Source organism: Parambassis ranga, unplaced genomic scaffold, assembly GCF_900634625.1.
Source record: "Parambassis ranga unplaced genomic scaffold, fParRan2.1 scaffold_167_arrow_ctg1, whole genome shotgun sequence".
In the NCBI taxonomy this organism is placed as follows: Eukaryota; Metazoa; Chordata; class Actinopteri; family Ambassidae; genus Parambassis; species Parambassis ranga.
In genome coordinates this window covers 1-60,315 of record NW_021144729.1, presented here as the reverse complement: position 1 = coordinate 60,315, position 60,315 = coordinate 1, and the positions used below count along the sequence as shown (strand labels likewise).

At 46.4% G+C, this 60,315-nt stretch overlaps 3 protein-coding genes across 4 annotated transcripts; 2 read left to right on the top strand and 1 right to left on the bottom strand.

Moving 5' to 3' along the window:
• The first annotated feature begins 14,145 nt into the window (after nucleotides 1–14,145).
• Nucleotides 14,146–16,082, top strand: LOC114429598 (protein Wnt-16-like). Its single transcript, XM_028398325.1, has 2 exons — nucleotides 14,146–14,808; nucleotides 14,904–16,082. The coding sequence occupies exons 1-2, from the start codon at nucleotides 14,551–14,553 to the stop codon at nucleotides 15,360–15,362; spliced, it is 717 nt and encodes a 238-aa protein (XP_028254126.1). The 5' UTR covers nucleotides 14,146–14,550; the 3' UTR covers nucleotides 15,363–16,082.
• A 464-nt stretch (nucleotides 16,083–16,546) lies between these two features.
• Nucleotides 16,547–36,242, top strand: stab2 (stabilin 2). Of its 2 annotated transcripts, XM_028398324.1 has the most exons (70): nucleotides 16,547–16,676; nucleotides 17,409–17,533; nucleotides 17,639–17,754; nucleotides 18,713–18,798; nucleotides 18,885–18,951; nucleotides 19,032–19,127; nucleotides 19,217–19,339; nucleotides 19,475–19,671; nucleotides 19,837–19,964; nucleotides 20,038–20,171; nucleotides 20,260–20,339; nucleotides 20,508–20,657; nucleotides 20,791–20,934; nucleotides 21,018–21,080; nucleotides 21,196–21,312; nucleotides 21,383–21,436; nucleotides 21,515–21,595; nucleotides 21,677–21,829; nucleotides 21,951–22,010; nucleotides 22,863–22,958; nucleotides 23,057–23,143; nucleotides 23,322–23,433; nucleotides 23,509–23,689; nucleotides 23,861–23,954; nucleotides 24,031–24,189; nucleotides 24,260–24,355; nucleotides 24,471–24,563; nucleotides 24,632–24,679; nucleotides 25,031–25,164; nucleotides 25,250–25,352; nucleotides 25,756–25,833; nucleotides 25,909–25,998; nucleotides 26,071–26,178; nucleotides 26,793–26,924; nucleotides 27,008–27,136; nucleotides 27,215–27,277; nucleotides 27,362–27,457; nucleotides 27,527–27,722; nucleotides 27,804–27,899; nucleotides 28,013–28,070; nucleotides 28,154–28,227; nucleotides 28,322–28,447; nucleotides 28,545–28,618; nucleotides 28,695–28,766; nucleotides 28,854–28,973; nucleotides 29,058–29,102; nucleotides 29,173–29,259; nucleotides 29,383–29,532; nucleotides 29,677–29,799; nucleotides 29,872–29,943; nucleotides 30,047–30,223; nucleotides 30,302–30,391; nucleotides 30,513–30,659; nucleotides 30,785–30,844; nucleotides 30,946–31,069; nucleotides 31,317–31,466; nucleotides 31,542–31,646; nucleotides 31,760–31,867; nucleotides 32,089–32,282; nucleotides 32,358–32,499; nucleotides 32,634–32,767; nucleotides 32,858–33,023; nucleotides 34,571–34,677; nucleotides 34,771–34,890; nucleotides 34,967–35,113; nucleotides 35,196–35,306; nucleotides 35,415–35,546; nucleotides 35,636–35,722; nucleotides 35,800–35,850; nucleotides 35,958–36,242. In XM_028398324.1, the coding sequence occupies exons 1-70, from the start codon at nucleotides 16,590–16,592 to the stop codon at nucleotides 35,961–35,963; spliced, it is 7,611 nt and encodes a 2,536-aa protein (XP_028254125.1). In that variant the 5' UTR covers nucleotides 16,547–16,589; the 3' UTR covers nucleotides 35,964–36,242. The 2 variants fall into 2 exon arrangements, with proteins under 2 accessions (XP_028254125.1, XP_028254124.1); XM_028398323.1 differs by having other exon boundaries at nucleotides 35,800–36,242.
• Nucleotides 36,243–36,443: 201 nt separating this feature from the next.
• Nucleotides 36,444–43,237, bottom strand: ovch1 (ovochymase 1). Its single transcript, XM_028398326.1, has 15 exons — nucleotides 42,747–43,237; nucleotides 40,679–40,919; nucleotides 39,603–39,834; nucleotides 39,274–39,345; nucleotides 38,942–39,131; nucleotides 38,767–38,842; nucleotides 38,430–38,619; nucleotides 38,224–38,363; nucleotides 37,978–38,128; nucleotides 37,864–37,905; nucleotides 37,570–37,786; nucleotides 37,283–37,440; nucleotides 36,903–37,001; nucleotides 36,675–36,808; nucleotides 36,444–36,605 (listed from the first exon to the last, which is right to left on the bottom strand). Exons 1-15 carry the CDS (start codon nucleotides 42,794–42,796, stop codon nucleotides 36,444–36,446), a joined length of 2,154 nt encoding a protein of 717 aa, XP_028254127.1. The 5' UTR covers nucleotides 42,797–43,237.
• Between the last annotated feature and the right edge of the window lie 17,078 nt (nucleotides 43,238–60,315).

Below are 60,315 nucleotides of genomic sequence, written 5' to 3'. Positions count from 1 at the left end.
ATGAAAATTGGTACACATGTGTATCACCCCAAGATGCACAAAAAAGTCTCTTGGACCCCCCCTCCAAACCCAACAGGAAGTCCGCCATTTTGAAATTTCTGTTAATTTTTGGCGATTTGTGACCCTCCTGCAAAACTTTTCACGCCTCGCATACTTCATCCAAATGAGCTAAAACTCACTGTGTCCACTCAGGACACCATAGGGAATAGACGCATTCAAAAACTCTTACAAAAGTCTGACGGTGTGGCGGGGGCGTGGCCTCAAAGTTGACCATTCGCCATTACAAAGGAACTCACTGTATTTATTGCCCTAATGCGTAGCCCCGCTGGCCAGTTTGACACAGGATCATGAGAATTAGCACACATGTGTATCACCCCAAGACGCACAAAAAAGTCTCTTGGACCCCCCCTCCAAACCCAACAGGAAGTCCACCATTTTGACTTTTGTGGCCATTTTTTGCCTATTTGTGACCCTGCTTCAAAACTTTTCACGCCTCACATACTTCATGCAATTGAGCTGAAATTCACTGTGTCCACTCAGGACACCACAGGGAATAGACGCATTCCAAAACTCTTACAAAAGTCTTACGGTGTGGTGGGGGCGTGGCCTCAAAGTTGACCGTTCGCCATTACAAAGGAACTCCCTGTATTTTTTGCCCTAATGCGTAGCCCCGCTGGCCAGTTTGACACAGGTTCATGAAAATTAGCACACATGTGTATCACCCCAAGACGCACAAAAAAGTCTCTTGGACCCCGCCTCCAAACCCAACAGGAAGTCCGCCATTTTGACTTTTGTGGCAATTTTTTGCCTATTTTTGACCCTGCTTCAAAACTTTTCACGCCTCACATACTTCATGCAATTGAGCTGAAATTCACTGTGTCTACTCAGGACACCATAGGGAATAGACGCATTCCAAAACTCTTTCAAAAGTATTACCGTGTGGCGGGGAGTGGCCTCAAAGTTGACCGTTCGCCATTACAAAGGAACTCGCTGTGTTTTATGCAGTACTACCCATATACTTTATGCAATGTGGACAAAATCTTACAGTACTGCTATGGACCTGAGTCTGAACAGATATATATGCTAATAGGATGATACGGTCATAGCGCCACCTACTGGTAGCAGGAAAGTTTGGTTGTAAACATGTGTTTGTTGTATATCTGTGGAAATGAGAGGAGGAGAGCATAGGACAGGAGAGTATAGGAGACAAGAGCATAGGAGAGAAGACTGCGATGACCCCGCGGATCGCAAGGTGCGCGAGGGCCCGCAATGCTGCTTGCAGCTTTAATTTTTTTTTTTTTTTTTTTTTTTTTTTTTTTTTCCCCCCTCCGAGATCGCATTTTTGGAGGCCTTAACATGCCCAAAAACTCACCAAACTTGGTAGAAAAATTCATTCGCCCGAAAAATTTTGAAATTTGCTGACTTTTGAAATGCACATATAAAAATGGCTCTATAGCGCCCCCAACGCGTAGCCCCTCTGGCCGGTTTGACACAGGATTATGAAAATTGGCACACATATGTATCACCTCAAGACGCACAAAAAAGTCTCTTGGACCACCCCTCCAAACCCAACAGGAAGTCCGCCATTTGAAGGTTTGTGGCCATTTTTGGCGATGTGTGACCCTGCTGCCAAACTTTTCACGCCTCGCATACTTCAACGGATTGAGCTGAAATTCGCCGTGTCCACTCAGGACACCATAGGGAATAGACGCATTCCAAAACTCTTACAAAAGTCTTACGGTGTGGCCGGGGCGTGGCCTCAAAGTTTGACCATTTCTGAGGACACAGAAAGTCTCTATAACTTCTTCGTTTTCTGTCCGATCTGTACGAAATGTCACATGTATGATCAGAGTCTGACCCTAAACACATCTATACATCAATATTGAGGCTTTGACAGAGCGCCACCTACTGGCTACACAAAATGTTGTGTTTTCATAGGTTTTTCTGCCTGCCCCCCTGGCCTGTTTTGAGTAGGGTCATGAAAATTGGTACACATGTGTATCACCCCAAGATGCACAAAAAAGTCTCTTGGACCCCCCCTCCAAACCCAACAGGAAGTCCGCAATTTTGAAATTTCTGTTAATTTTTGGCGATTTGTGACCCTCCTACAAAACTTTTCACGCCTCGCATACTTCCTCCAAATGAGCTAAAACTCACTGTGTCCACTCAGGACACCATAGGGAATAGACGCATTCAAAAACTCTTACAAAAGTCTGACGGTGTGGCGGGGGCGTGGCCTCAAACTTGACCATTCGCCATTACAAAGGAACTCACTGTATTTATTGCCCTAATGCGTAGCCCCGCTGGCCAGTTTGACACAGGATCATGAGAATTAGCACACATGTGTATCACCCCAAGACGCACAAAAAACTCTCTTGGACCCCCTCTCCAAACCCAACAGGAAGTCCACCATTTTGACTTTTGTGGCCATTTTTTGCCTATTTGTGACCCTGCTTCAAAACTTTTCACGCCTCACATACTTCATGCAATTGAGCTGAAATTCACTGTGTCCACTCAGGACACCATAGGGAATAGACGCATTCCAAAACTCTTTCAAAAGTATTACCGTGTGGCGGGGGAGTGGCCTCAAAGTTGACCATTCGCCATTACAAAGGAACTCCCTGTATTTTTTGCCCTAATGTGTAGCCCCGCTGGCCAGTTTGACACAGGTTCATGAAAATTAGCACACATGTGTATCACCCCAAGACGCACAAAAAAGTCTCTTGGACCCCGCCTCCAAACCCAACAGGAAGTCCGCCATTTTGACTTTTGTGGCAATTTTTTGCCTTTTTTTGACCCTGCTTCAAAACTTTTCACGCCTCACATACTTCATGCAATTGAGCTGAAATTCACTGTGTCTACTCAGGACACCATAGGGAATAGATGCATTCCAAAACTCTTTCAAAAGTATTACCATGTGGCAGGGGAGTGGCCTCAAAGTTGACCATTCGCCATTACAAAGGAACTTGCTGTGTTTTCTGCAGTACTACCCATATACTTTATGCAATGTGGACAAAATCTTACAGTACTGCTATGGACCTGAGTCTGAACAGATATATATGCTAATAGGATGATATGGTCATAACGCCACCTACTGGTAGCAGGAAAGTTGGTTGTAAACGTGTTCGTTGTATATCTGTGGAAATGAGAGGAGGAGAGCATAGGACAGGAGAGTATAGGAGACGAGAGCATAGGAGAGAAGACTGCGATGACCCCGCGGATCGCAAGGTGCGCGAGGGCCCGCAACGCTGCTTGCAGCTTTAATTTTTTTTTTTTTTTTTTTTTTTTTTTTTTTTTTTTTTCCCCCTCCGAGATCGCATTTTTGGAGGCCTTAACATGCCCAAAAACTCACCAAACTTGGTAGAAAAATTCATTCGCCCGAAAAATTTTGAAATTTGCTGACGTTTGAAACGCACATATAAAAATGGCTCTATAGCGCCCCCAACGCGTAGCCCCTCTGGCCGGTTTGACACAGGATTATGAAAATTGGCACACATATGTATCACCTCAAGACGCACAAAAAAGTCTCTTGGACCCCCCCTCCAAACCCAACAGGAAGTCCGCCATTTGAAGGTTTGTGGCCATTTTTGGCGATGTGTGACCCTGCTGCCAAACTTTTCACGCCTCGCATACTTCATCGGATTGAGCTGAAATTCGCCGTGTCCACTCAGGACACCATAGGGAATAGACGCATTCCAAAACTCTTACAAAAGTCTGACGGTGTGGCCGGGGCGTGGCCTCAAAGTTTGACCATTTCTGAGGACACAGAAAGTCTCTATAACTTCTTCGTTTTCTGTCCGATCTGTACGAAATGTCACATGTATGATCAGAGTCTGACCCTAAACACATCTATACAACAATATTGAGGCTTTGACAGAGCGCCACCTACTGGCTACACAAAATGTTGTGTTTTCATAGGTTTTTCTGCCTGCCCCCCTGGCCTGTTTTGAGTAGGGTCATGAAAATTGGTACACATGTGTATCACCCCAAGATGCACAAAAAAGTCTCTTGGACCCCCCCTCCAAACCCAACAGGAAGTCCGCAATTTTGAAATTTCTGTTAATTTTTGGCGATTTGTGACCCTGCTGCAAAACTTTTCACGCCTCGCATACTTCATCCAAATGAGCTAAAACTCACTGTGTCCACTCAGGACACCATAGGGAATAGACGCATTCCAAAACTCTTACAAAAGTCTGACGGTGTGGCGGGGGCGTGGCCTCAAAGTTGACCATTCGCCATTACAAAGGAAGTCACTGTATTTATTGCCCTAATGCGTAGCCCCGCTGGCCAGTTTGACACAGGATCACAAGAATTAGCACATATGTGTATCACCCCAAGTCGCACAAAAAAGTCTCTTGGACCCCCCCTCCAAACCCAACAGGAAGTCCACCATTTTGACTTTTTTTTGTAATTTTTACCGTTTTCTGACCCTGCTATAAAACTTTTCGTGCCTCGCATACTTCATGCAATTCAGCTGAAATTCACTGTGTCCACTCAGGACACCATAGGGAATAGACGCATTCCAAAGCTCTTTCAAAAGTATTACCGTGTGGCGGGGGAGTGGCCTCAAAGTTGACCATTCGCCATTACAAAGGAACTCGCTGTGTTTTATGCAGTACTACCCATATACTTTATGCAATGTGGACAAAATCTTACAGTACTGCCATGGAGCCGAGTCTAAACAGATATATATGCTAATAGGATGATACGGTCATAGCGCCACCTACTGGTAGCAGGAAAGTTTGGTTGTAAACATGTGTTTGTTGTATATCTGTGGAAATGAGAGGAGGAGAGCATAGCACAGGAGAGTATAGGAGACGAGAGCATAGGAGAGAAGACTGCGATGACCCCGCGGATCGCAAGGTGCGCGAGGGCCCGCAATGCTGCTTGCAGCTTTAATTAGGGCCCGAGCACCGAATGGTGCAAGAGCCCTATTGAAACCCTTAGGATTATTATTTTTTTTTTTTTTTTTTTTCCCCCTCCGAGATCGCGTTTTTGGAGGCCTTAACATGCCCAAAAACTCACCAAACTTGGTAGAAAAATTCATTCGTCCGAAAAATTTTGAAATTTGCTGACTTTTGAAATGCACATATAAAAATGGCTCTATAGCGCCCCCAACGCGTAGCCCCTCTGGCCGGTTTGACACAGGATTATGAAAATTGGCACACATATGTATCACCTCAAGACGCACAAAAAAGTCTCTTGGACCCCCCCTCCAAACCCAACAGGAAGTCCGCCATTTGAAGGTTTGTGGCCATTTTTGGCGATGTGTGACCCTGCTGCCAAACTTTTCACGCCTCGCATACTTCAACGGATTGAGCTGAAATTCGCCGTGTCCACTCAGGACACCATAGGGAATAGACGCATTCCAAAACTCTTACAAAAGTCTGACGGTGTGGCCGGGGCGTGGCCTCAAAGTTTGACCATTTCTGAGGACACAGAAAGTCTCTATAACTTCTTCGTTTTCTGTCCGATCTGTACGAAATGTCACATGTATGATCAGAGTCTGACCCTAAACACATCTATACAACAATATTGAGGCTTTGACAGAGCGCCACCTACTGGCTACACAAAATGTTGTGTTTTCATAGGTTTTTCTGCCTGCCCCCCTGGCCTGTTTTGAGTAGGGTCATGAAAATTGGTACACATGTGTATCACCCCAAGATGCACAAAAAAGTCTCTTGGACCCCCCCTCCAAACCCAACAGGAAGTCCGCAATTTTGAAATTTCTGTTAATTTTTGGCGATTTGTGACCCTCCTACAAAACTTTTCACGCCTCGCATACTTCCTCCAAATGAGCTAAAACTCACTGTGTCCACTCAGGACACCATAGGGAATAGACGCATTCAAAAACTCTTACAAAAGTCTGACGGTGTGGCGGGGGCGTGGCCTCACACTTGACCATTCGCCATTACAAAGGAACTCACTGTATTTATTGCCCTAATGCGTAGCCCCGCTGGCCAGTTTGACACAGGATCATGAGAATTAGCACACATGTGTATCACCCCAAGACGCACAAAAAAGTCTCTTGGACCCCCCCTCCAAACCCAACAGGAAGTCCACCATTTTGACTTTTGTGGCCATTTTTTGCCTATTTGTGACCCTGCTTCAAAACTTTTCACGCCTCACATACTTCATGCAATTGAGCTGAAATTCACTGTGTCCACTCAGGACACCATAGGGAATAGACGCATTCCAAAACTCTTTCAAAAGTATTACCGTGTGGCGGGGGAGTGGCCTCAAAGTTGACCATTCGCCATTACAAAGGAACTCGCTGTGTTTTATGCAGTACTACCCATATACTTTATGCAATGTGGACAAAATCTTACAGTACTGCTATGGACCCGAGTCTGAACAGATATATATGCTAATAGGATGATACGGTCATAGCGCCACCTACTGGTAGCAGGAAAGTTTGGTTGTAAACATGTGTTTGTTGTATATTTGTGGAAATGAGAGGAGGAGAGCATAGGACAGGAGAGTATAGGAGACGAGAGCATAGGAGAGAAGACTGCGATGACCCCGCGGATCGCAAGGTGCGCGAGGGCCCGCAATGCTGCTTGCAGCTTTAATTAGGGCCCGAGCACCGAATGGTGCAAGAGCCCTATTGAAACCCTTAGGATTATTATTTTTTTTTTTTTTTTTTTTTAGGGCCCGAGCACCGAATGGTGCAAGAGCCCTATTGAAACCCTTAGGATTATTATTTTTCATTTTTTTTTTTCTTCCTTCCCCCCCTTAGATCGCATTTTTGGGGGCCTTAACATGCCCAAAAACTCACCAAACTTGGTAGAAAAATTCATTCGCCCGAAAAATTTTGAAATTTGCTGACGTTTGAAACGCACATAGGAAAATGACTCTATAGCGCCCCCAACGCGTAGCCCCTCTGGCCAGTTTGACACAGGATTATGAAAATTGGCACACATATGTATCACCTCAAGACGCACAAAAAAGTCTCTTGGACCCCCCCTCCAAACCCAACAGGAAGTCCGCCATTTGAAGGTTTGTGGCCATTTTTGGCGATGTGTGACCCTGCTGCCAAACTTTTCACGCCTCGCATACTTCATCGGATTGAGCTGAAATTCGCCGTGTCCACTCAGGACACCATAGGGAATAGACGCATTCCAAAACTCTTACAAAAGTCTGACGGTGTGGCCGGGGCGTGGCCTCAAAGTTTGACCATTTCTGAGGACACAGAAAGTCTCTATAACTTCTTCGTTTTCTGTCCGATCTGTACGAAATGTCACATGTATGATCAGAGTCTGACCCTAAACACATCTATACAACAATATTGAGGCTTTGACAGAGCGCCACCTACTGGCTACACAAAATGTTGTGTTTTCATAGGTTTTTCTGCCTGCCCCCCTGGCCTGTTTTGAGTAGGGTCATGAAAATTGGTACACATGTGTATCACCCCAAGATGCACAAAAAAGTCTCTTGGACCCCCCCTCCAAACCCAACAGGAAGTCCGCAATTTTGAAATTTCTGTTAATTTTTGGCGATTTGTGACCCTCCTACAAAACTTTTCACGCCTCGCATACTTCATCCAAATGAGCTAAAACTCACTGTGTCCACTCAGGACACCATAGGGAATAGACGCATTCCAAAACTCTTACAAAAGTCTGACGGTGTGGCGGGGGCGTGGCCTCAAAGTTGACCATTCGCCATTACAAAGGAACTCACTGTATTTATTGCCCTAACGCGTAGCCCCGCTGGCCAGTTTGACACAGGATCATGAGAATTAGCACACATGTGTATCACTCCAAGACGCACAAAAAAGTCTCTTGGACCCCCCCTCCAAACCCAACAGGAAGTCCACCATTTTGATTTTTTTTTGTAATTTTTACCGTTTTCTGACCCTGCTATAAAACTTTTCATGCCTCGCATACTTCATGCAATTGAGCTGAAATTCACTGTGTCCACTCGGGACACCATAGGGAATAGACGCATTCCAAAACTCTTTCAAAAGTATTACCGTGTGGTGGGGTAGTGGCCTCAAAGTTGACCATTCGCCATTACAAAGGAACTCCCTGTATTTTTTGCCCTAACGCGTAGCCCCGCTGGCCAGTTTGACACAGGATCATGAAAATTTGCACACATGTGTATCACCCCAAGACGCACAAAAAAGTCTCTTGGACCCCCCCTCCAAACCCAACAGGAAGTCCGCCATTTTGACTTTTGTGGCAATTTTTTGCCTTTTTTTGACCCTGCTTCAAAACTTTTCACGCCTCACATACTTCATGCAATTGAGCTGAAATTCACTGTGTCTACTCAGGACACCATAGGGAATAGATGCATTCCAAAACTCTTTCAAAACTATTACCGTGTGGCGGGGGAGTGGCCTCAAAGTTGACCGTTCGCCACTACAAAGGAACTTGCTCTATTCTATGTAGTACTACCCATATACTTCATGCAATGTGGACAAAATCTTACACTACTGCTATGGACCCGAGTCTGAACAGATATATATGCTAATAGGATGATACGGTCATAGCGCCACCTACTGGTAGCAGGAAAGTTTGGTTGTAAACATGTGTTTGTTGTACATCTCTGCAAATGGGAGGAAAACAGAGCATAGGACAGGAGAGTATAGGAGACAAGAGCATAGGAGAGAAGACAGCAATAGCCCCGTGGATCGCAAGGTCTGCGAGGGCCCGCAATGCTGCTTGCAGCTTTAATTTTTTTTTTTTTTTTTTTTTTTTTTTTTTTTTTCCCCCTCCGAGATCGCATTTTTGGAGGCCTTAACATGCCCAAAAACTCACCAAACTTGGTAGAAAAATTCATTCGCCCGAAAAATTTTGAAATTTGCTGACTTTTGAAATGCACATATAAAAATGGCTCTATAGCGCCCCCAACGCGTAGCCCCTCTGGCCGGTTTGACACAGGATTATGAAAATTGGCACACATATGTATCACCTCATGACGCACAAAAAAGTCTCTTGGACCCCCCCTCCAAACCCAACAGGAAGTCCGCCATTTGAAGGTTTGTGGCCATTTTTGGCGATGTGTGACCCTGCTGCCAAACTTTTCACGCCTCGCATACTTCAACGGATTGAGCTGAAATTCGCCGTGTCCACTCAGGACACCATAGGGAATAGACGCATTCCAAAACTCTTACAAAAGTCTTACGGTGTGGCCGGGGCGTGGCCTCAAAGTTTGACCATTTCTGAGGACACAGAAAGTCTCTATAACTTCTTCGTTTTCTGTCCGATCTGTACGAAATGTCACATGTATGATCAGAGTCTGACCCTAAACACATCTATACAACAATATTGAGGCTTTGACAGAGCGCCACCTACTGGCTACACAAAATGTTGTGTTTTCATAGGTTTTTCTGCCTGCCCCCCTGGCCTGTTTTGAGTAGGGTCATGAAAATTGGTACACATGTGTATCACCCCAAGATGCACAAAAAAGTCTCTTGGACCCCCCCTCCAAACCCAACAGGAAGTCCGCAATTTTGAAATTTCTGTTAATTTTTGGCGATTTGTGACCCTCCTACAAAACTTTTCACGCCTCGCATACTTCCTCCAAATGAGCTAAAACTCACTGTGTCCACTCAGGACACCATAGGGAATAGACGCATTCAAAAACTCTTACAAAAGTCTGACGGTGTGGCGGGGGCGTGGCCTCAAACTTGACCATTCGCCATTACAAAGGAACTCACTGTATTTATTGCCCTAATGCGTAGCCCCGCTGGCCAGTTTGACACAGGTTCATGAAAATTAGCACACATGTGTATCACCCCAAGACGCACAAAAAAGTCTCTTGGACCCCGCCTCCAAACCCAACAGGAAGTCCGCCATTTTGACTTTTGTGGCAATTTTTTGCCTATTTTTGACCCTGCTTCAAAACTTTTCACGCCTCACATACTTCATGCAATTGAGCTGAAATTCACTGTGTCTACTCAGGACACCATAGGGAATAGATGCATTCCAAAACTCTTTCAAAAGTATTACCGTGTGGCAGGGGAGTGGCCTCAAAGTTGACCGTTCGCCATTACAAAGGAACTCGCTGTGTTTTATGCAGTACTACCCATATACTTTATGCAATGTGGACAAAATCTTACAGTACTGCTATGGACCTGAGTCTGAACAGATATATATGCTAATAGGATGATACGGTCATAGCGCCACCTACTGGTAGCAGGAAATTTTGGTTGTAAACACGTGTTCGTTGTATCTCTGTGGAAATAAGAGGAGAGCATAGGACAGGAGAGTATAGGAGACAAGAGCATAGGAGAGAAGACTGCGATGACCCCGCGGATCGCAAGGTGCGCGAGGGCCCGCAATGCTGCTTGCAGCTTTAATTTTTTTTTTTTTTTTTTTCCCCCTCCGAGATCGCATTTTTGGAGGCCTTAACATGCCCAAAAACTCACCAAACTTGGTAGAAAAATTCATTCGCCCGAAAAATTTTGAAATTTGCTGACTTTTGAAATGCACATATAAAAATGGCTCTATAGCGCCCCCAACGCGTAGCCCCTCTGGCCGGTTTGACACAGGATTATGAAAATTGGCACACATATGTATCACCTCAAGACGCACAAAAAAGTCTCTTGGACCCCCCCTCCAAACCCAACAGGAAGTCCGCCATTTGAAGGTTTGTGGCCATTTTTGGCGATGTGTGACCCTGCTGCCAAACTTTTCACGCCTCGCATACTTCAACGGATTGAGCTGAAATTCGCCGTGTCCACTCAGGACACCATAGGGAATAGACGCATTCCAAAACTCTTACAAAAGTCTGACGGTGTGGCCGGGGCGTGGCCTCAAAGTTTGACCATTTCTGAGGACACAGAAAGTCTCTATAACTTCTTCGTTTTCTGTCCGATCTGTACGAAATGTCACATGTATGATCAGAGTCTGACCCTAAACACATCTATACAACAATATTGAGGCTTTGACAGAGCGCCACCTACTGGCTACACAAAATGTTGTGTTTTCATAGGTTTTTCTGCCTGCCCCCCCTGGCCTGTTTTGAGTAGGGTCATGAAAATTGGTACACATGTGTATCACCCCAAGATGCACAAAAAAGTCTCTTGGACCCCCCCTCCAAACCCAACAGGAAGTCCGCAATTTTGAAATTTCTGTTAATTTTTGGCGATTTGTGACCCTCCTACAAAACTTTTCACGCCTCGCATACTTCATCCAAATGAGCTAAAACTCACTGTGTCCACTCAGGACACCATAGGGAATAGACGCATTCAAAAACTCTTACAAAAGTCTGACAGTGTGGCGGGGGCGTGGCCTCAAAGTTGACCATTCGCCATTACAAAGGAACTCACTGTATTTATTGCCCTAATGCGTAGCCCCGCTGGCCAGTTTGACACAGGATCATGAGAATTAGCACACATGTGTATCACCCCAAGACGCACAAAAAAGTCTCTTGGACCCCCCCTCCAAACCCAACAGGAAGTCCACCATTTTGACTTTTGTGGCCATTTTTTGCCTATTTGTGACCCTGCTTCAAAACTCTTCACGCCTCACATACTTCATGCAATTGAGCTGAAATTTACTGTGTCCACTCAGGACACCATAGGGAATAGACACATTCCAAAACTCTTACAAAAGTCTTACGGTGTGGTGGGGGCGTGGCCTCAAAGTTGACCATTCGCCATTACAAAGGAACTCACTGTATTTATTGCCCTAATGCGTAGCCCCGCTGGCCAGTTTGACACAGGATCATGAGAATTAGCACACATGTGTATCACCCCAAGACGCACAAAAAAGTCTCTTGGACCCCCCCTCCAAACCCAACAGGAAGTCCACCATTTTGACTTTTGTGGCCATTTTTTGCCTATTTGTGACCCTGCTTCAAAACTTTTCACGCCTCACATACTTCATGCAATTGAGCTGAAATTCACTGTGTCCACTCAGGACACCATAGGGAACAGACGCATTCCAAAACTCTTTCAAAAGTATTACCGTGTGGCGGGGGATTTGCCTCAAAGTTGACCATTCGCCATTACAAAGGAACTCGCTGTGTTTTATGCAGTACCACCCATATACTTTATGCAATGTGGCCAAAATCTTACACTGCTGCTATGGACCCGAGTCTGAACAGTTATATATACTAATAGGATGATACGGTCATAGCACCACCTACTGCTAACAGGAAAGATTGGTTGTAAATATGTGTTTGTTGTACACCTCTGCAAATGAGAGTAGAGGAGAGCATAGCACAGGAGAGTATGGGAGACAAGAGCATAGGAGAGAAGACAGCGGTAGCCCCGCGGATCGCAAGGTGCGCGAGGGTCCGCAATGCTGCTTGCAGCTTTAATTTTTTTTTTTTTTTCTTCCTTCCCCCCCTAAGATCGCATTTTTGGAAGCCTTAACATGCCCAAAAACTCACCAAACTTGGTAGAAAAATTCATTCGCCCGAAAAATTTTGAAATTTGCTGACTTTTGAAATGCACATATAAAAATGGCTCTATAGCGCCCCCAACGCGTAGCCCCTCTGGTCGGTTTGACACAGGATTATGAAAATTGGCACACATATGTATCACCTCAAGACGCACAAAAAAGTCTCTTGGACCCCCCCTCCAAACCCAACAGGAAGTCCGCTATTTGAAAGTTTGTGGCCATTTTTGGCGATGTGTGACCCTGCTGCAAAACTTTTCACGCCTCGCATACATCATCGGATTGAGCTGAAACTCGCCGTGTCCACTCAGGACACCATAGGGAATAGACGCATTCCAAAACTCTTACAAAAGTCTGACGGTGTGGCCGGGGCGTGGCCTCAAAGTTTGACCATTTCAGAGGAAACAGGAAGTCGCTATAACTTCTTCGTTTTCTGTCCGATCTGTACGAAATGTCACATGTATGATCAGAGTCTGACCCTAAACACATATATACAACAATATTGAGGCTTTGACAGAGCGCCACCTACTGGCTACACAAAATGTTGTGTTTTCATAGGTTTTTCTGCCTGCCCCCCTGGCCTGTTTTGAGTAGGGTCATGAAAATTGGCACACATGTGTATCCCCTCAAGACGCACAAAAAAGTCTCTTGGACCCCCCCTCCAAACCCAACAGGAAGTCCGCCATTTTGAAATTTCTGTTAATTTTTGGTGATTTGTGACCCTGCTACAAAACTTTTCATGCCTCGCATACTTCATCCAATTGAGCTAAAACTCACTGTGTCAACTCAGGACACCATAGGGAATAGACGCATTCAAAAACTCTTACAAAAGTCTGACAGTGGGGTGGGGGCGTGGCCTCAAAGTTGACCATTCGCCATTACAAAGGAGCTCACTGTATTTATTGCCCTAATGCGTAGCCCCGCTGGCCAGTTTGACACAGGATCATGAGAATTAGCACACATGTGTATCACCCCAAGATGCACAAAAAAGTCTCTTGGACCCCCCCTCCAAACCAAACAGGAAGTCCGCCATTTTGACTTTTGTGGCCATTTTTTGCCTATTTGTGACCCTGCTTCAAAACTTTTCACGGCTCACATACTTCTTGCAATTGAGCTGAAATTCACTGTGTCCACTCAGGACACCATAGGGAATAGACGCATTCCAAAACTCTTTCAAAAGTATTACCGTGTGGCGGGGGAGCGGCCTCAAAGTTGACCATTCGCCATTACAAAGGAACTCGCTGTGTTTTATGCAGTACTACCCATATACTTTATGCAATGTGGACAAAATCTTACAGTACTGCTATAGCCCCGAGTCTGAACAGATATATATGCTAATAGGATGATACGGTCATAGCGCCACCTACTGGTAGCAGGAAAGTTTGGTTGTAAACATGTGTTTGTTGTATATCTGTGGAAATGGGAGGAGGAGAGCATAGCACAGGAGAGTATAGGAGACGAGAGCATGGGAGAGAAGAATGCGATGACCCCGCGGATCGCAAGGTGCGCGAGGGCCCACAATGCTGCTTGCAGCTTTAATTCTTTCATGAAACCTGATGGCTGTGTATTATCCAGGCTTATATATAGTCTTCTATGATCCAGACCGAAGCTATCCTTTCTGGCACAGGAGATCGGTGATGAATTAGTGTGGTCTGACCTTCTTCTCTGCCGATAGGCTGATAAAGAGTAAACTGCAGTGGTTATGGGGCGGAGATCATTAGAATATTAGAAAACGCCGTACGGCGTTATGAGTGGCCGTTTGGAAAACGCCGTACGGTGTACAACGTAGAACTGTGAAAACGCCATACAGCGTATGACGTGAAAACGGCGTTTTCTGCGGCGTACGATGTAAAAAACGCCGTTTAAAGTATGGCGGAAATGTGATATGAATGGCTTGCCATACTTTACAGTGTAAATTCTGAATTGAGAAGTGACCGACCTTCAGTCCACTTCATGTGTAGCAGAGACCGTCAGCTAAGGTGAAGCACTGAACGCAGCTGAAAGAGCTGAACACACTTACACACACAGCTACCTTCAGCTGTATTAGTATATTTTTAGGGTTTGTACCTGAAAGGCTCTGGAGTATGTGAGTAAACATGCTGTTAGAAGAATCCGGTGAAAACAGCTAAAGTGATTTGTTTTTCTCCGACCTCACGCTTGTCCTGCAGGAACCAAAGAAACGGCGTTCATCCACGCAGTCATGGCAGCTGGTCTAGTCCACGCCGTCACGCGCTCCTGCAGTCAGGGAAACACGACAGACTGCGGCTGCGACACTAGGCTGCGAGGTGGCGGCTCGCCGGTAGAGGGCTGGCAGTGGGGCGGTTGCTCAGACCACATTCAGTACGGGACCTGGTTCAGCCGCAAGTTCATGGACAGCGTGGTAAAAAACATATCGGCCAGCCGAGGGGGGCACACGCTAAGCACCATGAACCAGCACAACAGAGAGGCCGGGCGGCAGGTGAATGTCTGCAGCAGCCAATCACTGCTCAGGATTAGCATGCTAATGACACCATGCTAACATAAAGAATTAACAGAACACATGTGTGTCTACAGGCCATCGAGAGGACCATGTCCACAGACTGCCGCTGTCACGGAGTCTCCGGCTCCTGTGCAGTAAAGACGTGCTGGAGGACGATGGCGGCCTTTGAGCATGTCGGCGCCTACCTGAAGGACCGATATGAGCACAGTGTTCAGGTCTCGGACCGATCGAAGAGGAAGATGGGGAGGAAGGATCAACACCGCCTGCTGGTCGACAAACATCAGCTCATCTTCCTCAACAAATCTCCAAACTACTGCCTGGAGGACCGACAGCGGGGCGTCACGGGCACCAGAGGGCGCCGCTGTAGCCGCACGTCCACGGGGCCGGACGGCTGCAACTTGCTGTGCTGCGGCCGTGGATACAACACGCATGTGGTGAGACACGTGCAGCGCTGCGAGTGCAAGTTCGTCTGGTGCTGCTACGTCCGCTGCCGACGCTGCGAGAGCATGAACGACATGCACACCTGTAAATGACATCACATCATCAACCAATGAGATCAATCCACCAATAAGTCAGAATGATCCACGTCAGTGGTTAGTTCATCATCAGGACCTGCATCTTCACTTAGACCTGCACTCATGAGTGTGTTCGGGTTCAGTGAAGAGACGACAAAACAAACGACACAAAGACGACACAGAGAAAAAAAACAACACAAAAGACAACACAAACAAAACAAACAACACAGAGACAACACAAACGATGAAATGTTTTTTTGTTTTAAAATGAAACAGATTGTTTGCGTACAAATTTAAATATTGTGTTTTCGTTCAGTCAAACAAAAACAAAGAGTGCTGAACAGTTCACTCCAGAAAGCAACCAGCAGGGGGCACATTTCCTCACTGTGTGGTGAATTAAAAGGTCTGTTTATGTGTCTGTCAGATCCATTCAAGGTTGTTTACTCTGGTGGTTGTTGTTTGTTTGTTTCTTAGGGCAGCTGTGATACAGCAGTTGTCCACTAACCATAAGGTTTGTTGTTTCCTCTGCTCAGCTGCAGGTGGCGCTGTTTTATATTCACCATGGTAGCTTGGTCAGTGGTTACCAACATACAACAAACAAACAACAAACATTAGAAAAAGTGAGCAGTTATATATGTGTGTGTGTGTGTACGAGGATCACTGTGAGTGGTGTGCAGTCCGCCTCTTGTCTTGCTGAGTCAGTGAGAGTCCTCACAAAGGGGCGCAGGTGTGTGTGTGTGTGTGTCAAAGTGATGATGGAGCAGAAAGTTTCAGGAAAACAAAGACAGACTGTTATTTACAGCCCAGGATTTCCTGCAATTTTAACTGAACGTGGTCTTCCAGGAAAGGGTCTGGGGGGGGGGGGGGGTCACAGTCAGCTCCTGTTGGAGGAGTTCAGTTGTTACGCTGCACTGAATTATTTCTGATTGAATTATCATAATTAGTAACGACAGTGCTGAATGTCTGACAAGTGGATTTGAGTAACTGGAGTTTATTTTGCTGATTAAAGAGTTGTTACTGAACACTTCTTCTGTGGGAATATTCATTTTTCTGGGTTAAAATCTCTGTATGAATTTATTCCGTTCTTTCCTTTGAGCTGGTCAGTGTTAAACGTCAGTGTTCAGAAACAGACTCAGCAGTTTGAGTTTTTCAGGAAACACATGAGGAGGAGGAGGGCTCAGTGTGAACAGGAGGAGGAGGAGGTGCTGAAAAGAGTCGGATGGGACGGGACAGACGACAGAAGACATGGAGCTCCGTCACAGAGCGCGGCTGCTGCTCGTTCCTGTGGTGATGGTGCTGCTGGTGCATGAAGCGGAGGCTGCATCCCGACAGGTATGACCATTCCATTCTCTCGGAGCGAGCTGCTCACTGATGATGTCAGCACCGCCTCATCAGCTGTTACCTGCAGCTGTTTGTTAAAACTGACTTTTTCTTATTAGTGATTGAATCATTGTGCAACAATCAGCAGATCAATGAAAAGTTCAGTAGGTAGTTATCAGCTGCAGCATTGATCTTCACAGAGGATACTGATAACTCTTATGGATTAGTGAGGCACATGGCCCCTGGAGGGGGCCATGGATTGTTGCACAATGATTCAATCACTCTCCACCACATCCTCTGTAGCTTTTCATTAATCAATATTTAATACAAACACAAAATATGATGCAGAAACCACAGATGATTGATTCTGTTCCAACCAGTCAATCATGTTGGTCACTGAGGGCCTGCAGGTCTGGACATGATGACACAGACCTGCTCAGGAGCTTTCTGGTTCTACATGCAGACATTTCACTGATATGAATCTGGATCAGCGTTTCAGTTATCTGCTGTGTGTGAGTGTTTCCTGGGTGGAGCTGATGGAGCAGATATCCACGGCAGCTATTAGACACACTTCCTGTCCACGCTCTGCAGAAAAGTCGCAGTTTGTTTGCAGGACAGAGCTTTAGGTCTATGTCTGTCTGAACATCAAAAACTACCAGCCTGCTTTATGCAAACGTTAACCCCTTGCTGACACGGTGTGATAATCATGTCTTCATGTTAAATGTTTCTGTTTGTTTCTGGAAGAACTTTTGCTCCAACTCCACGATGCTGACGACCCGGACGGCCTGTCACTCCTGCTCGATCAGCATGTTGATTCCCTGTCCAGCAGGATACAAGCAGACACCCCGATCCACCACAACAGACTGCAAGTGAGCCACACACACACACAGACACACACAGACAGAGACAATAATGTTCCTTGAATCCTTTAAGTTAACCCTTCACACAGAGACCTCTGACCATGTGACCTACAGGTACTACGTCAGGACTGCTAGCATGAAGTTAGCCATCAGTGGCTGCTCCTTTGAGTGCTACAGAGAGGAGGACGTTAAGAGCTGCTGTCCTGGTTTCTGGGGTCCAGACTGTATCGGTTAGTACAGAGACCTCGCATGAAAAGATCACATGATGATGTTTGTTTTTGATCTGTTGGTGGTGCTGCAGGAAAGGTCATGGCACCAGAACCACCTGGAATTTAAGACAATTCAGAGGTTTGGAGCTAGCTGAGAGTAACTTGCAGGTGCTGCCTGCATCATAGAGACTCTGCACAGAAACCGAGAGGCACAGTGGACTTCCAGGTGGCTCCTGTCACATGTGGAGTCCTGCAGGATGTGGAGTCCTGCAGGATGTGGATCATCCAGGATGTGGATCATCCTGCAGGACTCAGGACTTCCTTCCTCAGACCCTCTGTCAGCAGGGCAGAAATGCTGACAGTCACAGTGTCTCAGAGACATGAGGTGCTTTGGATCTGCTGCCACAGTGCTCCACTTCCTGACCTGATCTCTGAGGCCACAAAGTGTGTGGTTTCACAATAAAAGTAGTCAGAAAAAGTTCAGGGAGAATATGATTAGGATCAATAAAAAGAGGATTTAAATAAGCTTGTGTTGTGTGGAAAAATCTGTTCTTGGAGATTCAGAGCAGCAGCTCTTCCTGCCTCTGTAAGTCTGTCATGTTGTGATGATCTGGTTTTAAATGTGAGTTTGTCCAGCAAGAGAAAGAAAAGGGGAAACAGAGACCGTTGGTGAAGTGATGACACAGAGGGATAAGAGAGGGGCAGAGGAAGAAGATAACAGAGGGATGAGAACCAGGAAGGAAGTGCAGGGAGGGAAAATGTAAAAACAACGCTGCACAAAGCCTCAGCTTCATGTTCTCACTGAGCTGTTCCAAAGAGACCACGTTCAATATCTTACTGGGACGTCTGGACATGTTAGAGTTCCTTGAAGATATTTCAGAGCAGGGAAGTGTCTTTAAGGAGAGTTCAGCTGCCACGCTTCCAGCTTTTGGATTAAAAATTAGCTTGATGACCAAAAATCTTCAACCACATGTTTCAGAGTGTCCTGATCAGGCTGACACACCCTGCAGCGGCCGAGGAGTCTGCTCAGATGGCCTGGGAGGGAACGGGACCTGCAGCTGCCAGGTGACATCACACACACATCTTCTGAAAAAGCCTTTAGAATCCCCTTAAATCTTGTAACTCTCTGTCTGTCTGTGTGTATGGTTCAGGCGGGCTTTGCAGGAACTGCCTGTGAGGACTGTGCACCTGGTCAGTACGGCCCCACCTGCAGCTCAGGTAATATCAGATCACATACACACACACACACACCAGCTCAGTGGTCAGACAGAGTGTATTGTGTGTGTGTCTGTTTGCAGTGTGCTCATGTGTCCACGGCCTGTGTGATTCTGGACTAAGAGGTGACGGCCGGTGCACCTGTTTTTCTGGATACAAAGGGTCCTCCTGTGATCAAGGTCAGTCACTGTGATGTTAGGCTTTTTTAGTGATGGGTAACTCCACCTGTGCTGTTCTGTGCTCTGATGTTCTGTGCTCTGTGTTTCAGAGCTCCCTGAGTGTGCGTCTCTCAGCTGTCCACAGACCTCTCGCTGTATGGAGGAGGCTCTGACGGGACAGTTGGTTTGTCAGTGTCTGCCAGGCTACCAGACGTCAGGAGCTCAGTGTTTGTGTGAGTTTAAATAACAAACATTGACACACAACCACTCCAGTCATGGAAATGATGCAGCAGCCACAATCGCTGCACTAATGTAGGAACAAAAATTTTGGTTCCAGCACTCAGGTTTTCTTTTCTGTTCCCTCACAGCCATAAATCCATGTCTCCAGCAGATCTGTCACATCCATGCCTCTTGTGTCCACACCGGTCCAAACCAGCACCTGTGTGCCTGCCATGAGGGCTACAGTGGAGACGGGCGGGTGTGTGTCCCTGTCAATCCATGTCAAACGAAACACGGAGGCTGTTCTGCTGACTCAACTCGCTGTGTCTACGACAGACCAGGGAAGGTATGCTGATACACAGGCAGGACCAGAGGCAGCATCCAAAAACCGTCTTCAGGGAGATGTTGATTCAGGATGTGTTTAATGTGAAGTTTAATGCTGTGTCTATACTGAATGGCTCAGCGGTGGTACTTTAATGATGCATCTGCGTCCCTGATGTGTTTGGTACAGTCTCACTGCGAGTGTCTTCCTGCATTTGGCGGTCTGTCAGACGGAGCCTGCAGCCTGACAGATGCCTGTCGACCAGATTCCTGCCACAAAAACGCCAACTGCACGATGCTGGGACCAGGAAGGGTCGAGTCAGTCATCGCTTGTGAACATTCACACCATGTCCAAGCACCAGGTGGATTCACCTGTCCCTCTGTCCCTCAGGTGCACCTGTCTGCCAGGTTTCCTTGGCAACGGTAAAATCTGTTATGGTAACATCATGCAGCGTCTGACTGACCTGAACACAGAGCCGGGAGGACAGTGGAGCGGTCAGCTAAGCAACGCCATCTCTCTGTTCGGTACGAGGATGACTTCATGTGAAGAGCAGAACTCCGTTCAGCACATCCAGACAGAGCTGCAGCATTAACGCTGCTTTGTGTTTTTCAGGGTCTCTGCTGTGGCCGCTGCAGAATCTGGGTCCGTTCACTGTGTTTGTTCCAATCAATAAAGGCTTCAGGGGAACTTCGGTGAGAGTTAAAGCTGCTGATCAGCTCTGCAGCAGCTGTGTAGTACAAAGGCCTGCTTCGCCTCAAGTGGAGGCTTCATTTCAGAAACAAACATACGTTCCTTAAAAGTCCAGGGTTGAAATGATCATAAAAAAATCTTCAGGTTTCAAGTCTGTGTGTTTTTGGCAGGTGAAAACTCTGACAGCCGACCTGTCAAAGGCTAAATACCTGTGTAAGATGCACCTGGTTGCCGGCGTGATGCCGTTTAATACTCTGAAGAAAACTGACATCTTCTACACTCTAACGGGGAAATCAGCAGAGACAGACACATCAGAGGGGGTGAGAGGACCACCTCAGTCATCACAAGATGGAATAAAAGATTTAGAAATGTCTTTTCATTTCTTCAAATCTCTGCCCACATAAATGTGTTTGGCTTCTTTTCTATCTTCACATCATCTTTATGTTTCTTCAGGACTCTCAAGCTAAGATTCGTATCCATGGCAGCAGGAGGAAAGGTGTGATCGTCCAGTCTGACATCGTTGCTTCCAACGGGATGATTCACATCATCAACCGGCTGATGGACAGTGTCTCACCCACTGTGGAGAGCAACACAGAGGTGAAGACAGACAGAGGATTTCTGTCCCACATGTCCTATCATCCATCAATGATTCCACATCAGTCTTTGTTGTGTGTCCACAGGAGAACCTCATGAAGATCATTTCTGACTATGGCAAATTTGAGAGGTTTAAGTCTTTGTTGGAGGTACAGATCTCTTCGTGTCATACAGTGGAACGTTTGAACAGCCCACGTGCTGCAGACCTTTAGCTAAACGACAGCTGTGTCTTTGCAAACATACTGATGTTTTGTGTGTCTGCAGAAAGCAGAGCTGGCCTCTGTCATGGACCTTCCTGGTCCGATCACCGTCTATGCTCCTGTCGGTGCAGCGTTTGATTCGATGACAGAAGGACACTTCCAGTACCTCAGCAGTGCTGAGGTAAGAACACATGTCTGTGGCTGACCTTTTTTACCAGAACTGTAAGTCACTGTTTACTGTGAACCTTCAGGGACACAAGAAACTGGTGGAGCTTCTCAGGAACCACATCGTTCCGTCCACTGCAGTGAGTACAGCACCCTGACTCTGATACTCTGAATGCCCTCTTATCTTGCTTCCTCTGACCATGGCTGCTGTCTTCAAGTTGGGGGTCTATAACATGGTGTCCACCACCAGAATTGTGACGATGGCCAAACAGATGCTGACAATCAATGTGACAGAAAGTGTAAGTCTGTCGTCCTGCCGTCCCCACAGTCCACAGTCCCCAGTAAACCTCAGCAGTGTCATTTTTCTCTGCTGTTTTCAGGGTCAGATTTTGGTTAATGGAGCAGCAGTGCTGGAGGCAGATGTGGAGGCTAAAAATGGACGCCTGTATGTGTTGGATGGAGTTTTGACTCCACCCTCCATTGAGCCTGTCCTACCTCACAGGTGTGACATCAACAAGACCAAGATCATCAAGGTGAGTCGGTCCCTTCAGCAGAGCGACACTCTGTAGGATCCGCTTGTCCTCCACCTTACAGGGTGTGGGTGAGGTGAAGAGGAAGTCTTTCCTCTGTGTGGTCACAGTGTTTTCGTTTCAGGGCCCGTGTGTCAGCTGTTCTAAAGTCAAGCTGTCTCAGTGCTCCTCTGGGATTTTTACGGTAAGACATCTTACTCTGTGGGTTTTCTCTGTTAAGCTGGATCCATACTCCGCGAGAACAGAGATCTCCCTCCCCCCTGCAGACGTTACGCCCACAAGATGACGTCGTTTTTTTATCTCGGACCGCCCGTTGTGCAGCGATCTCGTGCACAGGGTCCGGGCAGAACTTTTTCTCTCAAGGCTGTGCGTCAACCATGCTGTGATTGGTCGGAATTTATTGTGGGCGTGATGAATGTGGAGAAGCGCAAGGGCTTCATGTGCAGAACACACAGACAGAAGGAGAAAGTACAGCGACGATGGACAGTGTAGATGAGCAGCTGGCAAACAGCTCCTGGAAGGAGAAACACGGCGCACAGAGGAGAGTGTCTGTCCACAAGGTGGCGATAAAAATTATTCCCAGTAATGATCACGGTGTTACAGTGGCTCGCGCACATTGAACACCGGGAGACGGGATGTATTATTGCAGACAGTCAATCCACACGTTCACAGAATTAAACTCACACAGACCAGAGGTCTGCTACAGTCAGCTACACTGATCTTCTATCTATTGTCATGCTGTGCGCCCTCTTCCCTGAACATTATCAGCTCGTTAGGCCAGGTAACCACGACTGTGCTCACAATTTGCAATACAATTGCATGTCAACCTTTTGTGTGTGACGTGCGCTGCGTAGGAGGGCCGTATAAGGGGTTCTGCACACACACGTCTCGCGGAGGATGGTACCTCCGTGCCGAAAATAACTTTTTTTTTTACTCTTACTACCCGTGGAGCGAGTTCTCTGTTCTCTGTTCTCGTGGAGTATGGAACAGCCTTTAGTCTGATTCAATGTTTGACCCGCCTTTCTCTTCTGATCAGGGCACCTCTGGATGTGTTTACAGTGTCATGATTAGTTCTCCGCCCGTTCAATTACCAGCAAAAGGCTGCTCAGCACAGTGCTACACACTTGTGACGGTACAAAGAACAACTGACAGCATTCACTGACCCACATCCATTCCTTAAGGGGCTTTCAGTAACAGCAGTCAGTGTGAAATTTGTGTGTGTTTGTTCAGACTCCAGCCTGCTGTAAAGGTTTCTATGGTTCAGACTGCAGACCTTGTCCTGGTGGATACCAGACGCCCTGCTCTGGACACGGCCAGGTCAGCCCTCTGCCTGCCTCTTTGAATCTCTTTAAATTTCATGTTCTTTGCTGAATAAACTTCAGGAGGTTTCAGAGTCATTAAACCAAAGTCCTGCAGGAGAAATGGAGCGTTTAGACTCATTAAATCAGCTGTGTGGTTCATGTCTGAAGGTGTTTCTGTCTCTTCTGGTGCTCAGTGTTTGGAGGGAATCGGTGGAAATGGGTCGTGTATCTGTGAGGCGAACTTCAGAGGCTCTCGATGTCAGTACTGCTCATCCCCCAACAAGTACGGACCAAACTGTGACAGAAGTAAGTCTGAGCTGTGATGTCCCACAGGCCGGTGTGTGTTGTGTGGTGGATGTAACCTCACCTGTGTGTCCACAGCCTGTCCCTGCATCCACGGACAATGTGACAACCGTCCAGAGTCAGACGGCCGCTGTAAAGTAGACTCCTGTCAGACGGGTTACACGGGTCGGTTCTGTGACCGTCAAACGGCGGCCTGCGGCCCTGCCACTCAGTTCTGTCATGCTCATGCTGACTGCGATTTCAGCCAGGGAACAACCAGGCGAGCACACCTGCATGCTGCTTTACCTTTATGATCACACACTTCTTCACTTTAACCCTTTAAAGGCTCATATCAACTGAGCTCTCTCTTGATGAAAGTAGTGAGCTGTCAGCTGCTGGCCTGCTGTCAGTAACAGGCCGAGGCCTCATCTGGTATCTGCTGTGTTTTCAGGTGTGTGTGTAGACCTGGATTTCAGGGCGATGGTATCACCTGTGTGGAGTCAGACCTGTGTGCTCTGCCTCTCAGAGGAGGCTGCAGTGTGAATGTGAGTCACACCTCTGACTGGCCGCTTCCTCTCTGGTGTCACTGTGCTTCACTGTGCTCTTGTCTGCCCCCTGCAGGCCAAATGTATAAAGACGGGTCCTGGATCTCACTCCTGTCAGTGTCTCAGCGGGTGGAGAGAGGACGGTGACGAGTGCCAACCAATCAACAACTGTGATGGTCTCGGCAATGGAGGCTGCCATCCCAACGCCACCTGCATCTACGTTGGACCCGGACAGGTGACGACAGAAACACCAACCGTAAAACCTGCTGACGCCTCTCTGACTGTGTGTCCTTCTCTCTGTTCAGAGTGACTGCAGCTGTAAGCCAGGATACAAAGGAGACGGGCAGGACTGTGAGGCGGTTAATCAGTGTGTGACTGCAAAGGGAGGCTGTCACTACCTGGTCAGTCACACACACATTCTGCTATAAGGACGGTAGAGTGGCACCAACTCACCAAAGACAGGAAGTCACAGAGCGTTTTCAGATGATTTTCAATCTAATGCAAGTATTTTCTCAGGCCAGCTGCCGCCTGCTGTCCGCCCAGTGGACGTGTGTCTGTGAGGACGGATATGTTGGAAATGGACACATCTGTTACGGTACAGTGGATCAGGTGAGACCCTTCACTCAGATTCAGTCCTTTACACTCTGCCTCGGTCTGACTCTGGGTTTTTCGTTCAGGAGCTGCTGGCTCTGCCTGAAGCCTCCGACTTCTTCAGATGGACCACTGTGAGTCTCCACACATCCACCATGTTTGCTTCATCACAACACCATCATTGACAACAACAGCTTAAATTCAAACTGTGGACATAAACAGTCTGTGTCTCTGTGTTCCCTCTGGCTCTCCCTCTGTCTCTGTGTCTCCTCTGTCTCTCCCCCTGTGTCTGTCTCCTCTGTCTCTTCCTCTGTCTCCCCTCTGTCTCTCACCCTGCCTCTGTGTCTCCTCTGTCTGTCCCTCTGTCTCTCCCCCTGTCTCTGTGTCACCTCTGTCTCTACCCCTGTGTCTGTGTCTCATCTGTCTCTTCCTCTGTCTCTGTGTCCCCTCTGTCTCTCCCTCTGTCTCTGTGTCCCCTCTCTCAGGAGTCTGGTCTGTCTCAAACTTTGTCAAATCAGAACATCACCCTCCTGGTTCCGTCCTCCGCGGCCATCACTAAAATGTCTTCAGATGACACAAGTTTCTGGACTTTAAAGGGAAACCTGCCGAGTCTCATCAGGTTCCAGCACGCCTCTCACTTTCAGGAGCTCTTTGTGTTTGTTGGAGCTTTGTGTATCAGCTGCTGTCTGTCTCATCTCTGACAGGAATCACATGATCCCTGGTTACTGTCCACTGTCCAGCCTGAGCAACATGTCCGCTGTGACATCCCTTCTCTCAGCAACACTTCCTGTTTTAACAAGCAATGAGGTAAATCCTCAGAGGAGGTCATCAGGATTAAGCTGGATCCATACTCCGCGAGACAAAGACATTTTTCCCCCGTGCAGACGTTACGCCCACAAAATGACGTCATTTTTTGTCTCTGGCACAAGTCCTTGTGGTGTGTTAAAAAAACTCAGTAAAGTCTTTCCTTATAGTTTAGTGGGCGGGTCGTATGAGGAGTTCTGTACACACGCGTCTCGCGGAGTATGGTACCTCAGTGCGGAAAAGACCTTTTTTTTATCTCTTACCACCCGTGGAGCGCGTTCTCCGCTCTTTGTCTCGCGGAGTATGGAACAGCCTTTATCTGATGATTGTTAATAAAACGATCTGTGAGACATGTTTGAGTCTCAGCGCTGGTGCGTCTTTTCACCTGTTGTCTGTGTTTGTTCAGATTACAGCTGTTGGCGGAGCGACCATCACCACTTCAAACATAGCTGCTACAAACGGGCTGATTCATGTCATTGATAAGGTACAGACTGATCAAAAGCTAACAGCTCAGCCTGAGTGTCTGTGTCACTGACTGTCTGACTGTGTCTGACTCCAGGTTTTGATTCCTGAGAGGAAGCTGAGTGAGGGGCTGCTGGCGACACTCGCTCTGAGGCCAGAGTTCTCACTGTTCAGATCATATCTCATTGTATGAGCACACACACTCACACTCATCTGTTCCTACATTTGAGGTGTGTGTTCACACTTGTGCTTTTCTCAGGATTACAACCTGACAAATCAGATCGAACAGGCTGATGAGTTCACGGTGTTTGCCCCGACGGACGCCGCCATCACTGAGTACCTACAGAACGTGGCTACCCCGGCCCTGGTAGGCATTACAACAAACTAGTTTCAAAGTTAAAGAGTTCATAAGTTCAAACACACTTAAAGTGAAGTGATGATGAAGGTTCCCAGTCATCCAGGTCACCTTCATTCATAGGTTTGAGCATCTGGACCTGTAGAGTCCTCTTGAAGACGTGTCTCTGCTCCTCCATCAGCTCCATCAGCTCGGTGGGAAACATGGTTTATATGTGGTGGAGCTCGATGGGATGGGGTGGGGTGGCGAGGGGGGGTGTCTATGTGAGACTCTAAATGTCTCCATACTGACCTGTGCTGGTCTGACTGACTGTGTCTGCTGTGTCTAACCACAATGAGAGGCTGTGGTGGGCGGGCAGGTGGACAGTCCATGGTTCTGGCTTTGAACATGTGACTTGGAGTGAAGCTTCCTGGGAATGGATGGAAGCTGCATTGGAGAACAATGTTCTTAGACAGAGAGGACAGGTGGTTTGAAAGAGGAGTCCAGGAAGCCAGACAGTTAAATCTGATGAAGCTGCTTGAATGAACAGTCTTCAGAACAGGTCCAAGTGCCTTGCTGCTGAACTTAAAGTGAACCCTTTTACCTGACTTGAAAGAATCATCCTGATTTCATTTTGTTATTAACAGGATGTGAATACGACCCGTTACCACGTGGTGCTGTCAGAGCGTCTCTTGAAGACGGACCTTCAACCTGGAGGATACAAAGAGACGCTGCTCGGGTTCTCATTCCAGCTCGGCATCTTCCCACGAGATGGAAAGGTCTGAAAGACTGATCAATACTGAATACTGCTCAGATCTGATCTCATGATTATCTGATCAGTATCTTTCTGTTTCTCATCTAGTTGTTTGTGAACGACGCTCAGATAAACTCATCCAACATCCTGAGCGGAAAAGGTGTGATTCACGGCCTGTCGGCCGTGCTGCAGATCATCAGGAATCGCTGTGACAAAGTCTCATATGAGAAAGTCCCAGTGAGTCCTCGGCTGCCTGTCACAGACTAATCAAAGCTAAGGGTTGATGAATCTGAACTTCTTCCTTTTTCTCTGAAGGGAAAGTGTGTCGACTGTTTGTTCCACCAAAACAAAGTCTGCCCTAATGACACCGTTCCAGATGTAAGAGCTCACACAGCATTGATGCTTACACAGAGTGTTAGCTTCAGCATACTGCTGAGTGTTGACCACATGTCTTCTCTGCAGAAATCAGTGAGGTCGAAGAAATGCATGTTAACCCGAGTGTTTGAAGATGAGCGGCATACCATCGGTTGCAGAGCCACCTGCCTACACAAAAACATTGTACGTCTCTCATACTGGAAACAAACGTCCACCTAAAAGCAGTCATGACACGATTCTGTTGATTTTCAGATGCATCAGTGTTGTGCCGGTTTTTTTGGGGAACATTGTGAGCCGTGTCCTGGTCCAAAGGGTCAGCCCTGCTTTGGCAACGGAGTGTGTTTGGACAGGACGAGCGGGTCTGGAGTGTGTCAGTGTAACAAAGGCTTCAATGGAACTGCCTGTGAAACCTGCCATAGAGACAAATATGGAATTCACTGTGATCAAGGTGAGTACACCTCCAACAGGAAACCTCCGGTGACCTGTGGCTGTGTCCACCCTCACCCTCCTGTCCTTTGGATCTCTGTAGACTGTCATTGTGACAACGGACACTGCAACGGCGGCCTTAATGGAGATGGGACGTGTGAGTGTGATGTCGGCTGGAGAGGCATCCGCTGCGATGAAAGTATGAAAACAAACAATTTCATGATGAGAAATTGGTATTTTAGAATTAGTTGATAAAACCTCTTTCAAACATCGTCATGTCAAGTTGTTAGGCTGGTGTCTTTGTCTTTGCAGAGATTGAATCCAAAGCTGATGAACTGTGCGGCTCGGTTAAATGTCACTCCAGTGCAAAGTGAGTCAACACACACGTCTGTCAGGCTCGGTGTGCTGTAGCGCCACCTGTATTCTTCTGTTAATGTGCTGTTTATCTGCTAGCTGTGTGATCGGACCGTCCAGCCCTCAGTGTCTCTGTGCTGCTGGATTTGAAGGAAATGGAACGTCCTGTCAGGGTAAGATGAGGCCTGCGGAGGACTCGGACATCTTTGTGCTCCTCACGGGAACAAACTGAGTCAAACACTGAATATGTTGGTTTTGTGTGTGCAGCTATAGACCTGTGTTCGATGAATAATGGCGGCTGCAGTCTGTATGCAGTCTGTAAGAGGACGCGTCCTGGCAGGAGAGACTGCATCTGTAACAGCGGCTACTCCGGTGATGGCCTCGTGTGTGTCGGTACGGTAATCCGCTAAACTGATGAGATGACATGCTGCGTGATAAAAAGGTTGTGAGATGTGTCTCAGTGTTGCAGGACTTTTCTGTTTCTTCACAGAGATCAATCCCTGTCTGGAGGGGGGCGGAGGCTGCCATACCAACGCAGACTGCATCCATGTTGGACCGAACAAAGTAAAATAGATGTTTTACTCAGTGCAGATTCTGCTGACAGTGGAGCTTGTTTAATGTGGATTTTTAATCTCTGCAGACTTCCTGTGTCTGTAGTAACGGGTACTCAGGTGATGGACAGTACTGCAAGATGACCAACTTGTGTTTGAAGGTGTGTGTCCAGTTTTAGCATTCGGTCGATCATTGTTGGACACCGTGTAGTACATGTGTCACACACACCTGCTGCTGATGTTTCCAGAAAAATGGCGGCTGTCACCAGTATGCCAGGTGCAACATGACTGGTCCTGGCACCCGAAACTGCACGTGCCTCAGAAATTTCATGGGAGATGGTCTTAGCTGTAAAGGCACCGTGGACAGGGTAAGCCTCAGAAACCTCCCACAACAATACAGCAGCTGGTCTGCCAGAGCAGGCCTTCTTTAACAGACTTCTGACTCTTCACAGGAAATGAGGACAAAGGGCATGACGAACTTCTACTTTGCTCTGATGGTGAGTGATGTTTCAGTCTGTCACCCCCTGCAGGTAGAAACACAGTAACTGAGGTGAACTCTGGTTTCAGATGGCAGAGATTTCCCTAAAAGCTCGTGGTCCGTTCACCGTCTTTGTTCCAAACTCTAAGGCTTTCAAAGCAGAGATGTCACCCAAGGTCAGACGTTCTCAGAGGCTTGTCCTCAACAAACTGATCTGTTTATAATCTGTCTCTGACAGCAGCAGGACAATAAATCCATGTGACCAAAGATCTGTCTGATGAGATAATTTCTCCTTTCAGATCAAACAGATGGTAGGACACAGAGAACAATACTCCAGCATTCTGCGCAACCACGTTGTGATGTGTCACACTTTGCTGCCCGCTGACCTCAGCCGACCCCGAAACCTGACTGCTTTGTCTGGACTTGTCCTGGCCACCAGTTCCAGCCAGGTGACCAATCAGAGACAAGAGTCAGGGTTCATTCAAAGGGATTTAATAGATATCTGAATGGTCACTCACATTGGAAGCTTTTTGGCTGTCAGGTCTTTAAATAATTGTTCAGATGTTTCAATGATGTGACGTTTATAATTTCAGGGCATGATCTCCATCAACGATGCAAATGTAACTGAGAGTGATGATGTCAGCATCAACGGGATCATCCATAAAATCAGCCGGATCCTGTACCCTGCTGACATGGGCAAAGAGAACTCTCTGCTTGTAAGTAGCATAATTTACAGGATCAGGTAGTTTCACTCTCAATAAATCATCAAACTCCTTTCACTTCTGCAGGATTCAGAAGAGATGAATCTGACTGATGTGGCCGAACGTCATGGTTACCAAACCTTCTACAAACTACTCGAGGCACGGTGAAGTCATCTCTAACACTCAGGAGTCCCCATTCGTCCACAATGAGGACCATTTCTCCTGGGAGGTGTAACATGTGATGATGTCATCGATGTTTCAGGACACTGGTGTGATGGACCTGGTGAATGATAGGATATACCAGCCGGTGACAGTCTTCCTGCCATCAGATGACGCCATGGCAGCTCTGCCTCAGGAACAGAAGGACTTCCTGTTTCACCAGCACAATCGACCACAGCTGCTGGAGTACCTGAAGTACCACATTTTACTGAGCCAGAAGGTGAGACCAGGACATTTTAACCTGCTGACGGAGGAAGAGCCGATGCTCCTAGTTTAACTGTTCTTTTTGTAATTTCAGGTTTATGCTGAAGAACTGATCTATCTGGACTCAGCTCGGACTCTGCAAGGTTCATCACTCTCCTTCTCCTGTGGTGGGACAGACAACATTGTACGTATGGCAAAAACAAAAAGCGATCATAATTCCTTGCATTACAATAGGGCTCTCGCATATTTTGTGGGCCCTAATGAAAGGGGGCCATCAGTAAATGATTGCTCTTCATTTTGGTCAGGGAGAAGTCTTCATCAATGATGGAAAGTGCCGGATCATTCAGAGGCACCTGGCCTTTAAAACTGGGCTCGCCTACGGGATTGACTGCTTGCTGACTCCACCCAGCCTCGGTGGACGCTGCGATGAACAGACAAAATTTGATCTTCAGGTAAATCCTTGAGTTACAGGTGAGGTGGACTCATCGCCACGTTCACGTGATGGTCTAGGACTGTCTGGCCACAAATCAGAAAGCAGTATTGAACAGAGCCATGTAAACGTTTTCTTCTGTGGTAGATGAACTGTGGGATATGCAGCGTGTCAGCCTCCCAATGCCCCAAAGGATCCAAACAGAAGGTCGCTGTCTGCTGGCACACACGTTAAAGTTTGTGTTTACAGATTCAGGAAGCCTGTGTGTGTGCGCGCGTCTGACTGTCTGTGTGTTGTCTGCTGTTCAGGAGGTTCAGAAATGTGATCTGCCCACCATATATGTCTCTAAAAATTCCGGCTGTCGCACCATCTGCACTGTCAACTTCTGGCAGCCAAAGTGTTGTCATGGTTACTACGGACGGGACTGTCTGGGTAAGTCAGACCTCATTTAGCAACTTTTTTGGTATTTAGCCAACAGTTTATGAAGTCTTACTCTTAGGCTCACTTGGACCAAATAAGTCTTTGTGAAAGTTTCTGAAAGTTTAATGTTAAAATGATTTTAAATGGCTCTGACAGCATCAGAGTATGTGGGTTAGGGTGTGTGTGTCCTACAGTGAAGGAAGCTAACACTGATCAGCTGTTGATGAATGGCGCTCTCTCTCTCTCTCTCTCTGTCCAGTCTGTCCTGGGGGGGTCCACTCTACCTGCAGTAACCATGGTAAATGTGATGATGGTCACCTTGGTAACGGTACCTGTACCTGTGAGGCAGGTTTCAGGGGCACAGCCTGTGAGATGTGCAGTGAGGGGTTCTTTGGAGCCACCTGTAAAGGTGAGCTGCAGGCTCAGTTTCCTCTGTGACGTCTGACTTCTGCAGGTGTGCTCAGCTGACTGTTTTTTTTTCCAGCCTGTAACTGCTCAGAGCATGCATCATGTGATGATGGACATAAAGGTACAGGTTCATGCTTCTGTGATGTCGGATGGACGGGACAGCGGTGTGACGTTCAGCAAAGTGAGTTCGACTACAACACATAACAGCTGATGTCAAAGTCTCAGTGACATCACTAACCCGTAGCTAACATGTTAAAGGTTCTCTTATCATTCTGGGTGTGTGTCTCATTCCAGCTGAGGTGTTTCACTGCTCTCCACCCTGTTCTCCAAAAGCTGTCTGCAACGAAAACAACACCTGTGTGTGTCAGCCATTTTTTGAGGGAGATGGGTTTACCTGCACAGGTGAGTAATCATACCTGGAGCCCTCCATATGCAGAACTTGATTCTTCATAAAGACAGGTTTCAAACTGAGCAGATGACACACACCTAGGCTGTATTTCCTCAGAGATCCTCGTATTGTGTGACAACAGTGCGTTATGGGTGAGATGTATGTTGGATATGTGAGGGTCAGACAGACTGTGAAGCGCTCTGTTCAGTCAGGATGTGTGTGTGTGTCTCTGCAGTGGTGGACATGTGTCAGTTCTGGAATGGTGGTTGTGCAAAAGTTGCCAAATGTTCTCAGAAAGGAGAAAAGGTGAGCTGCACCTGTCCTAAAGGCCACTCTGGAGACGGGTTCACCTGTCTGCCCATCGATCCCTGTACCTCTGGAGACAACGGAGGCTGCCATGAACATTCCACCTGCACCATGACGGCTCCGGTAAGAACGGCTCCGGCAGATCTTTATGTTTCCATAAAGAGATGTGACTTAAAGTAACCTTGTGTGTGTTGACAGGGAAAGAGGAGGTGCAGCTGCAAAGATGGTTACATTGGAGATGGAGTGACCTGTGAAGTCAAACAGCTGCCAATCAGCCGCTGTCTCCAGGACAACGGGCAGTGTCACCAAGACGCTAAATGTACCGACCTCCATTTCGAAGGTTTGACCATTAACCTTTGCTTGATGGCTGCAGAGCCTGTTGCAGAAGAGACATTTTAATAGTTTAAGGACATTACTGTCTACAGGTTCCATTGACATATATTTATCTGTGTGTGTGTTCTTGTGTGTGAGCAGATGTGACACTTGGCGTCTTCCACTACCGTTCCCCTAAAGGTCAGTACAAACTGAACTTCACTGAGGCCCAGCAGGCATGCTCTGCAGAGGGAGGCAGCCTTGCTACATACAGTCAGCTGTCCTATGCCCAGCAGGTCAGTGAACACAGCACAGGACTTTCTCAGTCTGCTGGTCAGCTTGTTCTGATTAAACCTGCTGTCTTCTGGCTGTGGGTTCCTCTGCAGGGCGGGTTAAACATGTGTGCTGCTGGCTGGTTGGACCAGGCCCGCGTTGCTTACCCCACCACCTACTCCAACCCCAACTGTGGTTTCGGACATGTGGGTATTGTGGACTACGGCACTCGCAAAGACCCGAGTGAGACCTGGGACACCTTTTGCTACCGAATGAAGGGTAAGTTTGTCCAGTATCATCCTGGATAAAATGTCATGACAAAATGAATCTCTCCTCATACGTGGCTGTGTTTCTCTGCCGGTTGCGAAGTTAAATGAGGGAGAGTTTACTGACAGTGTTTTATTTTGTGTCTGCTCGATCTGGTTGGTGTAAATTGATGCATCTTAGGCACGACACAGCTCAAAAATGGAATCGGTGAGCCTGTGTCATGGAGGAGTGCGTAGAGAAGTTTCTGAAGCCTGCTGCTATGCGTCTGGTGTGAAATCACCCATTGACTAAAATGGAAGGGGCTGTCTCTGCACTTACATTACGCGTCCATTACGGGGCCGGTGTAAATCCGGGGTCAGCCTTCATGCACATTTGGCAAAACACTGGGAAAAATTAATAATAACTGCAAATAATTGGTTAGCTGGCATCAGAACTTGGACTTGACACCATAGATCACAGCATCTTACCATGCAGAATAGAACATGAGATTAGGATTACAGGAACAGCACTGCGCTGGTTTAAATCATATTTATCTGATAGATTCACTTTGTTCATGTTAATGATGTTTCCTCCTCACGTACAAGGGTTAATCAGAGTGTTCCACAGGGTTCAGTGCTCGGACCGATCCTGTTCACCCTCAACAACCTCTAGGAAACATCATCCAGAGACACAGCATAAACTTTCTTTTTTTTTTTTTTCTTTTTTTAGATACTGTATTAATCCCAGAGGGAAATTCTTTACGGCTGCTGCCAAGCAGTGTCATACAATGACTAGCAAGGCGCGCCACAGGCTAGGGTGACTGGTGACTGGTTACTAGACAACCCTGCTATACCACTGCGCCACTGTTGTCCCCTTTCATTGTTTTGCTGATGATACCCAGCTGTATTTATCCATGAAGCCTGAAGAAACAGAGCCGCTAGTCAGACTACAAGCATGTCTAAAGGACATAAAGGACGTGTCTAAAGGACATAAAGGACTGGATGACCCTCGATGTTTTACTGTTAAAACAGGTTTTTGGACCCAAACATCTCAGATCTAGATTATCTGATAACGTTCTCTCTCTGGATGGAATTACTTTTGCCTCCAGTCTGACTATGAGGAACCTCAGAGTTATCTTTGATCATGTGGTTTATCCCTCATATTAAACAGGTCTCTAAGACCGCCTTCTTTCACCTCCGTAACATTGCTAAGACTCAAGGGATCATATCTCTCCTGTTTTAGCTTCTCTTCACTGGCTCCTCCTTTACCCTGCACACCATTAGCAGATGGGCTCCCCCTTATGAGCAGGGTCCTGCTCAAGGTTTCTTCCTGTTAAAGTGGAGTTTTTCCTGACACCATTTGCCTTAATGTGCTTGCTTGGGGTTTAGACTCTGCATCTCTGTGAAGCTCCTCGGGACGATTCTGACTGTAAACGATGCTATATCAATGAAACTGAATTGAACGTTGCTGGTGCTCGGTGAGGTGAAACATGGCCTCAGTATATAATGTTTACCGATAATCCCAGGCTAAACAGATTGCTGAGGTTTAATTGTTTGTGTGGCATTTTCTGCATGTTTCAGAGGTGAAGTGCGAGTGTAAACCAGGTTATATTGGAAATGGGTTTAGCTGCACAGGAAACCTGCTGCAGGTCCTCACATCCACAGCAACCTTCTCCAACTTTCTCACAGTGAGTCTGATGAATGACAAACTTCAAAAAACTGAGAAAACATCAAAATATATTGCTTCAGTGTAATTTGTTTTCTCCTTTTTCATTCTGCAGCAAATCCTGAACTACTCTCAGGTGTCTGAGTCAGGAAGACAGTTTGTGAAGCGTCTCACTAACCTGACAGTCCAGTCCACTCTGTTTGTTCCAGACAACAGCGGCATGCCTGACAACCAGGTGAGTCACACACCTCTGTGTGTGTCTTGTGTATTACTGTGTGTGTTGACCTGTCCTCACTAATGTGGCTCTACAGACTCTGTCTCAGCGGGACATCGAGTTCCACCTGTCAGATGGTCAGGCTCTTCCGCTCAGCCAGCTGAAGAATGGCAGTCGACTCAGAACTCATGTCGGCAGTCTGACTGTTCTCGGAGTCGCAGACCTGGTCGACCCATCTGCTCTGGTCAGACTCTTACTCACATTTCAGCAGACAAACAGTCAATAAATGCACATGATCAGCATTGAGACTGTCCCTCTGTCCTCAGTCCTACCGATACATCAACAACCGCTTCGTCACCGACTCTGACATTGTGGCTTCAAACGGGCTTATACATGTTCTTCAAGCACCACTGAAGGCCCCGCCCCCACACCACGAGGTGAATGATGAAGAATTTTTCATCTGCACTCATCATTCAAACCCTTCTACATTCCTAATCAGAGTTGCATTATCTGACCTCTGACCTGGGCTCTGATTGGCTCTGCAGATGCATGTGGCACACAACGCTGGGATGGGAGTTGGAGTTGTGCTGCTGATTGTTCTGGTGGCTGCAGCCATCTTTGTTGGGTACCACTTCTACACCCACAGCACCAAACCCTTCCAGTTCTACTACTTCAAGGTCAGAACGTTCCACTTTGTGCTACTCTGTATGTTTTGTGTTGGTCTGTCTGTGCATCAGTGAGACTGTGGCTGTGATTGGTCTGACAGGAGGAGGACAGGGAGGAAGAAGCTCTTCCTCCAAACTGCAGTCGAAGCATCTGTAACCCGATGTATGAATCTGAACCTGCTGATGTGGTGAGTCGCATCACAGTTAGTCCTGAGATAATGAAGCACAAAGCAGTGTTAGAAGCAGCCTGTCTGTCTGTTTGCAGGCAGAGGACAAACACGAGGTGGTAAATGGAGGAGCATATGACCTGCTGCAGGTCAGTTGAGTCTGAACTGGCTGCTGCCCCCTGCTGGACTGGAGGCCTGAGCAGTTTTCATTACTCTGTGGATGAATAGTCCTCTGACCTGCTTTATAACTTCACAGACATAATGTGCTGAGAGCTCTGCAGCTGTGCTCCGTTTCAGCCTCCCAGGCTTTCCTTTCTGAGAACTGGAGACCGGCATCTTCCCCCCAAAACAGACAAGCACCTCAGAAACCTCCAGCAATGTGTTCAGATGTTAAAAACTGTTCAGTCTCTACGAGTTAGCCTGTAGCAACAATTTCTCCACAGGCTTGTTGTCCAGAGTTCTGTCCGTCTGCCTGAATAGAAATCATGAAACCATGTAACAAAGAAATGCTGATTTTATAAAACATGTTTAAGATTTGTGATCAGGTTTCTATCGAGTTTTTTTTATCCAAGGGAAACAAAAACACACGACTGCAGATCTGAGAACTCTAAAAAAAACTATTCATGTAATAGAAAAGTTTCTCACTGAATTTCACACCAACAATCCAAATATCATCCATCAGCACAGAACAAACTGGGTCGTACAACAGCTTCTGAGAAAAGCAGAGCAACTTTATTTTCAGTCAGATATCCTCGGTCACCTCCCTGATCCATAAAAGATAATCTGATATTCGGGTAAAGATGGCTGGTTTCTCTGCATCACAGCGCCAGCTGCCCCATGTGACCATACCAAACAGGAAGTAGGTGCCCTGTTTCTGACAGAAGAGAGGAGCTCCAGAGTCACCCTGCAGAGAAATGGTTACAACTTTACCTTGTTTAGAGTCAGAAATGTGAGTCTGAGACACTGCAGTTACCATGCAGGATGTGGAGCCTGAGGGATGAGAGCAGATGTGAGCATCACTGATGAAGCCCCCCCACTTCTGCCTGCAGGCTGATCGATTGACCAAAGTCAGTCCAGCATGGTGCAGTCGGTCCGGATTTAGACGCACTGCACAGAAAATGACATTTGTGATGCAGCACTGAGTCTAATGGCAGCTCAGGCTCGTGGTTCTCTGTGCAGTCTCCTGAATTACAGAGGTCACCTGTTGCTTTAGTCGCTCCCCAGCCAGCTGTGACACAAGACCAACTGTCATTGAGGTCCTCATCTTCCTGAGGGACACAGACTGGAGACACTTTAGAGCCTGTAGACGGAAACAGTAGACAGTCTCGTGTCTGTAGATGCTCTCATTCATTACCATCATCATTTCTAAGAGTTTAAATCGAGGCAACAGGGACTTAAGGATTTTTCTTTTGTAGACGCTTCTTCACTCCCTCGAGTGGCTAAATGTCTTTAAAAAAAAACAATCTGAGTCCCTGTCACCTTAATTTAAACTCTTGGAAGTGGACAGTCTCCATGTTTGGCCAATCACAGAGCTTCATTAAAGAGGAGTGACGTGTGTGGCTCTCTTCTGGAGGTTTTTACCAAAGTGGGCAGCCACACTGAGACGAAGCAGCGACAGGTCCGATTTTGGGGGAAAGCTGGCATCCTGCATTGGGTTAAAGACCTCCTCCACCAAGATAGTTTGAGCTGACAACAGCTGAAGGTCATGAACTCCTAGAACAACCACATCTTGTTCAGCTCTGTGGGAGAAGTCAACAAGAAAAAGTCACAGCACTGACATGAAGGTGTGGCTGCAGCTTTCTGTCATGACGGACTGACTGGTACCATTTGAACCGGGACCTGGTGCCCACACCACCCGGCAGTGTTACCTGACGCTGCAGTGTTTGGCAGTGAGGACCCACCATCGGTGGATCAGCACTCCGCTGCAGTAGTGGCGCCCGTTGGACTGCAGGCTGACCTGCCAGGGCCAGAAGAAGGGGCAGGACTCCACCACATTCTCCACAGACACCACATTGTCCTGGGACACCGAGAGCTCTGCCAGGCCTGGAGCCCTGTCACAGCTGGAGCTCTGCTTCTTTCCACACACTGTCATGCAGAGATGGACAACTCACAGAAACACCTCGGCACTGTGTCTGAACAGACGTAGCTGTAATAACACCTACCGCCAGTTGTGCGGTCATCTATGGTCGGCATGTCTTGATTATCTGTGAACGAAAGAGGTCTCTAATCCTTTTCAAGGTAAAGATCTAAGCAGTCAGATAATCTGTGAGACTTACTCATGGTGTCAGAGATCCACTGAGCGTGTGGTTGCACTTTGCTGTACACTCCTGGTCTTCTTGCTCGAGCACAACCAACCCCCCAACTCACCAATCCCGCCAACTCATATCTGGTACCAGTGAAGCAGGACAGAGGACCTCCAGAATCCCCCTGAGAGACCCACAGGGCAACAAAAGATGCAGCGGCTTCACAGTGACGATAACACAATGAAAACAAAACAGACTATTCAGGTTCTTGGCTCATACCTGGCAGGCATCAACTCCTCCTTGATCCTTCCCGGCACAGAACATGGAGGGCGTGACCCTCCCACGGTAGTACTGGTTACAGACGTCAAAGGGCAGGATTGTGACGTTCACCTCTTGCAGTCTGTTGGCTCCAGGACCATCTGGTGATGAATACACAAACATAAAAATCAGCTTCAGTCTAAGCCAAACTAATCTACACATCTTACTTTCGCGGGTGGAGCCCCAGCCAGTGACGGTGCACTCTGTGAACTGAGGCAAAGGTGTCGTGCAGATGTCGATGGGTCTGACAAACTGGTTGAAGATCAGTGGCTGCTGCAGCCTCAGCAGAGCCACGTCATTGTCTTTAGTCTGACTGTTGTAGCTGGGATGGCTGACGATAGTAGAGACTCCAACCAGCTAAACGTTGAGACAAACACATTAGGACAGAGCTGCAGGTTTCTCTTTAGCTTTGTGTGACTTTAACGTGATGGTAAGATAATAAATACTTAAAATTACTACTTAAAATTAAAGTCAAAGACTGTGTTCAGGATTTGTACGTCTTACCTGTTGTTCCTTTTCTTGTGGATTTTCCAGGTCATGTTTTCCAGCCAGAACTGTCCAGTAAGAAGCTTGGTTATATCTGAAAACATCCACCAGTACATGAGGAGGGGGGTGCACTACAGTCCTGAATGTTTAATCTTGGCTTAAGAGCAGATCCAATTCCTGGGGGACCACTGACCTCTTGAAGCAGTGGGCGGCAGAGATGACCCACAGTGAGCTGATGATGGCTCCACCACAGGCCGACGTGGAGGCAAACTGCAGAGAAACCTGCCACGGCCACGAGTGGGCCCAGGCCTCCTGACCACCGACGATCCGGGTCTCCATCTCCTGATCTGGCACAAAGGAGCGCATGCCGGCCAGCTCGGACACGTTTAAAATAAATAAATAAATAAATAAATAAAGTCACATAGAATCTACACTTAAACATTAAGCTATACCACCAGCAGCAGTTCTGACACAAAGTTTTAGAATAAAAACATGACTGGTTTCTGAGGACAGATTAAAACTTACTGCTGAAGCCGAGGTGTCCAGAGAAAGTCAGACGGTCCTGCAGAGTTTCATTCAGCTGAGCCAGCTTTCCATCTGAAGCAAGATGAGAAAACAGAGCTGACTGATTATTCTGAACATCATTTTACAGGATACACTTCTGAAGTCCAGCACGTCCGGGCTCTGACTCATGGTGGTTCTGATTCCAGACAAACTGAAGTAAAAACTGGCAGGTCGTACCGGGTCCAGCAGCGCTGCTGTTGTTGTGGTCGATTGTGTTTGATGGAGTCTGCCCGGGTTCAGCTACGCAAGGCAGCAGCAGAACAGAGTGTGTGTTCAGAGTGTATGCTCACCTGCCTCCGTGCTGAGCAGACACACCGTCAGAACACACAGCAGCATGACTCTCACACACACACACAGAGCGCCAGTGCACTGTGATCTGCTAAGAGCCACATTCATCAATAACACCTGACTGATTGGAAACACCTGCAGGCACACACACACACACACGTGATATAGCTTGCAGTTCAGTCTCAGCTTAGTCCAGTCCAGTTCAGTCCAGTCTAGTCCCAGTTCAGTCTCAGTCTCAAGCTGGATCCATACTCCGCGAGACAAAGAGCGGAGAACGCGCTCCACGGGTGGTAAGAGATACAAAAAAAAGGTCTTTTCCGCACTGAGGTACCATACTCCGCGAGACACGTGTGTGCAGAACTCCTCATACGGCCCGCCCACTAAACTATAAGGAAAGACTTTACTGAGTTTTTTAACACACCACAAGGACGTGTGCCATGGCAAGAGGGCATTATACAGAGAGGGGGCCTGCAACAGCGTGAGATGTCCGGCGATGAGTTGTGAAAATGCGACATTAAAAGTAACAATAGCAAAGATTCAGTGTTTGTGCCTTTATGACCACATTTGCACATCTACTGTGTTCCAATGTGCCTGCGATACTTCAAACTGTCCGGTGATGAGCTGTGAAGATGCGACATTAAAAGTAACAATAGCAAAGATATACAGACATTGTTAACGAGCCTATTATGCCCGGGTATGTAGGAGTATATAGAATGGTAATAACAGTCACCATCTGGTATGTGTGAATGGCTGTCTGGAGTTATTGGTGACACATCACCCTGACTTGCCTTTCTTTCTTTCTTTTATTGCTCATCATGCAAACCAGTATGGTCTTATCTAAATCTGTTGAATCAGCGCTGTTTATACACCTACCTATATACCTGGAGAGGCTCTTGCACTTCTCCACTTTCATCACGCCCACAATAAATTCCGACCAATCACAGCATGGTTGCCGCACAGCCTTGAAAGACAAAGTTCGGCCCGGACCCTGTGCACAGGAGTGCGGATCAGCGGGCGGTCAGAGACAAAAAATGACGTCATTTTGTGGGCGTAACGTCTGCAGGGGGGAAAAATGTCTTTGTCTCGCGGAGTATGGATCCAGCTTTAGGATGTGACTCGTCTCTCCGGAGATGTTGCGCAGCAGAGCGGAGGTGTGGTTGTCTGGAGCCAACCATGTCCGTCCCCCGATCCTTCCGCCCGAGTGCCTCTCGAGCGGCGGAGTACGGAACATGTCCTGGGGCAGCAGAGAGGTCCTCCTGGTCACCGGGATCCTGTGCGGCGGGGGAGGCTCCATGAAGATGCCGTAGCTGCACCAGTAGAGCTACTGGTGCAGCTACGTAAGCAAGTACAGCACAGAAATTCAAGCAGTGCACTTTGGAGCATCCCACCAGCAGGCAACACTGCACACAGGTGTGCTTTATATGCATGCAATGCCTCAGCCAATGTCCTTCTGTACAGTGTCACCTTCAAGACAAAAAGGCCCACCAGCTATCTGGCAGTATTTGTCACCAGTGCTTGATTACCTACAAAGTGCACACATACTATCCACTTTTACAGTGATGGCCCTTGTACTCAGTACAAACAGCGTGGAAATTTTTTCCTGTTTTGCACTGAGCTGTTCAGAAGAGGATTCGCTGCTGGCACATGGAACTTCTTTGAAGCAAGCCATGGGAAGGGTGCCCCAGATGGTGTGGGAGGGGCACTGAAGAGAAGGGCTGACAGTCTGGTCAGCAAAGGGACAGATATTCCTGATGCTGCAGAGCTGTTTTCTGCGTTGCAAAAGACAGACACAACAATAAAGTTGTTTTTTGTCAAAGAGGAAGCTGTTGAAAAAGCAGTTTCAATGATGCCCAACAACGTGCCACCAATTCCATCAACCATGAGAATGCATCAGGCAGTAACCCTAACTCATGGCAAACTAATGTACAGGGATGTCAGCTGTTTGTGCTCAGAAACACAAAATCTTAAGTGTGAATGTTTCAACACAAAGCATTTCGTGTTCAATCAGCAGGCAGCTCCTGGAACTCTCACAGACACAGAAGTCCTATGGCAAAACCCTGATGTTGTAGGAAAATGGTGTGTCCTGAAATATGAAGGTGACCTTTACCCTGGGATCATCATGGACACAAGTGAAACACACATACAAGTGCGTTGCATGCAGAAAATTGGAGTGAACAGATTTTTCTGGCCAGCGCGGGAAGACATTATGTGGTACCTCTTTGAGGACATTGTATCTCTCATCCCTCCCACAAAACCAGTCACTGGTCGACACATGGAAATTGAAAAAGAAGTGTGGGCAAAACTACAGAAGTTTTCTTAAAAAAAGGTTAGACTAAGAAGTTTGTTGTCATGACTTTTACCTGGACCACTATTTGATAGTTGCTGCATCCTGACCAAAAATGTTTTTAACTTGTAGGCAATGGAAGGATCTTAAGACTTCTTCTTCTTTTGCAGAAGAGAACAATAGTAGAACATCTACCAACAGCTTTCTGCAGAAAGGAGCAACACACTATCTGTCCCACCATCCCACCATCTTATGATCACACTTTTTACTCTATCTTTCTTTAATTCCTGTTACCTGACTTCATTCCTGTTACACATGTTTTTTCCTGTTACCAGATAGTTTTTTTCTAAAAAATCTGTATAACCAGTTCTTTTTAAATTAAATGAATACAGTGTTTTTAAAACAGTTTAATAAATGGCACAATTTTTAAAAAATCAGCAAAGTTGTGTTTGGGGATTTTTTTTTATATTAAAAATTACGTTGTGTTTTGTAAACAAGTACAACTTGGGTCCATACAAAGTTATTTTTTGGCAAAAATATAAATAATTTAACATATGGCCATTCATTTCCTAAAACTGATTGATTATATGAGGGCAAAACAAAAGAGATATTTGAATATGATTTAAAAACAGCTTTTTAAAAGACACTAGAGTTTCCGTAACAGGACTGAGGAAAATGCGTCCATTGTCTGCTTAGATACCTTGTAAAAAAATAAATAAATGTCCCTGAGATGGACCATTATTTATTTTGAATAGTTAAGCATGTTTATTATTAGACTGCGTCTTGAAAAAAGATTAAAAAAAATATTTATTTTGGAAGAATTATCACATGCAAATGGCACCCATTCGGTAGAATGTCCCAGCTGCTACAGCTCCGCGACGACGTCACCGAAGAAGACTTCTGCGGCCTCATCCTGCTATGTCCCCGCTTCCTGCTGGTCCCCGGCCCGCCGGTGTGTCGGATTAACTGGTGCCCGAATTAACTGGTGACCGAGTTGGTGCGATACAGATGTAACGTGGGCGTGTCTCTGTAGGACCCGTTTCTGTTCAAACCAGGAAGTAAACATCGGGAGTTCTTCTTCCATAAAATTCTATTTTTACTCGTTTTAGGAGTAACAATGAACGTGACGATGTCGGCCAGCATGTAACAGCATGTTCAACGTCCTCAGCTGTGTGGAAAATAAATATATTATGAAGCCAAATTTAAAAAAGAAAACGCGGTCACATCTTGAACCGATGGAGGTTTGTTAACAGGGTAGCAGGTTAACTAGCAGGTTCTATGTATGGTCTCTCAGTAGAGACCATACATAGAACTAGTTATGGTCGGGTAGATTTTCTATGGCCGTGATTGTTGATTCCTGACCCCCAGGAAAATAATCTTGCAATATACTTGAATAATAGTCCTGTGTGTGTGTGTTACAGGGTGGCAACTTTCTTCTGCAGGATTCAAACGTCGTCATTGGTCATATACACAAGTTAATAAGGAGGAGTTAAGAGTTATCTGCCGCTTTGAGCTACTTCAAGATGTGACCGCGTTTTCTTTTTTAAATTTGGCTTCATAATATATTTATTTTCCACACAGCTGAGGACGTTGAACATGCTGTTACATGCTGGCCGACATCGTCACGTTCATTGTTACTCCTAAAACGAGTAAAAATAGAATTTTATGGAAGAAGAACTCCCGATGTTTACTTCCTGGTTTGAACAGAAACGGGTCCTACAGAGACACGCCCACGTTACATCTGTATCGCACCAACTCGGTCACCAGTTAATCCGACACACCGGCGGACGGCTTGCCATAGTAGCCAATACGTCGATACGTCGGTTTATTATTATCGTTATCGTCTTTTTTTGTTTTCTGATTGTCTATCGCCCCCCCCCCCCCCATTTCATTAGAAATAAAACGTTACAAAGATGTTTATGCTGAGGAACGGCGTGTCGATCGGTTCTGATCAATCTGATCAGAGTTTTGGTTGGATGACTCCACCATGTGACGGTGATCTCTGTTTGACAGAACAAACGCTTCACATTCAAACTGAGCTGACAGAGGACGACCTCTTCCTGTTGCTGCTGCACAGCGACCCCGCTTCTGCCCAAGGTAACGACCCCACCTGACTCACCTGATGTTCCCTCAGGAGCCGCGTGAAGTTGGACTACAGCTGGATGCTGGACGACATCCACTCCGGAAGTTAAAGAAAGAGAGGAAGAAGCTTTGAAGATCTTTAAACAAGTAAAAATAAAAACAAACAAAAGCGACATGAGTTCATTTTATTTCTCACAAGCTGTTTCACTGCTTTGCTTTTCTGACAGGAACAAAGTCCTTTTTGTTTTAGTGATGATGTGGAGTGTGTCATGTTCGTGTCTCTTCCTTTGCTGCTGTAAATGTTGTGTTTCTGTGCATACTCAGGTGTGTTCACACTATAACAAAGGCCCAGGGCCACATGGCAGCTGCACCCAGAGCCGTTGCTTGACACTATAGGGGCCCTAGGCGAGAAGGTAACACTGGGGCCCTACGGGCTACAAGATTCTATAGAAATGCCGCCCCAATCACAAAGACATGTACAGTGATGATTATATAAGCAACCTTTTTATTTAAATAATGTGGAACACACATATGAAAATATTATCTTAAGTACACATAAAAAACCTGTACAACACAATCAAAATATATCATAGAAATATGTACTCTCTGAAGGCTGTCCACAGTGGTGGTAAGTAACTAAGTATTTGTACTTTGTTGCTGTACTTAAGTAATTTTTCATGTATTTTTTATGAAAAATTAAGTTAAAAAAAACAATCCTTGAGTTCAGTTGCCTCAATCTAAACTCTTGGAAATTAAAAGTAAGTACTTAAGACTCTGGTTAAGTAGGATCATTGATGTAGCACTTACTTAAGTACTAAACATCAGTACTTCCTCCACCACTGACAACACAAGATATGATGACTAGTATTGTTATTATTAAGTTTGTCCACAGTGCAGGATCATCAGTGAGACCTGGACACCTCAGAACCTTCCTTTGTTACCAGGTCAGGTGCTGGAGGAGCAGAGGAAGGAGTGGAGGCTCTCAGGTGTTTGACTGCTGGCCGGGACGTCCTCTGGAGTTTCCTCACAGGGCTCCACATGGCCTGTGTGGTATAAAACCATAATGATCAGCCTGATAATTAACACTGTAAATAATCCAGATTATTCATAATGCACATACCTTCATCTGTGGAGGCTGTGGCATCTTCATGAGGAGACACAGACAGGTTTTTAAGCACAGCACCTGATGAAAAACATCATTTATAAAAGCCATAAAATAACGCAACTATATGACAATAATTAACTAGCTTGTCATTTACAGAGAAACAACTGAGCATTAATAAACACTAAATAGACTAAATACATACATTAGTTTTTCCTGATGTGGTTTAGAGGTCATTAACTCTAACAGTAAGTTGTAACAGCAGCACTTGGCTTAATGCTGAACCTGCGAACGAGACAAAACAAGCTAAAGTAGCATTAGCATAGCAGCTACACACTGTTGCTGCATGAGCTAACAAGCTACTTTACAGCTTCATTTACGTTTTTTTATACATTTACGTTTTATATCACGTCATTATATTGACGTTTGTAACTCATTTAGCAGACGTTTGTACGCAGAGCGACTCAGTGAACATTCAGGCTGCAGTATGAAGGAGGCTGTAGTGACGTGAAGCGCTGCGTCTCTAAAAGTGTTTTGTGATACAATGTGAAAAAAGACAAACAGTGGTGGAGTAAGATGAGGCTCAGCTGTGTCATATACTCTTACCTCTCTCCCGTTTTGTCCTCTACTTCTTTCTTTTGCCGTCTTTCCTTGCAGCCTGCAGTGTGTGTGCTTCCTCCTTTATTTTGAACGAGCCGCTCCTCTCTGCTTCCAGCAGTGCTGTCATAGGGCCCCGTGGGGGGCGGGGCGAGGGGGGAGTCGAGTCTGAATGTGTCAATGGGCCAAAACAGTTGTAGTTGAACAGTGGGGCTACCGTCCGTCTTAGGGCCCCTCTCATGCTCGGGGCCCTAGGCAATTGCCTGGTTTGCCTACCGTGTTGCGACGGCTCTGTCCGCAACCTGCCTGTCATCTACAGGAACATCCACCACCTCGCCACCGCCACCACAGGTGAGAGCCACCATTTTATTAGGGCCCGCGCACCGAATGGTGCAAGAGCCCTATTGAAACCCTTAGGATTATTATTAGGGCCCGAGCACCGAATGGTGCAAGAGCCCTATTGAAACCCTTAGGATTATTAGGGCCCGACCACCGAATGGTGCAAGAACCAATTGAAACCCTTAGGATTATTAGGGCCCGAGCACCGAATGGTGCAAGAGCCCTATTGAAACCCTTAGGATTATTATTTTTAGGGCCCGAGCACCGAATGGTGCAAGAGCCCTATTGAAACCCTTAGGATTATTAGGGCCCGAGCACCGAATGGTGCAAGAGCCCTATTGAAACCCTTAGGATTATTATTAGGGCCCGAGCACCGAATGGTGCAAGAGCCCTATTGAAACCCTTAGGATTATTATTTTTAGGGCCCGAGCACCGAATGGTGCAAGAGCCCTATTGAAACCCTTAGGATTATTATTTTTTTTTTTTTTTTTTTTTTTCCCCCTCCGAGATCGCATTTTTGGAGGCCTTAACATGCCCAAAAACTCACCAAACTTGGTAGAAAAATTCATTCGCCCGAAAAATTTTGAAATTTGCTGACTTTTGAAATGCACATATAAAAATGGCTCTATAGCGCCCCCAACACGTAGCCCCTCTGGCCGGTTTGACACAGGATTATGAAAATTGGCACACATATGTATCACCTCAAGACGCACAAAAAAGTCTCTTGGACCCCCCCTCCAAACCCAACAGGAAGTCCGCCATTTGAAGGTTTGTGGCCATTTTTGGCGATGTGTGACCCTGCTGCCAAACTTTTCACGCCTCGCATACGTCAACGGATTGAGCTGAAATTCGCCGTGTCCACTCAGGACACCATAGGGAATAGACGCATTCCAAAACTCTTACAAAAGTCTGACGGTGTGGCCGGGGCGTGGCCTCAAAGTTTGACCATTTCTGAGGACACAGAAAGTCTCTATAACTTCTTCGTTTTCTGTCCGATCTGTACGAAATGTCACATGTATGATCAGAGTCTGACCCTAAACACATCTATACAACAATATTGAGGCTTTGACAGAGCGCCACCTACTGGCTACACAAAATGTTGTGTTTTCATAGGTTTTTCTGCCTGCCCCCCTGGCCTGTTTTGAGTAGGGGCATGAAAATTGGTACACATGTGTATCACCCCAAGATGCACAAAAAAGTCTCTTGGACCCCCCCTCCAAACCCAACAGGAAGTCCGCAATTTTGAAATTTCTGTTAATTTTTGGCGATTTGTGACCCTCCTACAAAACTTTTCATGCCTCGCATACTTCATCCAAATGAGCTAAAACTCACTGTGTCCACTCAGGACACCATAGGGAATAGACGCATTCAAAAACTCTTACAAAAGTCTGACGGTGTGGCGGGGGCGTGGCCTCAAAGTTGACCATTCGCCATTACAAAGGAACTCACTGTATTTATTGCCCTAACGGGTAGCCCCGCTGGCCAGTTTGACACAGGTTCATGAAAATTAGAACACATGTGTATCACCCCAAGACGCACAAAAAAGTCTCTTGGACCCCGCCTCCAAACCCAACAGGAAGTCCGCCATTTTGACTTTTGTGGCAATTTTTTGCCTATTTTTGACCCTGCTTCAAAACTTTTCACGCCTCACATACTTCATGCAATTGAGCTGAAATTCACTGTGTCTACTCAGGACTCCATAGGGAATAGATGCATTCCAAAACTCTTTCAAAAGTATTACCGTGTGGCGGGGGAGTGGCCTCAAAGTTGACCGTTCGCCATTACAAAGGAACTCGCTGTGTTTTATGCAGTACTACCCATATACTTTATGCAATGTGGACAAAATCTTACAGTACTGCTATGGACCCGAGTCTGAACAGATATATATGCTAATAGGATGATACGGTTATAGCGCCACCTACTGGTAGCAGGAAAGTTTGGTTGTAAACATGTGTTCGTTGTATCTCTGTGGAAATAAGAGGAGAGCATAGGACAGGAGAGTATAGGAGACAAGAGCATAGGAGAGAAGACTGCGATGACCCCGCGGATCGCAAGGTGCGCGAGGGCCCGCAATGCTGCTTGCAGCTTTATTAGGGCCCGAGCACCGAATGGTGCAAGAGCCCTATTGAAACCCTTAGGATTATTAGGGCCCGAGCACCGAATGGTGCAAGAGCCCTATTGAAACCCTTAGGATTATTATTTTTTTTTTTTTTTTTTTTTTCCCCTCCGAGATCGCATTTTTGGAGGCCTTAACATGCCCAAAAACTCACCAAACTTGGTAGAAAAATTCATTCGCCCGAAAAATTTTGAAATTTGCTGACTTTTGAAATGCACATATAAAAATGGCTCTATAGCGCCCCCAACGCGTAGCCCCTCTGGCCGGTTTGACACAGGATTATGAAAATTGGCACACATATGTATCACCTCAAGACGCACAAAAAAGTCTCTTGGACCCCCCCTCCAAACCCAACAGGAAGTCCGCCATTTGAAGGTTTGTGGCCATTTTTGGCGATGTGTGACCCTGCTGCCAAACTTTTCACGCCTCGCATACTTCAACGGATTGAGCTGAAATTCGCCGTGTCCACTCAGGACACCATAGGGAATAGACGCATTCCAAAACTCTTACAAAAGTCTTACGGTGTGGCCGGGGCGTGGCCTCAAAGTTTGACCATTTCTGAGGACACAGAAAGTCTCTATAACTTCTTCGTTTTCTGTCCGATCTGTACGAAATGTCACATGTATGATCAGAGTCTGACCCTAAACACATCTGTTACGTCCACTGGGGTGTTCGTTTTTTTGGTTGGTTCTGTGCTTTGTTTCAGATGCCCAATCAACAGGGACCTTCTACTGATCAGCTGCACCTGGTCATCTGCTGAGGGTATAGGAAGGCCCTTCCTCCACTCTTCACTCGCTCTCTCTCTCAGCCAGCAGGAGCAGAGCCACACCACACCACCTTGTTTATTTTGTTAGTTCTGTTGTAAATTAATTTGTAAATAAATGTAAATCTTATTTTAAACCACTTGCTGTGCTGTCATGTTGCTACCCCCTGAGCCAGGGTCGTAACATATGGGGGCTCGTCCGGGATCTTCTGAAACCATTTTGTTACTTTTTGAGGCATGGCAAGTGTTATTGAGTTTATTTTAATGTGGTGTGGTGTGTAGGTTGTCCTTCCCTTTTTGTGGTAAACCCTGGTAAGGTAGGCGCCGAGTGAACCAGCTGGACTGATCTGTCAGTTCTTCCGTCGGTTTACTACTTTGTCGTTTTGCCTTTTTTGTTTTGAGGTAATCCTGGGTGGGAACATCAGTTCCTGTTGGGGGTATGTTGCACAGTGTGGCTGCTTAAGACTAGCCGGACACACTGTGTAGCCCTTTGCCTCGAGCCCGGCACGCCTCACAGAAGACAATTAGGCATAAGGAAGTCCTAAAAGATGTCAGGGACTGGGGTTTACCTTTTTGAGTTTTGTTAGTATTCCGTTTTCAATTTTGTTTCTTGGGAGGACTGTGGCTGGCTTGAACTGTTGAGTTGAGTGTCTGCAACTTGGCAGGGAGTTCTGCGGCTTCATTATGGTGCTTAAGTTTTGTGTGGCTTTTACTAATGAACTTTGTGTAGCTGGGTTTCTTTGTGTGTGCATCCTCAGATGATTCGTGGGCAGTAATGCCATTTGTTTCTGAAAACCCATTCGTGTAGCTCTTAGTTTTATGGGTTTTGTTTTGTGTGCATCTGAAGATGATTCGTTGTTTAAGGAAACCTATTGGTAAAGTTCAGTTGGTTTAAGGCAAATTTAGTACCTTTAGTGAAGAGAGCACATGATGTTGCCCCTTTGTGTGTAGTAATACTACTCTGTGCAGACACTTGGAGTAAAAAAAAAACACATTTTGATGATTAAAAACTGTCCATTTTGTTTAAGGTCTTTCTTTCTAAGTATTTTGGCATGTCTTTGTAAGTTAAGTAGATGTGGTGTTGAAATGGCTAACTTGAGTTCATTAAAATTCTGCTGGGGCTGAAATGTGAATGATGTTTCATGGAAAAGATGAGATGCCTTGTGTGGCATCTCTTCTATGGGGGGAGGTGTTACGTCCACTGGGGTGTTCGTTTTTTTGGTTGGTTCTGTGCTTTGTTTCAGATGCCCAATCAACAGGGACCTTCTACTGATCAGCTGCACCTGGTCATCTGCTGAGGGTATAGGAAGGCCCTCCCTCCACTCTTCACTCGCTCTCTCTCTCAGCCAGCAGGAGCAGAGCCACACCACACCACCTTGTTTATTTTGTTAGTTCTGTTGTAAATTAATTTGTAAATAAATGTAAATCTTATTTTAAACCACTTGCTGTGCTGTCATGTTGCTACCCCCTGAGCCAGGGTCGTAACAACATCTATACAACAATATTGAGGCTTTGACAGAGCGCCACCTACTGGCTACACAAAATGTTGTGTTTTCATAGGTTTTTCTGCCTGCCCCCCTGGCCTGTTTTGAGTAGGGTCATGAAAATTGGTACACATGTGTATCACCCCAAGATGCACAAAAAAGTCTCTTGGACCCCCCCCTCCAAACCCAACAGGAAGTCCGCAATTTTGAAATTTCTGTTAATTTTTGGCGATTTGTGACCCTCCTACAAAACTTTTCACGCCTCGCATACTTCCTCCAAATGAGCTAAAACTCACTGTGTCCACTCAGGACACCATAGGGAATAGACGCATTCAAAAACTCTTACAAAAGTCTGACGGTGTGGCGGGGGCGTGGCCTCAAACTTGACCATTCGCCATTACAAAGGAACTCACTGTATTTATTGCCCTAATGCGTAGCCCCGCTGGCCAGTTTGACACAGGTTCATGAAAATTAGCACACATGTGTATCACCCCAAGACGCACAAAAAAGTCTCTTGGACCCCGCCTCCAAACCCAACAGGAAGTCCGCCATTTTGACTTTTGTGGCAATTTTTTGCCTATTTTTGACCCTGCTTCAAAACTTTTCACGCCTCACATACTTCATGCAATTGAGCTGAAATTCACTGTGTCTACTCAGGACACCATAGGGAATAGATGCATTCCAAAACTCTTTCAAAAGTATTACCGTGTGGCAGGGGAGTGGCCTCAAAGTTGACCGTTCGCCATTACAAAGGAACTCCCTGTATTTTTTGCCCTAATGTGTAGCCCCGCTGGCCAGTTTGACACAGGTTCATGAAAATTAGCACACATGTGTATCACCCCAAGACGCACAAAAAAGTCTCTTGGACCCCGCCTCCAAACCCAACAGGAAGTCCGCCATTTTGACTTTTGTGGCCATTTTTTGCCTATTTGTGACCCTGCTTCAAAACTTTTCACGCCTCACATACTTCATCCAATTGAGCTAAAACTCACTGTGTCCACTCAGGACACCATAGGGAATAGACGCATTCCAAAACTCTTTCAAAAGTATTACCGTGTGGCGGGGGAGTGGCCTCAAAGTTGACCATTCGCCATTACAAAGGAACTCGCTGTGTTTTATGCAGTACTACCCATATACTTTATGCAATGTGGACAAAATCTTACTGTACTGCTATGGACCCGAGTCTGAACAGATATATATGCTAATAGGATGATACGGTCATAGCGCCACCTACTGGTAGCAGGAAAGTTTGGTTGTAAACATGTGTTTGTTGTATATTTGTGGAAATGAGAGGAGGAGAGCATAGGACAGGAGAGTATAGGAGACGAGAGCATAGGAGAGAAGACTGCGATGACCCCGCGGATCGCAAGGTGCGCGAGGGCCCGCAATGCTGCTTGCAGCTTTAATTATTTTTTTTTTTTTTTTTTTTTTTTCCCCCTCCGAGATCGCATTTTTGGAGGCCTTAACATGCCCAAAAACTCACCAAACTTGGTAGAAAAATTCATTCGCCCGAAAAATTTTGAAATTTGCTGACTTTTGAAATGCACATATAAAAATGGCTCTATAGCGCCCCCAACGCGTAGCCCCTCTGGCCGGTTTGACACAGGATTATGAAAATTGGCACACATATGTATCACCTCAAGACGCACAAAAAAGTCTCTTGGACCCCCCCTCCAAACCCAACAGGAAGTCCGCCATTTGAAGGTTTGTGGCCATTTTTGGCGATGTGTGACCCTGCTGCCAAACTTTTCACGCCTCGCATACTTCAACGGATTGAGCTGAAATTCACCGTGTCCACTCAGGACACCATAGGGAATAGACGCATTCCAAAACTCTTACAAAAGTCTTACGGTGTGGCCGGGGCGTGGCCTCAAAGTTTGACCATTTCTGAGGACACAGAAAGTCTCTATAACTTCTTCGTTTTCTGTCCGATCTGTACGAAATGTCACATGTATGATCAGAGTCTGACCCTAAACACATCTATACAACAATATTGAGGCTTTGACAGAGCGCCACCTACTGGCTACACAAAATGTTGTGTTTTCATAGGTTTTTCTGCCTGCCCCCCTGGCCTGTTTTGAGTAGGGTCATGAAAATTGGTACACATGTGTATCACCCCAAGATGCACAAAAAAGTCTCTTGGACCCCCCCTCCAAACCCAACAGGAAGTCCGCAATTTTGAAATTTCTGTTAATTTTTGGCGATTTGTGACCCTCCTACAAAACTTTTCACGCCTCGCATACTTCCTCCAAATGAGCTAAAACTCACTGTGTCCACTCAGGACACCATAGGGAATAGACGCATTCAAAAACTCTTACAAAAGTCTTACGGTGTGGTGGGGGCGTGGCCTCAAACTTGACCATTTGCCATTACAAAGGAACTCACTGTATTTATTGCCCTAATGCGTAGCCCCGCTGGCCGGTTTGACACAGGATCATGAGAATTAGCACACATGTGTATCACCCCAAGACGCACAAAAAAGTCTCTTGGACCCCCCCTCCAAACCCAACAGGAAGTCCACCATTTTGACTTTTGTGGCCATTTTTTGCCTATTTGTGACCCTGCTTCAAAACTTTTCACGCCTCACATACTTCATGCAATTGAGCTGAAATTCACTGTGTCCACTCAGGACACCACAGGGAATAGACGCATTCCAAAACTCTTACAAAAGTCTTACGGTGTGGTGGGGGCGTGGCCTCAAAGTTGACCATTCGCCATTACAAAGGAACTCCCTGTATTTTTTGCCCTAATGTGTAGCCCCGCTGGCCAGTTTGACACAGGTTCATGAAAATTAGCACACGTGTATCACCCCAAGACGCACAAAAAAGTCTCTTGGACCCCGCCTCCAAACCCAACAGGAAGTCCGCCATTTTGACTTTTGTGGCAATTGTTTGCCTATTTTTGACCCTGCTTCAAAACTTTTCACGCCTCACATACTTCATGCAATTGAGCTGAAATTCACTGTGTCTACTCAGGACACCATAGGGAATAGATGCATTCCAAAACTCTTTCAAAAGTATTACCGTGTGGTGGGGGAGTGGCCTCAAAGTTGACCGTTCGCCATTACAAAGGAACTCGCTGTGTTTTATGCAGTACTACCCATATACTTTATGCAATGTGGACAAAATCTTACAGTACTGCTATGGACCCGAGTCTGAACAGATATATATGCTAATAGGATGATACGGTCATAGCGCCACCTACTGGTAGCAGGAAAGTTTGGTTGTAAACATGTGTTCGTTGTATCTCTGTGGAAATAAGAGGAGAGCATAGGACAGGAGAGTATAGGAGACAAGAGCATAGGAGAGAAGACTGCGATGACCCCGCGGATCGCAAGGTGCGCGAGGGCCCGCAATGCTGCTTGCAGCTTTAATTAGGGCCCGAGCACCGAATGGTGCAAGAGCCCTATTGAAACCCTTAGGATTATTATTAGGGCCCGAGCACCGAATGGTGCAAGAGCCCTATTGAAACCCTTAGGATTATTAGGGCCCGAGCACCGAATGGTGCAAGAGCCCTATTGAAACCCTTAGGATTATTATTTTTAGGGCCCGAGCACCGAATGGTGCAAGAGCCCTATTGAAACCCTTAGGATTATTATTATTTTTTTTTTTTTTTTTTTTTTTTTTTTTTTTTTTTCCCCCTCCGAGATCGCATTTTTGGAGGCCTTAACATGCCCAAAAACTCACCAAACTTGGTAGAAAAATTCATTCGCCCGAAAAATTTTGAAATTTGCTGACTTTTGAAATGCACATATAAAAATGGCTCTATAGCGCCCCCAACGCGTAGCCCCTCTGGCCGGTTTGACACAGGATTATGAAATTGGCACACATATGTATCACCTCAAGACGCACAAAAAAGTCTCTTGGACCCCCCCTCCAAACCCAACAGGAAGTCCGCCATTTGAAGGTTTGTGGCCATTTTTGGCGATGTGTGACCCTGCTGCCAAACTTTTCACGCCTCGCATACTTCAACGGATTGAGCTGAAATTCGCCGTGTCCACTCAGGACACCATAGGGAATAGACGCATTCCAAAACTCTTACAAAAGTCTGACGGTGTGGCCGGGGCGTGGCCTCAAAGTTTGACCATTTCTGAGGACACAGAAAGTCTCTATAACTTCTTCGTTTTCTGTCCGATCTGTACGAAATGTCACATGTATGATCAGAGTCTGACCCTAAACACATCTATACAATAATATTGAGGCTTTGACAGAGCGCCGCCTACTGGCTACACAAAATGTTGTGTTTTCATAGGTTTTTCTGCATGCCCCCGTGGCCTGTTTTGGGGAGGCTCATGAAAATTGGCACACATGTGTATCACCCCAAGATGCACAAAAAAGTCTCTTGGACCCCCCCTCCAAACCCAACAGGAAGTCCGCCATTTTGAAATTTCTGTTAATTTTTGGCGATTTGTGACCCTGCTACAAAACTTTTCACGCCTCGCATACTTCATCCAATCAAGCTGAAACTCACTGTGTCCACTCAGGACACCATAGGGAATAGATGCATTCCAAAACTCTTACAAAAGTCTGAAGGTGTGGTGGGGGCGTGGCCTCAAAGTTGACCATTCGCCATTACAAAGGAACTCACTGTATTTATTGCCCTAATGCGTAGCCCCGCTGGCCAGTTTGACACAGGATCATGAGAATTAGCACACATGTGTATCACCCCAAGACGCACAAAAAAGTCTCTTGGACCCCCCCTCCAAACCCAACAGGAAGTCCACCATTTTGACTTTTGTGGCCATTTTTTGCCTATTTGTGACCCTGCTTCAAAACTTTTCACGCCTCACATACTTCATGCAATTGAGCTGAAATTCACTGTGTCCACTCAGGACACCACAGGGAATAGACGCATTCCAACACTCTTACAAAAGTCTTACGGTGTGGTGGGGGCGTGGCCTCAAAGTTGACCATTCGCCATTACAAAGGAACTCCCTGTATTTTTTGCCCTAATCTGTAGCCCCGCTGGCCAGTTTGACACAGGTTCATGAAAATTAGCACACATGTGTATCACCCCAAGACGCACAAAAAAGTCTCTTGGACCCCGCCTCCAAACCCAACAGGAAGTCCGCCATTTTGACTTTTGTGGCAATTGTTTGCCTATTTTTGACCCTGCTTCAAAACTTTTCACGCCTCACATACTTCATGCAATTGAGCTGAAATTCACTGTGTCTACTCAGGACACCATAGGGAATAGATGCATTCCAAAACTCTTTCAAAAGTATTACCGTGTGGCGGGGGAGTGGCCTCAAAGTTGACCGTTCGCCATTACAAAGGAACTCGCTGTGTTTTATTCAGTACTACCCATATACTTTATGCAATGTGGACAAAATCCTACAGTACTGCTATGGACCCGAGTCTGAACAGATATATATGCTAATAGGATGATACGGTCATAGCGCCACCTACTGGTAGCAGGAAAGTTTGGTTGTAAACATGTGTTCGTTGTATCTCTGTGGAAATAAGAGGAGAGCATAGGACAGGAGAGTATAGGAGACAAGAGCATAGGAGAGAAGACTGCGATGACCCCGCGGATCGCAAGGTGCGCGAGGGCCCGCAATGCTGCTTGCAGCTTTAATTTTTTTTTTTTCTTCCTTCCCCCCCTTAGATCGCATTTTTGGGGGCCTTAACATGCCCAAAAACTCACCAAACTTGGTAGAAAAATTCATTCGCCCGAAAAATTTTTAAATTTGCTGACGTTTGAAACGCACATAGGAAAATGACTCTATAGCGCCCCCAACGCGTAGCCCCTCTGGCCAGTTTGACACAGGATTATGAAAATTAGCACACATATGTATCACCTCAAGACGCACAAAAAAGTCTCTTGGACCCCCCCTCCAAACCCAACAGGAAGTCCGCCATTTTACCTTTTGTGGCCATTTTTGGCGATGTGTGACCCTGCTGCCAAACTTTTCACGCCTCGCATACGTCATCGGATTGAGCTGAAATTCGCCGTGTCCACTCAGGACACTATAGGGAATAGACGCATTCCAAAACTCTTACAAAAGTCTGACGGTGTGGCCGGGGCGTGGCCTCAAAGTTTGACCATTTCTGAGGACACAGAAAGTCTCTATAACTTCTTCGTTTTCTGTCCGATCTGTACGAAATGTCACATGTATGATCAGAGTCTGACCCTAAACACATCTATACAACAATATTGAGGCTTTGACAGAGCGCCACCTACTGGCTACACAAAATGTTGTGTTTTCATAGGTTTTTCTGCCTGCCCCTGTGGCCTGTTTTGAGTAGGGTCACGAAAATTGGCACACATGTTTATCACCCCAAGATGCACAAAAAAGTCTCTTGGACCCCCCCCTCCAAACCCAACAGGAAGTCCGCGATTTTGAAATTTTTGTTAATTTTTGGCGATTTGTGACCCTGCTACAAAACTTTTCACGCCTCGCATACTTCATCCAATTGAGCTAAAACTCACCGTGTCCACTCAGGACACCATAGGGAATAGACGCATTCCAAAACGCTTACAAAAGTCTGACGGTGGGGTGGGGGCGTGGTCTCAAAGTTGACCATTCGCCATTACAAAGGAACTTCATGTATTTTTTGCCCTAACGCATAGCCCCGCTGGCCAGTTTGACACAGGATCATGAAAATTAGCACACATGTGTATCACCTCAAGACGCACAAAAAAGTCTCTTGGACCCCCCCTCCAAACCCAACAGGAAGTCCGCCATTTTGACTTTTGTGGCCATTTTTTGCCTATTTGTGACCCTGCTTCAAAACTTTTCACGCCTCACATACTTCATGCAATTGAGCTGAAATTCACTGTGTCCACTCAGGACACCACAGGGAATAGAAGCATTCCAAAACTCTTACAAAAGTCTTACGGTGTGTTGGGGGCGTGGCCTCAAAGTTGACCATTCGCCATTACAAAGGAACTCCTTGTATTTTTTGCCCTAATGTGTAGCCCCGCTGGCCAGTTTGACACAGGTTCATGAAAATTAGCACACATGTGTATCACCCCAAGACGCACAAAAAAGTCTCTTGGACCCCGCCTCCAAACCCAACAGGAAGTCCACCATTTTGACTTTTGTGGCAATTTTTTGCCTTTTTTTGACCCTGCTTCAAAACTTTTCACGCCTCACATACTTCATGCAATTGAGCTGAAATTCACTGTGTCTACTCAGGACACCATAGGGAATAGATGCATTCCAAAACTCTTTCAAAAGCACTACCGTGTGGCGGGGGAGTGGCCTCAAAGTTGACAGTTTGCCATTACAAAGGAACTCGCTGTGTTTTATGCAGTACTACCCATATACTTTATGCAATGTGGACAAAATCTTACAGTACTGCTATGGACCCGAGTCTGAACAGATATATATGCTAATAGGATGATACGGTCATAGCGCCACCTACTGGTAGCAGGAAAGTTTGGTTGTAAACATGTGTTCGTTGTATCTCTGTCGAAATAAGAGGAGGAGAGCATAGCACAGGAGAGTATAGGAGACGAGAGCATAGGAGAGAAGACTGCGATGACCCTGCAGATCACAAGGTGCGCGAGGGCCCGCAATGCTGCTTGCAGCTTTAATTTTTTTTTTTTTTTTTTTTTTTTCCCCTCCGAGATCGCATTTTTGGAGGCCTTAACATGCCCAAAAACTCACCAAACTTGGTAGAAAAATTCATTCGCCTGAAAAATTTTGAAATTTGCTGACTTTTGAAATGCACATATAAAAATGGCTCTATAGCGCCCCCAACGCGTAGCCCCTCTGGCCGGTTTGACACAGGATTATGAAAATTGGCACACATATGTATCACCTCAAGACGCACAAAAAAGTCTCTTGGACCCCCCCTCCAAACCCAACAGGAAGTCCGCCATTTGAAGGTTTGTGGCCATTTTTGGCGATGTGTGACCCTGCTGCCAAACTTTTCACGCCTCGCATACTTCAACGGATTGAGCTGAAATTCGCCGTGTCCACTCAGGACACCATAGGGAATAGACGCATTCCAAAACTCTTACAAAAGTCTGACGGTGTGGCCGGGGCGTGGCCTCAAAGTTTGACCATTTCTGAGGACACAGAAAGTCTCTATAACTTCTTCGTTTTCTGTCCGATCTGTACGAAATGTCACATGTATGATCAGAGTCTGACCCTAAACACATCTATACAACAATATTGAGGCTTTGACAGAGCGCCACCTACTGGCTACACAAAATGTTGTGTTTTCAGAGGTTTTTCTGCCTGCCCCCCTGGCCTGTTTTGAGTAGGGTCATGAAAATTGGTACACATGTGTATCACCCCAAGATGCACAAAAAAGTCTCTTGGACCCCCCCTCCAAACCCAACAGGAAGTCCGCAATTTTTAAATTTCTGTTAATTTTTGCCGATTTGTGACCCTCCTACAAAACTTTTCACGCCTCGCATACTTCATCCAAATGAGCTAAAACTCACTGTGTCCACTCAGGACACCATAGGGAATAGACGCATTCCAAAACTCTTACAAAAGTCTGACGGTGTGGCGGGGGCGTGGCCTCAAAGTTGACCATTCGCCATTACAAAGGAACTCACTGTATTTATTGCCCTAATGCGTAGCCCCGCTGGCCGGTTTGACACAGGATCATGAGAATTAGCACACATGTGTATCACCCCAAGACGCACAAAAAAGTCTCTTGGACCCCCCCTCCAAACCCAACAGGAAGTCCACCATTTTGACTTTTGTGGCCATTTTTTGCCTATTTGTGACCCTGCTTCAAAACTTTTCACGCCTCACATACTTCATGCAATTGAGCTGAAATTCACTGTGTCCACTCAGGACACCACAGGGAATAGACGCATTCCAAAACTCTTACAAAGGTCTTACGGTGTGGTGGGGGCGTGGCCTCAAAGTTGACCATTCGCCATTACAAAGGAACTCCCTGTATTTTTTGCCCTAATGTGTAGCCCCGCTGGCCAGTTTGACACAGGTTCATGAAAATTAGCACACATGTGTATCACCCCAAGACGCACAAAAAAGTCTCTTGGACCCCGCCTCCAAACCCAACAGGAAGTCCGCCATTTTGACTTTTGTGGCAATTGTTTGCCTATTTTTGACCCTGCTTCAACACTTTTAACGCCTCACATACTTCATGCAATTGAGCTGAAATTCACTGTGTCCACTCAGGACACCATAGGGAATAGACGCATTCCAAAACTCTTTCAAAGTATTACCGTGTGGCGGGGGAGTGGCCTCAAAGTTGACCGTTCGCCATTACAAAGGAACTCGCTGTGTTTTATGCAGTACTACCCATATACTTTATGCAATGTGGACAAAATCTTACAGTACTGCTATGGACCCGAGTCTGAACAGACATATATGCTAATAGGATGATACGGTCATAGCGCCACCTACTGGTAGCAGGAAAGTTTGGTTGTAAACATGTGTTCGTTGTATCTCTGTGGAAATAAGAGGAGAGCATAGGACAGGAGAGTATAGGAGACAAGAGCATAGGAGAGAAGACTGCGATGACCCCGCGGATCGCAAGGTGCGCGAGGGCCCGCAATGCTGCTTGCAGCTTTAATTATTTTTTTTTTTTTTTTTTTTTTTTCCCCCTCCGAGATCGCAGTTTTGGAGGCCTTAACATGCCCAAAAACTCACCAACTTGGTAGAAAAATTCATTCGCCCGAAAAATTTTGAAATTTGCTGACTTTTGAAATGCACATATAAAAAATGGCTCTATAGCGCCCCCAACACGTAAGCCCCTCTGGCCGTTTGGACACAGGATTATGAAAATTGGCACACATAGGTATCACCTCAAGACGCACAAAAAAGTCTCTTGACCCCCCCTCCAAAACCCAACAGGAAGTCCGCCATTTGAAGGTTTGTGGCCATTTTTGGCGATGTGTGACCCCTGCTGCCAACTTTTTCACAGCCTCGCATACGTCAACGGATTGAGCTGAAATTCGCCGTGTCCACTCAGGACACCATAGGGAATAGACGCATTCCAAAAATCTTACAAAAGT

What these genes read in the sequence shown, in the direction of transcription:
- LOC114429598 (XM_028398325.1), top strand. Translation starts at nt 14,551, where the DNA reads ATGGCAGCTGGTCTAGTCCACGCCGTCACGCGCTCCTGCAGTCAGGGA. An exon ending in ACAGAGAGGCCGGGCGGCAG is followed by an intron (nt 14,809 to 14,903) that starts GTGAATGTCTGC and finishes GTGTGTCTACAG; the next exon opens with GCCATCGAGAGGACCATGTC.
- stab2 (XM_028398323.1), top strand. Translation starts at nt 16,590, where the DNA reads ATGGAGCTCCGTCACAGAGCGCGGCTGCTGCTCGTTCCTGTGGTGATG. An exon ending in CAACGCCATCTCTCTGTTCG is followed by an intron (nt 20,172 to 20,259) that starts GTACGAGGATGA and finishes TGTGTTTTTCAG; the next exon opens with GGTCTCTGCTGTGGCCGCTG. An exon ending in CCCCGCCCCCACACCACGAG is followed by an intron (nt 35,307 to 35,414) that starts GTGAATGATGAA and finishes TTGGCTCTGCAG; the next exon opens with ATGCATGTGGCACACAACGC.
- ovch1 (XM_028398326.1), bottom strand. Translation starts at nt 42,796, where the DNA reads ATGAGGCCGCAGAAGTCTTCTTCGGTGACGTCGTCGCGGAGCTGTAGC. An exon ending in CACAAGAAAAGGAACAACAG is followed by an intron (nt 38,620 to 38,766) that starts GTAAGACGTACA and finishes CTCAACGTTTAG; the next exon opens with CTGGTTGGAGTCTCTACTAT. An exon ending in AGATGACCGCACAACTGGCG is followed by an intron (nt 37,787 to 37,863) that starts GTAGGTGTTATT and finishes TCTGCATGACAG; the next exon opens with TGTGTGGAAAGAAGCAGAGC.